This window comes from Anolis carolinensis, unplaced genomic scaffold, assembly GCF_035594765.1.
Source record: "Anolis carolinensis isolate JA03-04 unplaced genomic scaffold, rAnoCar3.1.pri scaffold_14, whole genome shotgun sequence".
Classification (NCBI taxonomy): Eukaryota; Metazoa; Chordata; class Lepidosauria; order Squamata; family Dactyloidae; genus Anolis; species Anolis carolinensis.
In genome coordinates this window covers 1,679,469-1,751,308 of record NW_026943825.1, presented here as the reverse complement: position 1 = coordinate 1,751,308, position 71,840 = coordinate 1,679,469, and the positions used below count along the sequence as shown (strand labels likewise).

At 44.2% G+C, this 71,840-nt stretch overlaps 3 protein-coding genes across 3 annotated transcripts in view; all 3 read left to right on the top strand.

The window, feature by feature from the left end:
- The window catches only part of hdgf (heparin binding growth factor), a 26,286-nt gene extending 4,477 nt beyond the window's left edge, over window positions 1-21,809 (top strand). The window contains exons 2-6 of the mRNA XM_062964790.1: window positions 15,991-16,067; window positions 16,751-16,889; window positions 17,344-17,520; window positions 20,223-20,497; window positions 21,481-21,809. Of these exons, the coding sequence (XP_062820860.1) occupies window positions 15,991-16,067; window positions 16,751-16,889; window positions 17,344-17,520; window positions 20,223-20,497; window positions 21,481-21,487 (675 nt within the window). The 3' untranslated portion in view covers window positions 21,488-21,809. The remainder of the gene's footprint in view (window positions 1-15,990; window positions 16,068-16,750; window positions 16,890-17,343; window positions 17,521-20,222; window positions 20,498-21,480) is intronic.
- Window positions 21,810-26,546: 4,737 nt separating this feature from the next.
- Window positions 26,547-35,855, top strand: LOC134294356 (uncharacterized). Its single transcript, XM_062965172.1, has 6 exons — window positions 26,547-27,204; window positions 27,904-28,089; window positions 29,106-29,231; window positions 30,862-30,903; window positions 31,597-31,869; window positions 35,447-35,855. The coding sequence occupies exons 2-6, from the start codon at window positions 27,951-27,953 to the stop codon at window positions 35,662-35,664; spliced, it is 798 nt and encodes a 265-aa protein (XP_062821242.1). The 5' UTR covers window positions 26,547-27,204; window positions 27,904-27,950; the 3' UTR covers window positions 35,665-35,855.
- Window positions 35,856-39,052: 3,197 nt separating this feature from the next.
- nes (nestin) lies at window positions 39,053-57,060 on the top strand. The gene is made up of 4 exons (XM_062964941.1): window positions 39,053-39,990; window positions 41,812-41,936; window positions 45,924-46,000; window positions 49,902-57,060. The coding sequence occupies exons 1-4, from the start codon at window positions 39,175-39,177 to the stop codon at window positions 53,843-53,845; spliced, it is 4,962 nt and encodes a 1,653-aa protein (XP_062821011.1). The 5' UTR covers window positions 39,053-39,174; the 3' UTR covers window positions 53,846-57,060.
- Window positions 57,061-71,840: the final 14,780 nt, after the last annotated feature.

Here is a 71,840-nt window from a genome sequence, read left to right as displayed (position 1 = left end):
AAATTGGTCTGTGTGTCTCCTGATTGTGAACATTGTCAGGGGGCATAGAGGCAGGTGCATTTTTCTTCTTCTTCATATGCCAGGTGCTTTCTCTGAATGGAGAACCTGCAGATTTTGTCTGCAGGGAGCAAGGGGGCTTATAGAGACGGGTTTGTGGTAGCCTCATGAAAGCGGCCGCCAAGGTTTTGTGTTTCAGGTCTTGAGAGCATTGAGCATTCAAATCTTAGAAGCAGCTGCTGAGCCTAAAGAGTTGAGTGAGGTTGTTGTTGTTGTTGTTGTTGTTGTTATTGTTATTATTATTATGTGTACCTTGCTTTTATCTCTGTGATTGAGATACAGAGTTGCTTGTAACCTTACCTTCTGGTTCGGTAGACCATCCATTGTCATTCTCCCTTCCAAGTGACCAAGTAACCCAATGCTTGTGAGAATGTGGGTCTTGTTCTATTGACATGTGCAAATCCCCCTCATTACTAGGAAAGAAATGCAGTCAAGGAAAGCAGAAAGGTGTGTGTGTGTGTGTGGCGGGGGGGGGGGGGGCACAGCTTTGTGATGCACAACCAAATGTGATTCTGGATCTCCAGAGGGTTGTTACGTTGCAGAAATTCCCAACACTCCACATGGCGAAGGAGTGCTGGGAATTGCAATCCCAATGCCACCTGGCGGGTGTGTAGTAAATAAATAAAATAAAAATAGATACAAATAAAAACAAAAACTTAAAAAATAAAAATAAAAACTGGGTGCCACTCTTGCCATAAAAGCACAATGGCAAAGATGTCTCCTGGTTAGAAGCCTTTTTCTTCAGCCCTGCTGTTTTGGACGTTCTCTGGGATGCCTTTCTCGTCTTCTTTTTGCTCCCACAGTCGTTGAAGGCGGCCAATATAGGGCTAGCGTCCTCATCGATTGGTTCTGAATGTACATGGAAACTAGCTGGTTGCCACAAAGAACATATTTGTTTCCCAATAGAAATGAACAGAACAGGGATGGGGAAGATGTGGCGATCCAGCAACACCTGGAGAACTTTATGGCTTCTGAGATAGAATCCCTTTAGTAACATAGCCCATATATGAGGCGGTAGGAAGAGGTTTTTTTTTTTTACATCCATGTAAGGATACTAAGGAAGGTCACTTCCTTGAGATGTCCAAAGCTCTCTGGAAAGGAGCTTCAGTATATATTGGGCAGGAAAATGTTCATCAAAAAACGGAAAACAATTCTCTGTTAGTCCTTTGGAAAAATTATAAATGCACCTGAACAGAATAGCGGCTGGAGTGTTGGACTATAGACTTTGGGAGAGCAGGGCTTGAATCCTCTCTACACATCCATGGAATCTCCCTTGGACAAATCACACATTCTCAGCCTCAGAGAAAAGCAATGGCAAAGCTCCTGGGCATAAATCCTGCTAAGAAAACTGAGAGGGTATTGCCAAAAGGTTGTTGTCAACTTGAAGGCTCACTTTCTGAGCCTAAGACAAAACAATGGCAGACCTGTGTTTCTGATGACTTTCATGGCCGGAATCACTGGTTTGCTGTGAGTTTTCCCGGCTGTATGGTCATGTTCCAGAAACATTATCTCTTGATGTTTCACTCACATCTATGGCAGGCATCCTCAGAGGTTGTGAGGTCTGGAAACGAGATCTATAAACCCCACTTGCCTAGTTTCCAACAGACCTCACAACCTCTGAGAATGCCTGCCATAGATGTGGGTGAAATGTCAGGAGAGAATGCTTCTGGAACTTGGCCATACAGTCCGGAAAACTCACAGCAATCCAGTGGCAGACCTCCTTGAATAAATCTTCTAACTCTAGAATTGGGTTGCCACAAAGTTGGAGACAGCTTGGAACAGACACAACAAATTTTCTAACTCTTGTTTCATATTGGCAGTTGTATGTTGACCACCGATGTATTCCTTTGCATTAAAAATAGTTAGAAAACAATTTCTTATTTCTATAGATCTTTTTTAGTTTTATTGATACTAAATACATGAAGATAAATGAGCAGCAGAAGAAGTTATGTCTTCCTTTCTGTCTTATCTTTCTGGATCTCTCCTTTGGTTTGGATGTTTCCCCCATCTTTTCTATTGTTAGTAAATATGAAGCAGGAGGCTATATTGCTTGTTGTGACTGAACACTGTCAAGTGTTTCATATTTCAAGAATGGGAAAAATCTTTCTAAACAAATATGTAGCTAGACAAGTCCTTAAGACTGGACTTGCTGCAGTGTTTCCTTTTTTCTGCTTTGTTTTTGTGACAAGGGTTACTTTTGAGTGGCAAAAAGCGAGATACATGTTGGGCTCGTTCTCTGTTATGCTCACAATTCTGTTTGTAGAATACAATATTCAAAATTAAGTAAGTGGTATGCCAACAAATTCACATGTAAGGCATTTGGATTAAAATAAATTTAGGGTCCATTAGGGAAGAAAATAAGTACAGTAGAGTCTCGCTTATCCAACGTAAACGGGCCAGCAGAACGTTGGATAAGCGAATATGTTGGATAATGAGAGATTAAGGAAAAGCCTATTAAACATTAAATTAGGTTATGATTTTACAAATTAAGCACCAAAACATCATGTTATACAACAAATTTGACAGAAAAAGTAGTTCAATACACAGTAATGCTATGTAGTAATTAATAATAATAATAATAATAATAATAATAAAATTTATTCTTATATCCCGCCCCATCTCCCCGAAGGGACTCGGGACGGCTCACAACAATAATAAAAACAGTGACAAATTACACATTGTAAAACAAACAAGAAAAGCAGTCATACAATCAATACATACATCACATGTTAAAAACAAGGAGCTAAACAATTCTAGGCCGAAATAGAGGGCTACATGGCGAAGATAGCTTCGTGGCAGAATTACTGTATTTACGAATTTAGCACCAAAATATCATGATGAATTGAAAACATTGACTACAAAAATGCGTTGGATAATCCAGAACGTTGGATAAGCGAGTGTTGGATAAGTGAGACTCTACTGTATTGCACATCATCCCAAGTTGCCCCCAATTTTCCATGTGCTTCCTAGCACTCCCTGGATAAAACTTAGCCATAGCAACCCTCTAGTATAGCTTCAAAATTTCTGGAAATCTTATATCTCTGCCCATTGCCCAGATCTCCCACATAGAACCAGAACTTTGTGGCCCAGCCATTGCAAACCATTCATATTTCTCGGCCATATCTTATTTCAGGGTCTAGGAAATGTTTTGATCCACCTTGATAAAAGTACTTACAAAGACAGTTGCTGGCTGCCTGAGTCCCCAAACCCTATCTTAGGGGTTTGTCCCCACTTATTGTTCTGCATGGCTTTAGGATTTCCATGCAGCATTCAGATGTGACAGGTATCCCACCATTGGGCCCCAGAGCATAGGAATTGTGTGTACCCTGCCTTAAACATTGTGTGCGCACAGATGAAGGAGCAGTGAGGTGCCCCCATGATGTGGCGGCTCCATCCGGCCCGTTAATGCACCAATAATGCCCTCACGGCTGCCCTGCTTGATTTACTCTGACAGAGGTCATGCTGAGCGCAAAGCGGTGGATAGAAAAATGGAGTTATAGTCGGCACGTCCCTCTTTCATAAGCAGCCGAAATTCATATCTCTGTTTTTGCATGCGAGACAAAGATAGTGAGTTTATTTGGGAGAGGAAGAAGAAAAGGAAGCCTATTCCAAAAGGCCTGGACTTATCTGTCCTACCACACAGAGCTGGTTGCTTGTTGTTGAAGGCAACTCCCTGCCCTCTTTGCATGTGTCTCCAAGGGCAGGAAGGAGCCGTGGATGGAACGAAAGCCCCTCTGAGAGTTTGAGGGACCCATAAACAGAAATGGCGAGATGCCAGGGCTTGTTGTTGTTGGGCTGCTGTGACTTTTCAGGGCTGTATCACCATGTTCCAGAAGCATTCTCTCTTGATATTTCGCCCACATCTATGGCAGGCATCCTCAGAGGTTGTGAGGTCTCTTGGAAACTAGGCAAGTGGGGTTTATGTATCTGTAGTATAATGTCCAGGGTGGGAGAAAGAACTCTTGTCTGTTGGAGGCAAGTGTGAATTGTTTCGATTAATCACCTTGATTAGCATTAAATAGCCTTGCAGCTTCAAAGCCAGGCTGCTTCCTGCCTGAGGGAATCCTTTGTTGGGAGGTGTTAGCTGGCCCTGATTGTTTCCTGTCTTGGATTCCCCTGTTTTCTGAGTATTATTCTTTATTTACTGTCCTGATTTTATTTATTTATTTATTTATTTGAGACATTTATATCCCACTCTTCTCACTGCAAAGGGGACTCAGGGCGGTTTACAAGTATATATAAATACAATATATTATATTATATGGCTATATTGCAATATTATTAGTAATATTGCATGTAGTATAAATTTACAATTATAATAATTACATTGTATTACATCATAATATTATTAATATTATATGTATATACAATATAGTAGAGTCTCACTTATCCAAGCTAAACGGGCCGGCAGAAGCTTGGATAAGCGAATATCTTTGATAATAAGGAGGGATTAAGTAAAAGCCTATTAAACATCAAATTAGATTATGATTTTACAAATTAAGCACTAAAACATCATGTTTTACAACAAATTTGACAGAAAAAGCAGTAATGTTGTAAGTACTGTATTTATGAATTTAACACCAAAATATCACGATATATTGAAAACATTGACTACAAAAATGCATTGGATAAGTGAGACTCTACTGTATATATAAATACTATATATTCTATTATACGACTACAGTAGAGTCTCACTTATCCAACACTTGCTTATCCAACGTTCTGGATTATCCAACGCATTTTTGTAGTCAATGTTTTCAATAAATCGTGATATTTTGGTGCTAAATTCGTAAATACAGTAATTACTACATAGCATGACTGCGTATTGAACTACTTTTCTGTCAAATTTGTTGTATAACATGATGTTTTGGTGCTTAATTTGCAAAATCATAACCTAATTTGATGTTTAATAGGCTTTTCCTTAATGCCTCCTTATTATCCAACATATTCGCTTATCCAATATTCTGCCGGCCCGTTTATGTTGGATAAGTGAGACTCTACTGTATATTGCAATATTATTAGTAATAATGCATGTAGTATAAATATATAATTATAATAGTGAATTATAATAATTATGACATTGTATTGCATCATAATATTATTAATATTGTATGTATATACAATATATTATAATATTAGTATAGTATAATATTATTATATATTACTATATCATTAAATTGATACAGGAGACATGGTGGAAAGATGATTTTAAGAGTTTTTTAAAAATTCTGGTAGTTAGATTTTGTTCATTTTCCTGGTTTTCTCCTTTCTGTTGAAATTGTCCACATGCTTGTGGATTTCAGTGGGTTCTCCGTGTAGTCTGACATGGTAGTTCTGTTGTTGTTCTCTCCTGTTGTTGTTGTTCTTCCCACCACAGTTTCAGCATTTCCCGAGGCTTGCTTGGCCTTCTTATTTTCAAGGCAAGGAGGCTTTTCGGTCTGGCGTTGCCTTGAAAAACAAGAACCCTGCGCTGCCCAGGAGGGCAAATGTGATGCCGCCGCAGCGCTGCCATTTTAGTGTTTATTTGTCTTCACAAACAATGACGAGAGAGACAGTCTCTGCCTGGCTTAATGGCAGCCTTCTCTCGTCTGTCATTCCTGGAAGGCTGGGCTTTCTCCTGCGGGTTATGACCATTGGGGAGGAGAAGAAGAAAGGATTAAGAAGCAGAAGCAGGGAAAGAAAAGGGGAGAGAGGCAAGCCGTGTGGCGGATTATGGTGCCAATCCCTCACCCAGGAAGAAGACCAGATGGCCCCTTTCTTTCTTCCTGAGCAGGGCTCCTGTTTCAGAGGCTTCCTTCCCATTGACAACATGCAGGACAACATGGCTGCCTCCCCGCCTCCCTCCTTCCTTGCCAAAGCGGCTGCTTGCCGCCGGGGCCCCTGCCTTTCTCCATGCCTGGGCCTGCTTCGGCAGTGCGCATGCCCGACTCATTGTTTGAGAAATGTGGCAAACAGTCGCAGGCGGTTTGCAGAGCGTCCCCCGCTCTCGTGTTTTGTTTCGGGTTTTTTTTGTTTGTGATTTTTCAAATGCCTTGCCAACATCCATCGCCAACATTCTCTGGGCACGGCACGATTTGTTAAAAATGTATGATCTTTTAGTAATGCAACAAAACAAAGACCGGTGGGGGGACCTAGTTAGCACAGAACAGAATTTTTTAACGTCTCAAACCAGAACTAGGATAATGATAGCAAAGCTTTATCCTAGTTCTGGTTTGAGACGTTAAAGATAATGATAGCAAAGGTTTCTCCTGCCAACCTAGCAGTTCGAAAACATGCAAATGTGAGTAGATCAATAGGTACCACTCCGGCGGGAAGGTAACGGTGCTCCATGCAGTCATGCCTATGGCCACATGATCTTGGAGGTGTCTACGGACAATGCCGGCTCTTTGGCTTAGAAATGGAGATGAGCACCAACCCCCAGAGTGTGAGTAGATCAATAGGTACCGCTCCGGCGGGAAGGTAACGGTGCTCCATGCAGTCATGCCTATGGCCACATGATCTTGGAGGTGTCTATGGACAATGCCGGCTCTTTGGCTTAGAAATGGAGATGAGCACCAACCCCCAGAGTGTGAGTAGATCAATAGGTACCGCTCCGGCGGGAAGGTAACGGTGCTCCATGCAGTCATGCCTATGGCCACATGATCTTGGAGGTGTCTACGGACAATGCCGGCTCTTTGGCTTAGAAATGGAGATGAGCACCAACCCCCAGAGTGTGAGTAGATCAATAGGTACTGCTCCGGCGGGAAGGTAACGGTGCTCCATGCAGTCATGCCTATGGCCACATGATCTTGGAGGTGTCTACGGACAATGCCGGCTCTTTGGCTTAGAAATGGAGATGAGCACCAACCCCCAGAGTGTGAGTAGATCAATAGGTACCGCTCCGGCGGGAAGGTAACGGTGCTCCATGCAGTCATGCCTATGGCCACATGATCTTGGAGGTGTCTATGGACAATGCCGGCTCTTTGGCTTAGAAATGGAGATGAGCACCAACCCTCAGAGTGTGAGTAGATCAATAGGTACCGCTCCGGCGGGAAGGTAACGGTGCTCCATGCAGTCATGCCTATGGCCACATGATCTTGGAGGTGTCTACGGACAATGCCGGCTCTTTGGCTTAGAAATGGAGATGAGCACCAACCCCCAGAGTGTGAGTAGAGCAATAGGTACCACTCTGGCGGGAAGGTAACGGTGCTCCATGCAGTCATGCCTATGGCCACATGATCTTGGAGGTGTCTACGGACAATACCGGCTCTTGGGCTTAGAAATGGAGATGAGCACCAACCCCCAGAGTCAGACATGACTGGACTTAACGTCAGGGGAAACCTTTACCTTTAGCAAAGCTTTAAGACAAGTCTTCGCGTCTCTACCATTTCAGTTGCTATTGTTGTTGTCTCCATAAAAGCCACCATGGCAAACCCATTGGGGGTTTCCTTGGCTAGTTTTACCCACAGGGGTTTTTTCTCTAGCCATTTTCTAAGGCTGAGAGAGTGCAAATTGTCCAAGGCCACTGAATAGGTTTACGTGCATCAGTGTGGATTTGAATCCCAGTTATCCCTGTCCGGAGCCCCCAATGGCGCAGCATGTTAAAGTGCTGAGCTGCTGAACTTGCAGACCGAAAGGTTGCAGGTTCAAATCTGGGGAGTGGAGTGAGCGCCCACTGTTAGCTCCAGCTTCTGCAAACCTAGCAGTTTGAAAACATGCAAAAATGAGTAGATCAATAGGTACCGCTTCGGTGGGAAGGTAACAGCACTCCATGCAGTCATGCCGGCCACATGACCTGGAGACATCTATGGACAACGCCGGATCTTCAACTTAGACATGGAGATGAGCACTAATCCCCAGAGTCGGACACGGCGGGACTTAATGTCAGGGGAAACCTTTACCTTTTATCTATCCCTATTCAAATTGTGTTGTTGAAAGCTTTCATGACTGGAATCACTGGGTTGGTGTGATTTGATTCTATGATTTTTCCAGGCTGGATGGCCATGTTCCAGAGGCATTCTCTCCTGGCATTTCGCCCACATCTATGGCAGGAATCCTCAGAGATTGTGAGGCCTGCTGGAAACTAGGCAAGTGGGGTTAATATAGCTGTGAGATCTCCAGGTTGGAAGGAAGAACTCTTATCTGTTTGGGGCAAGTGTGAATGTTGCAACTGATCATCTTGATTAGCATTGAAAAGCCTGGCTGCTTTGTGCCTGGGGAAATCCTTTGTTAAGAGGTGCCAATGGGCCCTGATTGTTTCATGCCTAGAATTCCCCTGATGTTGTTCTTTATTTACTGTCCTGATTTTAGAGTTTTTTAAATGCTGAGCTAGATTTTGTTCACTTTCATGGTTTCCTCCTTTCTGTTGAAATTGTCCACATGCTTGTGGATTTCAATGGCTTCTGTGTAATCCGACATAGTAGTTGTTAGAGGACTTTAGCTTTCCAGTGTTCTCAATCACCTCCCAGCAAAGAATTCCCCCAGCTGGGCTCCGGGAACGTGAATTGCGTTTTTGGGAAAATGGCGTTAATAACTGAGTTGCTGTGAGTTCTCCAGGCTGTATGGCCATGTTCCAGAAGCACTCTCTCCTGACGTTTCTCCCACATCTATGGCAGGCATCCTCAGGGGTTGTGAGGTCTGTTGGAAACTAGGCAAGTGGGGTTTATATATCTGTGGAATAATGTCTAGGGTGGGAGAAAGAACTCTTGTCTGTTTGGGGCAAGTGTGAATGTTGCAATTGGCCAGCTTGATTAGCATTTAATGGCCATGCAACATTCACACTTGCCTCAAACAAAGAGTTCTTTCTCCCACCCTGGACATTATTCCACAGATATATAAACCCCACTTGCCTAGTTTCAAACAGTCCTCACAACCTCTGAGGATGCCGGCCATAGATGTGGACGAAACGTCAGGAGAGAATACTTCTGAAACATGGTAAAAAAAAAAAAAAACGGAAAACTCGCAGCAACCCAATACATATGCTGTCTTCTCTGTGTGTTTGCAATCTTTAACATAGATTATACCTATAGATCACCTTTTTGTTTTAACCTACGGATTCAAGATAATGTTTAGATAATACTTGTTGTTATTTAGATGTTGTGAAGTCTGCAATCCCAGCCACAATTTTACTCTTTTGCTTCTTATAAGAACTCCTTTCAAGGTAGACTGAAGGCAAAGCCACTTTATATCAACATAGTATTATTCATAATGTAATATGGAAATTTTACAAGGGGAAGGCCCATGTCTTGAAGCTGGTGTGGATGCTATATTGAGTCTGGGGGTTCCAGATGAGGAGAAATACCAAACAAAATGATTAATAAAAATGAGAGTGAACCCCCCACCTGCAAATTCTTGTTTGAAAAGCATTTAAGTGATCTTTGAGAAATCCTAGTGGCTAACGGTGATCCCTTCCTTCCAGCTGAAGGCCCCTCCTACCAGTAACACGCTTTGTGTGTGTGTATGTGTGTGTGTGTGTTTGTGTGTGTGTATGTATATATATGTGTGTGTGTGTGTGTATGCACATGCACACACACACACGCACACACATGAATATATATAATATTAATATTAATAATAATATGTTGTAATACAATGTAATAATAATTATAATTCACTATTATAATTGTATATTTATATTACATGCAATATTACTAATAATATTGCAATATAGTTGTATAATATAATATATTGTATGTATATATACTTGTAAACCGCCCTGAGTCCCCTTCGGGGTGAGAAGGGCGGTATATAAATGTCGCAAATAAATAAATAAATACAGTAGAGTCTCACTAATCCAAGCCTCGCTTATCCAAGCCTCTGGATAATCCAAGCCATTTTTGTAGTCAATGTTTCCAATATATCGTGATACTTTGGTGCTAAATTCATAAATACAGTAATTACAACATGACATTACTGCGTATTGAACTACTTTTTCTGTCAAATTTGTTGTATAACATGATGTTTTGGTGCTTAATTTGTAAAATCATAACCTAATTTGATGTTTAATAGGCTTTTCCTTAATCCCTCCTTATTATCCAAGATATTCGCTTATCCAAGCTTCTGCCGGCCCGTTTAGCTTGGATTAGTGAGACTCTACTGTAAATAGTTTGGCTACCATTAGTGATCAGCTTTCTGCTTGGCCATTTTGATTCCCATCACTTTCATAGCACAGCCCTCCTTTTCCAAACAGCCCCATTTCTTCTGGTTTACTCTGTGTGTACAGATAACATGTGTACACACGCCTATTGAGGTGCTATATGTGGTCACTGCAAGAGGTGTGTTTTCTAGCGACCATGTGTCTAGAAACCCTTTGTTTGACCACTTTGGTCATGGACCTGTCCCACTTGGAGCCTCCACAAAGAGAGATGGGAATGTGGTGCATGCGCGGGAAACCTTCTCCCTCCCTTTTGTGTAAACCTTCCTGGCCGCTCTCCAGCCAGAGGCCTGACTATGGGCTTCCTGGCCCCACCTGTTCAAAGTCTACTGTCTCCTCTCTCGGGCTCTGATTAGCCAGGTGGGGAGGAGGGGAGGGAACGGAAGGGAATAATGGGGTCCTTTGTGTGCTCCAAGGCAGCCTTCTTATCCCCAGGATCGAAGTGGCATGCCCCATGGGTAGCAGATTTGTGGGTGGCTGGGGATGCTGGGAGTTGCCGTGATGTTGAGGTCCTTCCGAAGCTGGTAGCAGGGAGGCAGACCCTAAAATATTTCAATTCATATTTTAGTATTATTATATTACATTATTATTATTATTATTATATTACATTACAATATTATTTTTAATATATGTATATACCAGTGACGGCCAACCTATGACACACGTGTCAGCACTGACATGCCTAGCCATTTTTGCTGCCGCATGCAGATTGATTGCATGACTACAGTCTTTTGTGGCCAAATTTGGTGTGATTTGGTCCAGTGGTTTTGTTGTTTACTCCATGGGAATTATGCACATTACATTAATATATATACTAGTTGTGCCCGGCTACGCGTTGCTGTGGCGAAGTCTGGTGGTATGGGAAATAAAGTATTGAGGAATTGGTAGTAGTTAAGGTAAAGAGTAAAGGTTTCCTCCTGACATTAAGTCCAGTGGTGTTCGACTGCACACTGAAGTGGATTATATGGCAGTGTGGAGTTAAGATAATCCAGTTCAAAGCAGATAATATAAGATTCTAAATGGGTTATATAGCTGTGTGGAAGGGCCTTGAGTTTACCCTGCCATATAATCAGTTCAAATCTGATAATCTGTATTTTATAGGCAGTGAGGAATAGGCCTAAGTGAGGCCTAACTCTGCCTGTCCCCTGGGCTGAGTGGGTTGCTAGGAGACCAAGTGGGTGGAGCTTAGCCTTTTAACTGGCAGCAATTGGATGAAAACAATTATTCATCTCCCTCTAATTAGGACTTTATTTTTCTTTTCTTTTTGTTGTATGAACGTAGAGGCATGGATGAGGGGTTGTGCTGCCAAGTTTAGTGTTTCTGGGATGTGTAGTTTTGTTGTTTTGTCCTAGGCTGAAATTTCATTACCCTTTTATATATATAGATATATATATATATATCTCATTCTATTATTATTCTATTATTATTGTAGTATATTGTTATATTATTAATGTTATATTACTTATATGCTTTCTTCTTTAAAAATGTCTTCATTTACAGTAGAGTCTCACTTATCCAACATAGACAGGCCGGCAGAATGTTGGATAAGCGAATATGTTGGATAATAAGGAGGGATTAAGGAAAAGCCTATTAAATGTCAAATTAGGTTATGATTTTACAAATGAAGCACCAAGACATCATGTTGACAGAAAAAGTACCGTAGTTCAATACTCAGTAATGCTATGTAGTAATTACTGTATTTACGAATTTAGCACCAAAATATCACGATGTATTGAAAACATTGACTACAAAAATGCGTTGGATAATCCAGAACGTTGGATAAGCGAATGTTGGATAAGTGAGATTCTACGATACTTCTTCTCTGCTTCCAGTCAGGTTGCTTCCTCTCGATGTATTAACTGAATTAATGTCTAATTTACATAATTTTCTTTAAATTTAAGATTCTCTCTACTTTATTCCAATCTGTTTCCTTTCTCGGTCTACCTTGTTGCTTGGCCATCAAATAAGTCAGTCCATGTTTTTCATCTCCACTACCTTTATTAACCACTCCTCTGTCGAAGGACATTTATTCTGTTTCCAGTACTTTGCATATACTATTCTGGCTGCTGTTGATAAATACATTATTCTCTTTTCGTTGTTAGATCCTGGTTGTAATTTAGATATATTCAGTAAAAACATTTCCGGTAATTTGGGGAGATTGTTACCTAATATTTTTTGAGTACCGTATATACTCGAGTATAAGCCAACCCGAATATAAGCCGAGGCACCTAATTTTTACCACAAAAACTGGGAAAGCTTATTGACTCGAGTATAAGACGAGAGTGGGAAATGCAGCAGCTATTAGTAAATTTCAAAAATAAAAATTAATAATAAATTAATAAAATTACATTATTTGAGGCATCGGTAGGTTAAATGTTTTTGAATATTTATATAAACCTGTAATTTAAGATAATAAGACTTTAATAAGATGAGACTGTCCAACTCTGATTATCTATCTACCCGAGTATAAGCTGACCCGAATATAAGCCAGCCAGGGCCCTCACTCAAATATAAGCCGAGGGGAGCTTTTTCAGCCCTGAAAAAGGGCTGAAAAACTAGGCTTATACTCGAGTATATACAGTATATTCATGGACCATGTTCCAAAATTTCTTCGCAATTTTACATGTCCACCACATGTGGTAGAAAGTTCCTTCTGCCTCTCCACATTTCCAGCATTTTGTGCAATTAGTTTTGTTTATTGATCCTAATTTTTTAGGGGTAAAATGTCTTTCTATTTATTTTTTATTACATTTTTATTCACATTTTCTTAAGTGTACATACATTAAAAGTGAAAATAAGACAGTGAGAGTAGGTTAGGGTAGGTTAGACGATGAGGTAAGGTCAGGGGAGGAAAAGAAGAAGAAGAAGAAAAGGAACGAAAGTCCTTTCGCTTTCTATTCTTTGTGGCATGAGTTTTATTCCATCTTCTTCCCTTTTTCATACACTGGACTAGATTTCTTTGTTATAAATGTCCTCGGATTCTCCTTTTGCTTATTTTTCCTTTGACTTTTTCTTATATTCTTCATATTTTTCCCAATTAGTTAGTTTTATTATGTTACCTCTGTTAGTTTTCATTAAATATGTTAGTTTATCCATATCATATATATCGTTCAATTTCTCCAACCAATGTTGTTTTGTTGGAATGTCTCTTTGTTTCCAGTATTTAGCAAAGGTTAATTTTAATGGTTTGAAACAGTTAGTGGGGTTTAGAGGCATCCATACGTAGAGCTGTAATGGGGTCATCACTCGCTCGCCCAGGCAAGACCTTTGGGAGCCAAGCTTCTTTCAGATCCCGGAGGAAGCTATGAGCAATCTGTAGCCAGCTGCCCCTTTGTCTGCCCCAGTCGAGACCTTTTCTGGTTCATGAGTGCTTCCATTCTGTCCTATACTTAACTGCCACAACCTCCAGTTAAAAGTGACTCTTCTCCTTTTGAACCCTTTCTCCCACTGCCAGTAGGAAACCATTTCCCCCTTTAGAGAGGAGCAAAACTGGCAGGCATTTAGGGTGTGGGGTGTGTGTGTTTAATGCTAGAGTTGCTGCTAGTCCAGATATAAGGGGTGGGGGGAGACCTCTATTGTATGTCCCCCCCTCTCCGGCTGCAGAATGTGCTGAGCTCAGCCTGCCCTCTCAGTCTAGACAGGAATTGGCTAAGCGAACGAACCCAAAGGGTGATTCTCACCAATGCGTCGTCTTCATCATGGAAAGAAGTGACGAGTGGAGTGCCACAAGCAGGGTTCCGTCCTGGGCCCGGTTCTGTTCAACATCTTTATTAACGACTTAGACGAAGGGTCAGAAGGCACGATCATCAAGTTTGCAGACGACACCAAACTGGGAGGGATAGCTAACACTCCAGAAGACAGGAGCAGAATCCAAAACGATCTTGACAGACTAGAGAGATGGGCCAAAACTAACAAAATGAAGTTCAACAGGGACAAATGCAAGAGACTTCACTTCGGCAGAAAAAATGGAAATCAAAGATACAGAATGGGGGATGATGCCTGGCTTGACAGCAGTGTGTGCGAAAAAGACCTTGGAGTCCTTGTGGACAACAAGTTAAACATGAGCCAACAATGTGATGCGGCTGCTAAGAAAGCCAATGGGATTCTGTCCTGCATCAATAGGGGAATAGCGTCTAGATCCAGGGAAGTCCTGCTCCCCTCTATTCTGCCTTGGTCAGACCACACCTGGAATCACACTGGGTCCAATTTTGGGCACCACAGTTGAAGGGAGATGTTGACAAGCTGGAAAGCGTCCAGAGGAGGGCGAGTAAAATGATTAAGGGTCTGGAGAACAAGCCCTATGAGGAGCGGCTTAAAGAGCTGGGCATGTTTAGCCTGCAGAAGAGAAGGCTGAGAGGAGACATGATAGCCATGTACAAATACGTGAGGGGAAGTCATAGGGAGGAGGGAGCAAGCTTCCTTTCTGCTGCCCTGCAGACTAGGACACAAGGGAATAAGGGCTTCAAACGACAGGAAAGGAGATTCCACCTGAACCTCAGGAAGAACTTCCTCACTGTGAGGGCTGTTCGGCAGTGGAACTCTCTGCCGCGGAGTGTGGTGGAGGCTCCTTCTTTGGAGGCTTTTAAGCAGAGGCTGGATGGCCATCTGTCGGGGGTGCTTTGAATGCGATTTCCTGCTTCTTAGCGGGGGGTTGGACTAGATGGCCCATGAGGTCTCTTCCAACTCTACTATTCTATGATTCTAGGAGCTGATGGCCCTTCTCCATGGGTCCCCCATGCCTCCTGGGCAGGGATGGGGAAGGGATGGGGGAGCAAGGAGCAGCAGAGAGGGCCTTTTGCAATAAGTGAAAATCCACAAAGTAGTTACATTATTATTATTTTTAGTGTTGTTATTTTATTTTATGACACAGCAAACAAGATAGATATGCTGGATTTCATATCACAAAATCACAAGTCAAACACTTCCCAAGTGTCTAGGACTGTGTGATGTATTATTATTATTATTATTATTATTATTATTATTATTATTATTATTATTATTATTTTATTATGACACAGCAAACAAGATCAATATGTTGGATTTCGTATCACAAAATCACAAGTCAAACACTTCCCAAGTGTCTAGGACTGTGTGATGTATTATTATTATTATTATTTTATTATGACACAGCAAACAAGATAGACATGCTGGATTTCGTATCACAAGTCGAAGACTTCCCAAGTGTCTAGGACTGTGTGATGTATTTTCGGATGATGCGTGCAGATCCCAGTAGGGTGGCCTTTTGCAGTTGGCAGATCGCAATTTTGTCAATGTCTATGGTTTCCAAATGCCGGTTGAGATCATTATTATTATTATTATTATTATTATTTTAATTTGTGGCCAGAGAGCACCTGTATTGTCTCCCCAAACTACAAATCCCAGACTACCAAGGAGGGAAGTAATGTAGTTGAAGTGGAACAGTAGTGACATAATTGTGTAGTACGAACGGGCCCGTCATCATCATCATCATCATCATCATTATTATTATTATTATTATTTTAATTTCTGGCCAGAGAGCGCCTGTATTGTCTCCCCAAACTACAAATCCCAGACTACGAAGGAGGGAAGTAATGTAGTTGAAGTGGAACAGTAGTGACATAATTGTGTAGTACGAACGGGCCCAAGATTTCTGGAGCTTATGGGCTCCTGCAGGAAATGGGAATGGCCCCAAATCTGAAAACAGCACTACTTCTTTGGTTGCATCATTGGGGAAGTGTAATAAATCCATCAGCTAGGAGATCCTCCCCCAAAAAGCCATGGAACTCAGCCCAACATTGATCAACACTTCTTCTTCTCCCCAGATCGATGAGATGCCAGAGTCAGCCGTCAAATCGGCTTCCAACAAATACCAAGTCTTTTTCTTTGGGACTCATGAAACGTGAGTATGCTGGATGCTAAGGAGGGCCACAAGGACAGTTTGGTGTCCCCAGTCAGGGGGCCTTCGGGCCATAACAGAAGCAGCCCATAAATTTTGCTTCTCTCGAGGACCTGAGAGCCCTTCTTTGAAAAATAACATTTTGTTTACTCACAAACATCTTGTATTAATTCACCATACAGGCACATTTCTTATTTAAGTTCAGTTATAGATAAGATACTGTTCTCTGTGTGTTGAGTACATGTTATCTTTCTTAATCAATAGTCCGTAGTCTTTAGGTATAGAAGAAGTCCATGTCATACTGCTGTACTAAAGTCCTAACAGCAACATGCGTCCACTTCCACTAAGGTGTTAAGCAAACAGAATACAAAATGGAGTCCTGAGTCTGAACAGCTCAGTACAATCACATGTCTATAATCCCTCTCATACCAAAGAGGTACAGTAAACTGGCAAATCAACATACACACAGAATACAGGTTAGCAAATACATACATTAACAAATATATAGTGAAAGCTTGGGAGGTTGCTATTTCCAACAATTGTAACCAATCCTGAAGGACCACTTGCTTTGGGGTCCCTTTTATAGCTGTTCTGGGGGCCCCTCGTGTACCTTGAGGTGCTCCCGTTCTGCTTCTTGCTGGGAGGGTCAGTCCAGGCCATGACCCACTGCCTCTTCCTCCAAATAGGGCATTCCTGGGGCCCAAAGACCTCTTCCCGTACGAGGAGTGCAAGGCCAAGTTTGGCAAGGCCAATAAGCGGAAAGGCTTCAGCGAAGGCCTCTGGGAGATTGAAAACAACCCTACCGTCAAGGCCTCGGGATACCAGGTAAGTCTTGGCATCCAGAAGTAGGCCCCCAGCAAACCCTGCTTCTAGTCCTAATAGAGAGAGGTGTGAGGTGGAGGTCTCTTGATGACCACGGTCATGTTTTTCCACCTTTGTTGTGTTGAGAATACACTTCATTGCCTTTTAAACTTCATTGCCTTTTAAACGTGCACCCATCAATCATCCCTTTGGGACTCCATGGAGTCTGGGGCCCACACCAAAAAGGAGAGAGGAGGAAGGAAAGGGAAGTGGATTGGATACAGTTATGGAATCAAAGACATTTAAGGAACCTATCGATACGTGTTAAAGAAAATTATTATAAACTGGTTTGGAAATGGTACTTAACACCAGTAAAGATAGCAAACATTAATAAAAATGCTACAAAAATAATTGGAGAGGTTGCCAGGAGGTGGGTACATGCGTGCGTCTCCATCTCATGCTTTCCGTCCCTTTTCAGCCCACCCAGAAGAAGGCCTCTGCCACGGAAGATGCCAAGGGCGAGCGGGAGAGTGGCAAGAAAGGCAGCCCGGAGGGGAGCAGCGACGAAGAGGGCAACCTGGTGATCGACGAGCAGTCCAAGGAGAAGAACGAGAAGGCAGCCGGGAATAAAAGGAAAGCAGAGGGCACCCTGGAGGTACGTTGAGGTCCATCTATCAGAAATAGAAAGAAATCCGAAGTTGTGTAAGTCCGAAGTCTTTTCGAAGTGTTAGCGTGGCCCACTCCAAATCTTAGGAATTGAAGCTGACCCCTAAAAACTTTTCGTTAGTGTTTCATAAAGCTCGGAAGTCAGTTTCATTCAGTGCAAGGCAAGAAAGAAAGCTACTACTAGTGAAAGGAAGCACAAAAAGCTAAATACTGTATATATCTATCCAGACATCTCTCTTTATATAGGTAACTAGCTGTGCCCGGCCACGCGTTGCTGTGGTGAAGTCTGGTGGTATGGGAAATAAAGTATTGAGGAATTGGTGGTAGTTAAGGTCAAGGGTAAAGGTTTTACCTTACATTAAGTCCATTATAAATGGGTTATATAGCTGTGTGCAAGGGCCTTGAGTCTACACTGCCATATAATCCAGTTAAAATCAGATAATCTGTATTTTATAGGCAGTGTGGAAGAGGCCTAAGTGAATCCTAACTGTGCCTGTCCCCTGGGCTGAGTGGGTTGCTAGGAGACCAAGTGGGCAGAGCTTAGCCTTCTAACTGGCAGCAATTGGATAAAAACAATTATTCCTCTCCATCTAATTAGGACTTTATTTTTCTTTTCTTTTTGTTGTATGAACGTAGAGGCATGAATGAGGGGTTGTGCTGCCAAGTTTAGTGTTTCTGGGATGTGTAGTTTTGTTGTTTTGTCCTAGGCCGAAATTTCATTACCCTTTTATATATATAGATTATAGCTATATAGGATTTGCAGAGGCTTGCAAACATATGAGGGTAAATTCATATATAAAAATAATGTATATGTATGGCTACAGATATATAGGTACATGGATCTATATCAGTAATGGCCAACCTATGACGCGTGTCAGCACTGACACACCTGGCCATTTTTGCTGACATGCAGATTGCAGATTGATTGGATGACTATGTATTTTGTGGCCAAATTTGGTGTGATTTGGTCCAGTGGTTTTGTTGTTTACTCCATGGGAATTATGCACATTACATATATATATGTGTGTGTGTGTGTGTGTCATTCTGTTATTATTCTATTATTGTATATTATATTATTACTAGTATATTATTATTATATTATTTATTATTCATGACTACATTGAAACTAGAATAGAGAGAAATCAGCATGGAAAGTGCACGAGGTACCATGGAAATAAGGGTAGTAAATAGTTTTTGATTTATTAAATACAGTTATATATTACAATTATATATTTTTGTTATTTAAACTATACATATTGCGAAATTATGTTTTTTCCCCCCTCAAAGTGACACACCACCCAAATCATGCTAGGTTTTTTTGGTGAATTTTGACACACCAAGCGCAAAAGGTTGCCCATCATTGATCTATATGTATATGGAATTAGCAAAGACCTACAAACATATGAGGGGAAAATTCATATATAAAATTAATGTAAATAGATAGAGATATATAGATAAGGATCGCAAAAGCTTGCAAGGGGCTAATGCTTATATATCTGTAGGAGAGTTTAACAAATATTTCAGGGGGAAATGCTTTCATAAGATTAATGGATATATATTTTTCTTCTTCCCGACTTGCAAGGGCATCTTTCCCTTTGCAAAACATTCTCCGTTGCCAGCCTTGACCCCCTTATAAGCCGACGGAGGCTTTTTCAGCTTAAGGGCTAAAAAACTCGGCTTATCTTAACTATATCTTATCTTAACAACATAACTATTATGTTGTTTTTATCTTGTATTGCATTGTTTTTAAATCTCATTGTTTTACTAGATTGTATGCTATGCTGTCATATTCTTGTTGTAAGCCGCCCCGAGTCCCCGCGGGGAGATGGTGGCAGGGTATAAATAAAGTTGTTGTTGTTATTATTATTATTATTTATTTTATGACACAGCAAACAAGATAGACATGCTGGAGTAGGACACTTCCCAAGTGTCTAGGATTGTGTGATGTATTTTCGGATGATGCGTGCAGATCCCAGTCGGGTGGCCTTTTGTAGTTGGCAGATCGTGATTTTGTCAATATCTATTGCTTCCAAATGCTGGCTGAGATCTTTTGGAACGGCACCCAGTGTGCCGATCACCACCGGGACCACCTGTACTGGTTTCTGCCAGAGTCTTTGAAGTTCAATCTTGAGGTCTGAGTTTTTCCTGTTGTTTTTCGTCAATGCGACTGTCACCTGGGATGGCGACATCAATGATCCAAACCTTTTTCTTTTCCACAACTGTGATGTCTGGTGTGTTGTGTTCCAGAACTTTGTCAGTCTGGATTCGGAAGTCCCACAGTATTTTTGCGTGCTCATTTTCCAAGACTTTTGCAGGTTTGTGATCCCACCAGTTCTTTGCTGCTGGGAGGTGGTACTTGAGGCATAAGTTCCAATGAATCATTTGGGCCACATAGTTGTGCCTCTGTTTGTAGTCTGTCTGTGCAATTTTCTTACAGCAGCTGAGGATATTATTATTATTGTTGTTATTGTTGTTGTTGTTGTTGTTGTTGTTGTTGTCTGGAACTCCCCTGTTTTCTGAGTATTGTTCTTTATTTACTGTCCTGTTTCTAGAGTTTTTAAAATACTGGCAGCCTGATTTTGTTCATTTTCACGGTCGGAACGTTACCTTCCACATCATTGAGAGGGAGGTGTGTATGTATGCACAAGTGTCCTCACCTGGCTGTTTCTGTTCCCCACTCTGTTGCCCCAGGACTCCTCCCCCAAGCGCCTCAAGGAAGCCGAGGGTCAAGAGGATGCTGGCGAGGAGAAGCCCAGTGGCGAGGATGCCCCCAAGGAGCCGGCCGAGAAGCAAAAGCCCAGCCTCCCAGAAGGAGAGCCAGAGAAGAACAGCAGCGGGAGCGGGAACCCCTCCGAGAAGCCCAAAGCGGAGGACGAGGGGAAGGACAAGACCACCACCGAGGAAGAGGAGGAAGAGGACGAGGAGGATGAGGAGGAAGAGGAAGAAAGCAGAGATCACAAGGAGAGGTGGGTGCCAGAGAGGCAGTGGGCAAAGGAACTGCTCCGTTTTTAAAAAGCCAGCATAGGGGATGCGCTGGGGTTCTCATTTAAAGTGTGGTGAGTTATAATAATAATAATAATAATTTATTTGTTTGACCAGTCATATGACCATTTCAAAGTGCAACATAAATAAAAACAAGGCAAAAAGGATGGGAGGACAGGCAGCTGACCATCTGTTTGCCGACAAAATCTTATTTTCCTGATTCTTCTTTCAGGAAATGTGCTCTTTTCTTGATAGCTTTCAGGATAAAAAGGCTGATTCTAATTGTGGTGGATCTTTCTTGTCCTTGCAAGAGGGCTGTCAGAAGAGACCTAAAGCAAGAGGGCTGTTGGGAGACCTAAAATTAGATAGTAATGGATGTAAGTGTGTCTAAGATCGGCATATGCTGGGCAATCAATCAAAAAATGTTCAATATCTCCCCAGACACAAAATCTCTCATTTCTTGGGATGTTACAGTAGCGACCAGTTTGCATCATAATACAGTAGAGTCTCACTTATCCAAGCCTCGCTTATCCAAGCCTCTGGATAATCCAAGCCATTTTTGTAGTCAATGTTTTCAATACATCATGATATTTTGGTGCTAAATTCGTAAATACAGTATTTACAACATAACATTACTGCATATTGAACTACTTTTTCTGTCAAATTTGTTGTAAAACATTATGTTTTGGTGCTTAATTTGTAAAATTGTAACCTAATTGGATGTTTAATGGGCTTTTCCTTAACCCCTCCTTGTTATTCAAGATGTTCGCTTATCCAGGCTTCTGCCGGCCCGTTTAGCTTGGATAAGTGAGACTCTACTGTACCGAGTTTTTCAAACCTGGCCCTGGTGTATATTCTTCTTAAGGGCAACGGAACTGGAATAGTCAGATAGTGTTCTAAGTGTGGTGAGTTGAAGGGAGAGTGGGGTCCTCCGGTGACGGCTGTCTTTTCTCCTTCGCCCTCCCAGCCTGTAACTGGCCGTCCTGGCCTGTTTCGTTGGACCTGATCCGGACCTGCTGGTTTCCCTGGGTGCTAAGAGCCGGATTTTTGCCACCCTTGGCTTGCCGTCTCTGCCACTTCGGAGGGAAGGGGAAGACCCGCGGTCGAGGCACCAACATTTCTACAGAAGCGAACGGAAATTTCTCCCACCCGCCCAGCCAACTTGCGTCTCCCCCCGGCTGGCTGTTCGGCCGGTCCTGCGCTTTTGAGTTAGTTCCTTTCCAGGGTTGGGAGTGCTCAGCAGCCACTTTGAAATAAAAGCAGTTGAATGCCTTTTTCAAAAAAAAATTCCAAAAAGCATGCCTGTGAGTGTTTTTTTCCCCCAACAAGAGTATGGTGAGAGAGCCATAGCAAAGGCTATGGGCCAGCATAGGAATTCATAATTCCTTGAATTGCTCTGCAGGACAGTAAGGCACATTCTTTTCACAAATACCCCAATCCAAGTTCTCCTGTAGAGAATGAGGAGTTTCTTAATAATAATAATAATAATACCGGGAAGATATCTTTCCACCATGTCTCCTGTATCAATTTAATGATATAATGATATATAATAATATTATACTATACTAATATTATAATACATTGTATATACATGTAATATTAATAATAATATTATGATGTAATACAATGTAATAATAATTATAATTCACTATTATAATTGTATATTTATATTACATGCAATATTACTAAAAATATTGCGATATAGTTGTATAATATAATATATTGTATGTATATATACTTGTAAACCGCCCTGAGTCCCCTTCGTGGTGAGAAGGGCGGTATATAAATGTCGCAAATAAATAAATAAATAATAATTATGGACAATTTGGACAGAAAAACAAGAAAACTCATGACCATTCATCATTCACTGCGCCCTCGCAGTGATGTTGACCGGCTATATCTGCCTAGAAGAAGATCAGGGGGCAGAGGACTCTTGCAAGTCAAACAAGCAGTCAAAGAAGAAGAAGAACATGCCCTGGCAGAATATGGAAAGCAAAGTGAAGAACCTGCTTTGATTGAAGTCAAAAATCAGAAACTCCTCAAAGCACAGCAGACAAAAAACCAGTACAAGAAAACCGCACTACAAACTAAGCTGACAGCTGGCACAACAAAACATTGCATGGAAAGTTCCTTGACAAAATGGAAGGAAAAGCTGATAAGGAGAAGACCTGGCTCTGGCTCACGAATGGGACCCTGAAGAAGGAGACAGAAGGCCTGATCCTTGCAGCCCAGGAGCAAGACATCAGGACAAAGGCAATTCAGGCCAAGATCGAAAAATCAGCTGATGACCCAAAATGCAGACTGTGCAAGGAAACCGACGAAACCATGGATCATCTCCTCAGCTGCTGTAAGAAAATCACACAGACAGACTACAAACAGAGGCACAACTATGTGGCCCAAATGATTCATTGGAACTTATGCCTCAAGTCCCACCTCCCAGCAGCAAAGAACTGGTGGGATCACAAACCTGCAAAAGTCTTGGAAAATGAGCACGCAAAGATACTGTGGGACTTCCGAATCCAGACTGACAAAGTTCTGGAACACAACACACCAGACATCACAGTTGTGGAAAAGAAAAAGGTTTGGATCATTGATGTTGCCATCCCAGGTGACAGTCGCATTGACGAAAAACAACGGTAGAGTCTCACTTATCCAACATAAACTTATCCAACCTGCAGAAACCAGTGCAGGTGGTCCCGGTGGTGATGGGCACACTGGGTGCCGTGCCAAAAGATCTCAGCCGGCATTTGGAAACAATAGACATTGACAATATCACAATCTGCCAACTGCAAAAGGCCACCCTGCTGGGATCTGCGCGCATCATCCAAAAATACATCACACAATCCTAGACACTTGGGAAGTGTTCGACTTGTGATTTTGTGATACGAAATCCAGCATGTCTATCTTGTTTGCTGTGTCATAATAAAATAATAAAGCTGATGACAAGCCACTACTCATTACACCCGCGTGGTGATGTCGACAGACTTTACCTGCCCAGAAAATCAGGAGGCAGAAAGAGGGCTTCTGCATGTGAAACAAACAGTAGAGGAAGAGAAAGATGCCCTGGCAGATTATGTGAAAGGCACTCAAGGAGTGAATACCATAAAAACACAATCCAGAGCAGAAGAGAAAATTGGCAAAAGAAGGCTCTCCATGGACAGTTCCTAGGAAAAATTGAGAGTCAAATTGACAAAGAAAAAACATGGCTGTGGCTCACAAATGGAACTTTGAAAAAGGAGACGGAGGGCCTGATTTGAGAAAATCAGTGCCAGGGTCAGGGTGCGTGTTGGGTGGGTTTCTTCAAACACCATCGATCAATCATGCTCCGGACCAGCACCCTGATGAATTGGTGAATTTCTGCCCTTACCAATTCCTCCAAAGTCAGACTCAAAGAGATCTGCAGTCTGAAGTTCAAACATCTATTTAATATTTATAGAGATATTTACAATTGCAACAAAGTCCATGGCTCGAAGCTGGCATTCTTCGGCTCGGCTCTTCTCTCACACAGTTCAACAAGAGATAAGAAGGCACATTCCTTAGTCCGAAGGGAGTTCCGATGGCCTCCAAGGCCGGAAATCATGTCTCATAGGTCACAGCAGGCTGTCAAAGGTCACAGTCAAACTGGCCTGCTGTTAACTGTTTCATTGCTGAAACACACACTTGCAAAAAGGCAGAAACACTTGAGTTACATTTCATATACACACAACCAAACTTCCAACAATTCTCTGAAATGTTAATGTTTTATATTTAACATTTTAAACATATGATAACAAAATATCATAACTTTATTTTAAAGGTTTGGGATGTGTCTCTCATCAGCCTCTTGGGTCAGCACAACCAAGGACAATAATAGTAGGTGGGGGGATCCTTGCAGTGTGCCAAGGATGCCACTTCTGGAGGATCATTCCTGGCAGACAGGGCCTTTGTGGTCCGTGCTCAGCCCAGCTCTGACCTCACAACTGGCCGCGGAATCTTGCCGGCCTCTGTTTTCCCCAGAGCGCTGGGACGATTGTGGCCCCAGAATTGGCTCAGTCGGTGGCCGTTTTCTCAGTGGGATGATGGGCGGAGAGGTCTCCTGTTTTCCCAGAAGGTAAATTGGGCAGGGAGAGGCAAGACTTCCTTCCTCCAAGCACCCAGAGCCCGGAGGAGCCATGGGAGTGTCTGGTAAAGATACTCAGTTGTTATTGGGTCCTTCCTCTGCTGGCATGACCCCACCTGCCTTGAAGGACCTCTTCTTTGGGGCCTGGGAGCCTACCTTTCTGGTCCAGAAGCCCCCACAGGGCGGAGCTAAAGAAGGGGGTGAGGCCTCCTTCCAAGAGCCCAAGACAGGGCTGAGCCTCTATACCTCTCCTGAGAGGCCTTGTAGGACTAAAGGGTGGGGCTAGGGAAGGGGGCGGGGCCTCCTTCCCAGAGCCCGAGACAGGGCTGAGCCTCTATACCTCTCCTGAGAGGCCTTTTAGGATTTAGGGGTGGGGCCTCTTCCCAAAAGCGCGAGACAGCGCTGAGCTTCTATATACCTCCCCTGAGGCGTTTGTTAGAACACGGGGGCGGGTTATAGAGGTTCAGCCCCATCAGGCACTTGGGAAGAGGCCCCGCCCCCTCCTCTAGCCCCGCCTCCTATGTCCTGGCAGGCGCTGCAGGACAGGGATAGAAGCTCAGCCCTGCCTCAGAGCTCGTAACTCCGCCCATCCCAGTCCTGGCCGCCCATTTCTGGCCCTGCCCACCTCCCCCTCCCAGCGCAGCTCCGCCCTCTTGAGCGGAGCCACGCCCACCCCTCTAAGTCACGCCTCCCTTTCCAGGGGGCACTTAGTAATATTTTTTTCTGGAAAGGGGGCGGTAGGCCAAATAACTTTGAGAACCACTGGTTTAAATAAACATCATAACAAACATAAATAAACATAACAAACATGTCGAATGCCATGAAAGCCTTCAACAACAGATTCAACACACACATCAAATATAATAATAATAATAATAGGCTTTTCTCCTGCGGTATGGAAGTGTTCTTGCATGGGTCTGGGTTTGTCCTTCTCACTCCAAGGACCTGCAAGCAATGTTGCCCAGCTTCCTGGCCTTAGGCTCAAGTCTGGTTCCCCCCAATGCTGCTCTTCCTGTCTGGCCCTGTCCTGCTGAAGGCTTGGAAATAATAATAATAACCATATAAGTAAGGGACCTTTAATGCCTGCATATACATACACACACACACACACACACACACACACACACACATATATAAATATATATATATATATATATATATATATATATATATATATATATATATATGTTATATACAGCTTAGAATCATAGAATAGTAGAGTCGGAAGAGACCTCATGGGCCATCCAGTCCAACCCCCTGCCAAGAAGCAGGAAATCGCATTCAAAGCTTAATTTATAATAATATAATATATTGTATATACATATAATATTGATAATATTATAATGTATTACGATATAATACGGATAATAAGACAATTTAATAATATTAATTATATACTATATATTAAATGTAATATTACTAATAATATGACAATGTAATGATATAGTACAATCAGGCCTGTAGCGAGGGGTTTTTTTTTTAGGGGTTCAACCCCCCCCCCCAAATTTTTTTCAGGAAAAAAAAAAAAACCTGGTTTACTCATGAATTTTAACTGATTAACCAAATCCCCATGCTAAGTCTATGAGACACAAAACATTAAGAGTCCCTCCAGGCACTATCTCAAGCAGATATTGACAGGTTTGTAGCGGGGAGGGGTGTGTGCTAGGGGTTAAACACCCCCCGAAATTTTCAAAACCCCTCCCGAAATTTTTTTCTGGCTACGGCCCTGAGTACAATATAGTAATTTAATGCTAGTATTGTACTATGCCAATAATACAATGTATTGTATGTGAATGTAATTTGTAAGCCGCTCTGAGTCCCCTTTGGGGTGAGAAGGGTGGCATATAAATGTAGTAAATAAATAAATTAATTAATGAATAATAATAATATTTTATTTTTATATCCCGGCCCATCTCCCCAAGAGGACTCGGGGCAGCTTACAGCCTGTTCAGTGGGTCCAGGCAACTGAGGAACTCCAGAACTCAGGCCGTTCCTTTCCTGCCCAACTGCAGTCCTTTCATCCCACACCTGAACATTTCTGATCCATCTGCATGGTCCCACATCTCTCCTTTCTTGGCTTTCTTTCCCTTTTCCCCCGCAGGAGATCCATTCAACAAACCAAGGATGACAAGGCAAAGTAAGTTTCTCCCAAGACACCTCCGGCTGCTCCTAAAGCACTGGTTCTCAACCTATAGGTCCCCAGGTGCTTTGGCTGACAACTCTCAGAAATCCCAGCCCGTTATCCAACTGTTACGATTTCCGGGCTGCATCCTTTGGAAATGGCCATCATGCTGCAGCCCTAGGGAATGGGGAGGAGGTTGACAGACTAGATCTTCCTCTGAGAAGATGTGCTGCCTGTTCCTCCTTTATCAGACCTACTTTATACCTATCTTATAAAGTGCAGAGGGAGGGGCTTGGTTGCCAAGGTAGGGCACTGGGAAGGTGGCGGGCGGGGCTTCTGGTAAAATTATGCAGCTGCTCTCATCCAGGGTACCCTGCTAGCCCCATCATTTTCCAGCCATTTTCTGCTTCCAAAAAGAATTCCATCCTCCTGTTTCAGGGCACCGGAAGAGAAAGAGGGCCAGGAAGACGGTAAGCTGAATCCATAGAGCATGGTGTGTGTACGCGTGTGCTGTGGCGCAGCTGGCTAGTAACTAGCTGCTATAAATCACTACTGACCGAGAGGTCATGAGTTCGAAGCCCGGGTCGGGTTAAGCCTCCGACCATAAAAATAAAAAATAAAAAATAGCCCCGGCTTGCTGTTGACCCAGCAGCCCCGAAAGACAGTTGCATCTGTCAAGTAGGGAAAATTTAGGTACGCTTTATGCGGGAGGCTAATTTAACTAATCTACAACACCATAAATCTGCTCATGAGGAAAAGAAGAGGAAGAACAGCCACCAATGGACGGTGAAGCAACAGCTCCCCCTGTGGCCAGAATCCTGAAGCTGGAAAAGTTGTTAAAAATGCCTCTGTGTCTGTCTAAAACTGAATGTTGTTTGTCTGTTGGCATTGAATGTTTGCCATATATGTGTTCATTGTAATCCGCCCTGAGTTCCCTTTGGGGTGAGAAAGAAGGGCGGAATATAAATACTGTAAATAAATAAATAATACAATGCACAGGCACTGCTAGGGCTGCACCAGGGAGCAGCAGCATCATATGATGAGATCCGGAGGGCTCCATGCTGGCTGTGTGAGCAGTGTGTGCTACGGCGGGGAATTTTCCCCATGTGATGAGGTCCTTAGTCTCACACACAGCCCAAGTTGACTCACGCGGTCCTCACCTCTTGCAGGATGCCTTGCAGCTGCGGTCACGAAGCCCCTTCCAGCCGGCCAACCCATGTCCCTGGGGCCCGTCTCCCTGGAGTCCCTGCAGTCAATCTCTTGGGCCCCTTGGCCAGAAGCCCCCCTCACGCTGGAGGCCCTGCAGGGGCAACTGGAGGCCTTGAAGGGGCTGCAGGTCCAGTACCTCCAGGGACGTAAGTATCCCCCAAACCCCTTTGCTGGTGCTACTGAAATGGCAGACAAAGGTTTGTGGTAATGAGACAAAGGGAGTTCCGGTGGCTGTAGAAAAAAAAGACGTTTATTCTCAGTGGCCAGAGAGAATATAGACCCTCCTCTCTCCAGGAAAAAAGGGTACAGAACAAAGAAACACAGGTTCTTATATACTATTTTTGACTTCATCTATTTACGTCCTATAGGCATTATCCATCACCAATTAGTGTCAAAAAAGTCTTACTTTGCACTTTACTAAAAGCTACTTTTGCATTTTCCTAAAAATTTATGTATGCATGTATTTCTTTATTTATTTATTTACAGCATTTATATTCCGCCCTTCTCACCCCGAATGGGACTCAGGGCGGATCACATTACACATATAGGCAAACATTCAATGCCTTTTAACATAGAACAAACAAACATAGGCTCCGAGCGGGCCTCGAACTCATGACCTCCTGGTCAGAGTGATTCATTGCAGTGATTCATTGCAGCTGCTCTCCAGCCTGCGCCACAGCCCGAGCCCAAGATATAGACTATTTTCAAGACCTCTGACCCTCCATTAGGCCTTATCTAAGGAATTCCCATCTAGGCTCTCAGGATCCATTAATTAAGGAATTCCCCCCTACATTAGCTTGTCAGAGAGAGTCATTAGTACTCCTACATGGCGCCAGGTCTTATCTTGACATCCCAAAAAGCCTTAATTTGTCTTTTGTCCATTAGCTTATCTATTCTTGTTGACACTTAACATATGTCTCTGGCAATTAGGGTGAACTTTGGTCTCTGCTTATGGGGAGACAGTTATTTGCTGAGCAGAGTATGTATTTTGGGGCTATATGCACACATTCTGCTTGTGATTACATTTTTCCTATTCCTATTTCTAATATTACATTCAATATATAGTTTCCAATACAAGTATTATATTTCCCCAATACGCCTTCATCACTATCTCACGGCAGACAGCAATGCCTGCCCCACCATCACCCTCCTCTCCTTTCAGAGCTGAAGATCCGCCGTGGCTGCTGGTACTTCCCACGCTCCTTGCGGACCCTCAGCCTCCAGCTCTCCCGCGCTCGCAGGAGGCTCATCCGCATCGAAGTCCGGATCCAGCGACGAGAGCCAGAAGGTGACTGAGCTCTGCACAGTTCTTCTCTTACGCTACTGGCGACATCCAGCACTGAATCGAACTTCTGTCAGTTCTGGCTTTAACAACTGGCTAATCACCAGCAGCAATAGATCTTTACCAACAAAAAGGTTGGCAGTTTGAGCCCAGATCGGAGTGAGCACCCGACCTTTGGCCCAGCTCACTGTTCAACTAAGCAGTTCGAAAACAGCTGTGAGCTGTGAGTTGAGAAATTAGGCACCGCTTAAGCGGGGAGGTATTTTACGGCACAATAGTAGGGAAATACCAGAAAAGGCCAGCAATCAAAGAATAGGAGAAAAAGTCTGTGATCAAGGGCTTGTCGTCATAGAGGATGAAGCGATAGCACCTTGTTGTGGCTGGAATCGAGCACAATCTCCAGGATGGAAAAAATGCCATATTGGAAATATGCCAGTTGGAAAAATGCCATATACAGTAGACTCTCACTTATCCAACATTCGCTTATCCAACGTTCTGGATTATCCAATGCAGTCTGCCTTTTAGTAGTCAATGTTTTTGTAGTCAATGTTTTCAATATATTGTGATATTTTGGTGCTAAATTTGTAAATTATTGTATTTTATTGTATTTTGGAACTGGGCTTGTCCCCATGTGAGCTGCCCTGAGTCCCCTTTGGGGAGATGGGAGCGGGATATAAAAATAAAGTTATTATTATTATTATTATTATTATTATTATTATTATTATTATTATTATTATGATTAAATACAGTTAGTACGTAGCATTACTGCGCATTGAACTACTTTTTCTGTCAAATTTGCTGAGCCTGAATATATTGCACAAGATTTCCCTAGCCTAAAATGATACATTTTAATATATTGGGTTTATGGTTCCCGTCCCCTTGATCTGGTCATGTAAGTGTGATTTATTGTTATAATTGTATTATTTTACTTTGTTTAGTAATGTGTATTATGTTGTTATGTAATGTTTGTGTTGCTTTTATGACTGTAAACCGCCCTGAGTCCCATCCGGGAGATAGGGCGGTATATAAATAAAGTTTTATTATTATATATTATGACACAGCAAACAAGATAGATATGCTGGATTTCGTAGGCTGGATTTCATAGGCTGAAGCATGAGGTTTTTAGACAAATGGATCTAATTTACATGTTTTAATTGTTATAATGTATTTTAATGATGTATTTTTATAGTTTTAATTGATTATATATATATGTAATTGATTATATATATATATCCAGCATATCTAAGTTTTATTATTATTATTATTATTATTATTATTATTATTATTATTATTATTATTATTATTATTATTACATGATGTTTTGGTGCTTAATTTGTAAAATCATAACCTAATTTGATGTTTAATAGGCTTTTACTTAATCCCTTCTTATTATCCAACATATTCGCTTATCCAACGTTCTGCCAGCCCGTTTAGCTTGGATAAGTGAGACTCTACTGTACCTCTATTTGTTGTCTGTCCTGTATGTCTAACGGCACTGAATGATTGCCGTGTATGTGTTCTGTGATTGGCTCGGAGTCCTCTTTGGAGTGAGGAGGGCGGAATAGAAATGCTGTGAATAAATAAATGAATAAAGTGTGAAGGGATTGTCACCCATCATCTCGGTTCTCTCTTTCAGGCCTCCGGTCAGCTTCTCCGCTACTGAAGACCACGCGCAGCAGTAAGGATCCTGGAAGTAGGAGACGCTTGTGGCCCCGGCCAGTTTTGTTGGTCACCTAGAATCATAGAATAGTATGTTGTGGAATTTCGTTTGGACGCGGGTGAAGAAAGCAGACTGAAAGCAGAAGTTGTCTTCAAGATAGTTTACTTTTGGCCAAGAGCAGGTGACAATGTTAGCTAATGCCCAAGAAACGCAATGCCACCCCTTGCCTGTAGTGGCTTTCCAATTTATACAATTTTACAGAGCATGCGCAGAAAGCTAACTGACAATGGAATTTGCTGACTATTACAATCCTTTTGGACATGCGTAGTTGCCTTGTGACTTATATAACTCATTACTCATCACATCAGGTGAAGTGTCCATAGTTTGCTCCACGTATGCACTATCCTCAGGTGACATGTTCATAATTCATCCCACGTATACATCCGGGCAGCCAAATCATTACTGCAGTTTGCATGACCTTATATTGTGAGCAAAGAGCAAATGTCAGGCAGAACATGTCCTGTCAACACTTTCATGGAAAAACAAGATTTTTGAGTAAGGGTCATCTAGGTAAGGGATTTTTAGGGTCTTTCAATAAAATATTCAAGAGCTGCTACATTAGTAGAGTTGGAAGAGACCTCATGGGCCATCCAGTCCAACCCCATTCTGCCAAGAAGCAGGAAATCGCATTAATCTCTTCTCTGCTTGCAGGTCTTTCTCGAGGAGACCCCCTGGCCGTGGCGGCTGCCTCCTCCAGGCCCTTCCTCGCCCTCTCTGCCGCATCCCTCTCTTCCATCTCCTGCCAGGAAGGGGCCGCTCCCCTCTCCCTCTCCCCCTCCCCAGCCATCTCCAGCTTCTCCCTCTTCCCACTCTACCCCTTCCCCCCTCCGCCACCCTCCCCACCTCCACTGCGGCCTGAGCTCAAGGACCTGAGAGAAGCCCTGGAGACCTTCCTGGCTCTGCAGGCTCACCATCTCCAAGAGCGTAAGTCTTCCTTGACATGGAGAGGTGGGCACCGAGGACACCTCCAACCCGCCTCTCTCCGTCGCCTCCCATCTCATCCACCTTTCCAGAAAAAATATGACTCAGCACCCCCTGGAAAGGGGGCGTGGCTTAGAAGGGTGGGCGTGGCTCCTGCTCAAGAGGGTGGGGCTGAGCCTCTCCCTCTCCAAGATGCAGGGCTGCGAGGGAAGGTGGGCGGACCCACAAATGGGCAACTAGGACTGGGATGGGCGGAGTTACGAGCTCTGAGGCAGGGCTGAGCTTCTATCCCTGTCGTGCAGTGCCTGCCAGGAGGCGGGGCTAGAGAAGAGGGCGGGGCCTCTTCCCAAGTGCCCGACGGGACTGAACCTCTATACCAGGGATCCTCAAACCTTTTAAGCAGAGGGCCAGTCCACAATCCTTCAGACTGGTGAGGGGCCAAATTATCATTTGAAAAAAAAAATGAACAAATGCCTATGCACGCTGCACATGCCTTATTTGTAGTGCAGAAAAGACAACAACAACGAAAGCACAATACAATATTTTAAAATAAAAACAATTTGAACTAATATAAACCTATCAGGATTTCAATGGGAAGTGTGGCCAATGAGATAGTCAAGTTAATTAGGATTGTTGTTGCGCAGTGTGTTAAAGAGCTTAAGATGTTGAACTTGCGGCCTGAAAGGTCGCAGGTTCGAATCTGGAGAGCGGAGTGAGCACCTGCTGTTAGCCCCAGCTTCTGTCAACCTAGCAGTTTGAAAACATGCAAATGTGAGTAGATCAATAGGTACTGCTCCGACGCTCTATGCAGTCATGCCAGTGGCCACATGACCTTGGAGACATCTATGAACAACACTGGCTCATTAATTTAGAAATGTAGATGAGCACCAACCCCCAGAGTGGGACACAACTGGACTTCATGTCAGGGGAAAACTTTTACCTTTACCCTAAGTCTAAAACTGAGGGCGAGGGCCAGGTAAATGACCCTGGAGGGCCGCATCCGGCCCCCGGGCCTTAGTTTGGGGACCCCTGCTCTATACCCTGGCTATGTGTTCTAACAAGCACCTCAGGGGAGGTATACAGAGGCTCTTGGGAAGAGGCCCCGCCCCTGCCCCTAGCCCTGCTCTTTAGTCCTAAAAGGCCTCTCAGGAGAGATATAGAGGCTCAGCCCTGTCTCGCGCTCTTGGGAAGAGGCCCCGCCCCCACCCCTAGCCCCGCCCTTTAGTCCTAAAAGGCCTCTCAGGAGAGATATAGAGGCTCAGCCCTGTCTCAGGCTCTTGGAAGGAGGCCCCGCCCCCACCCCTAGCCCCGCCCTTTAGTCCTAAAAGGCCTCTCAGGAGAGATATAGAGGCTCAGCCCTGTCTCGCGCTCTTGGGAAGAGGCCCCGCCCCCACCCCTAGCCCCGCCCTTTAGTCCTAAAAGGCCTCTCAGGAGAGGTATAGAGGCTCAGCCCTGTCTCAGGCTCTTGGAAGGAGGCCCCGCCCCCACCCCTAGCCCCGCCCTTTAGTCCTAAAAGGCCTCTCAGGAGAGATATAGAGGCTCAGCCCTGTCTCAGGCTCTTGGAAGGAGGCCCCGCCCCCACCCCTAGCCCCGCCCTTTAGTCCTAAAAGGCCTCTCAGGAGAGATATAGAGGCTCAGCCCTGTCTCAGGCTCTTGGAAGGAGGCCCCGCCCCCACCCCTAGCCCCGCCCTTTAGTCCTAAAAGGCCTCTCAGGAGAGATATAGAGGCTCAGCCCTGTCTCGCGCTCTTGGGAAGAGGCCCCGCCCCCACCCCTAGCCCCGCCCTTTAGTCCTAAAAGGCCTCTCAGGAGAGATATAGAGGCTCAGCCCTGTCTCAGGCTCTTGGAAGGAGGCCCCGCCCCCACCCCTAGCCCCGCCCTTTAGTCCTAAAAGGCCTCTCAGGAGAGATATAGAGGCTCAGCCCTGTCTCGCGCTCTTGGGAAGAGGCCCCGCCCCCACCCCTAGCCCCGCCCTTTAGTCCTAAAAGGCCTCTCAGGAGAGGTATAGAGGCTCAGCCCTGTCTCAGGCTCTTGGAAGGAGGCCCCGCCCCCACCCCTAGCCCCGCCCTTTAGTCCTAAAAGGCCTCTCAGGAGAGGTATAGAGGCTCAGCCCTGTCTCAGGCTCTTGGAAGGAGGCCCCGCCCCCACCCCTAGCCCCGCCCTTTAGTCCTAAAAGGCCTCTCAGGAGAGGTATAGATGCTCAGCCCTGTCTCGGGCTCTTGAAACGAGGCCCCGCCTCATTCCCTAGCTCCGCCCTCTGTGTCCCAACAATAGCCTCTCAGGAGAGGTATAGAGGCTCAGCCCTGTCTCAGGCTCTTGGGAAGAAGCCCCGCCCACTCCTCTAGCTCCGCCCCCTGTGTCCTAACAGGTGCCTCAGGGGCTCAGCCCTGTCTCTGGCACTCGGGAAGAGGCCCCGCCCCTTCTCTGGCCCCGCCCCATGTCCTAATAGGTGCCATCACCGCCCCCCTGGATCGCTCCAGCGCCCAATGCTGGGAATCACTGGGTTAGAAGTAATATGGCTATTGGGACCTCATTTGATGTGGAACAGGAAAGAATAGAAGCCTTAATGGAAGTCTTTACAGGGGAAAGGTCACCTCCACACTGGTGTAAGGTGCAGGGGAACTTTGATGGGCCAAACTGGGTGAGCCTGGTAAGGAGACTGGAGGAACAGGATGCGAGGCAAGACATGGGAAGGAATCATAGAATAGTAGAGTTGGAAGAGACCTCATGGGCCATCTAGTCCAACCATCTAGTGCAGGGGTCCTCAAACTTTTAAAGCAGGGGGCCGGTCCACTATCCTTCAGACTGTGGAGGGGCCGAATTATCATTTGAAAAAAAAAAACCCAAACAAATTCCTGTACACACTGCACATGTCTTATTTGTAGTGCAAAACAACAACAACAAAAGAACAATACAATATTTAAAAATGAAAACAATTTTAACCAACATAAACCTATCAGGATTTCAATGGGAAGTGTGGGCCTGCTTCTGGCCAATGAGATAGTCAAGTTAATTAGGATTGTTGTTGTTGTGTGACTTCAAGTCATTTCAGACTTCGGGCGAGACTAAGTCTAAAATTATTTATTTATTCATTTACTACATTATTTATTACATTTATATCCTGCCCTTCTCACCTTCTCACTCCAGAGCAACTGTATGTACATACAATATATTATATTATTAGCATATCACAATATTAGCATTATATATTACTATATTGAACTATACCACTATACTGTAATATTATATGTAATATATAACATATAATTAATATTATTATATGGTATTATTATTAGTATTATATTGTATAACATTATAATATTATTATCAATATTATATATATATATACAATATATTATATTATTTAAAATGATATAACATATTATATTATAAATGAGGGCAGGGGCCAGGTAAATGACCTTGGAGGGCCGCATCCGGCCCCCGGGCCTTAGTTTGGGGACCCCTGATCTAGTGGGCCATCTAGTCCTTCCAAGGAGACTTGGAAGGTGCAACTGAAGTTGGCACGAAAGGGTGGCATGTCCCCTGTGCCTCCTCTTGACCTGCTTCTGCTTATACTTCCAGGCCAGAGGGACCTCCGTCGCTGCCAGGTGTGCCTGAAAGCCATCAAGGCCCTGCGGGTGCAGCTGCAGAGGGTGCGGTCCCAGCTCTGGAGGGTGGAGGCTGAGCTGGGCATCCAGGTGCCTCCCCGAGAGCTGGACGGGGACCAGACAGAGGATGAAGAGGAAGAGGAAGAAGAGGAGGAGGAGAAGGGAGCAAAGCGAGAGGGGGCATGCCTCTGAATGCCCAGCCTTCATCTCTGCAGGAGAATTGGGAGAAAGAAGAGTCCAACTGTCTGGCTGCTGCAGAAAAGAGGGTCTATTGCGTATGAAAATGGCAGCCGGGGCAGCGGGGGGAGCTTAACTGTATGGTGCTCAAGTGCTTGTAACCTGTGTCTGCCTACTCTTTACAATAAAAAATAGTTGATTTTTGCTTTCCTGGTTGGGTTCACAGTGCTCTCTGGATGTAGGTGAACTACAACTCCCCCGAATCAAGGTGAATTTCCTTGATTTGTTGGTCATGGAGGCTCTGTGTGCCAAGTTTGGCCCAATTTCATCTTTGGTGGAGTACAGAGTGCTCATTGATTGCATGTGAACTATACATCCCGGTACCTACAACTCCAAAATTTCCTGGCCAATTCCCCCCAAAACCCACCGATATTCAAATTTGGGCATATCGTGTATGCCTGGCAACTCCTTCCCCACCAAACTCTGCCGCTTGCATCCTCAACCAGCCGGTCACTCCTTTCCGCAGCTGCGCATCGTCGCCAAAACGCTGCGTTGAGGATGCAAGCGGCAGAGTTTTGTGGGGAAGGAGTTGCCAAGCTCATTCCTCGCTATGATAAGTGCCTAGATTTGAATGGCAACTATGCTGAGAAGTGGTATTTGGGTGTGGCTTTCACCTGCATATGGTAAATGTTTTCTCCTATACTTTTTGAGGGTGCAAGCGGCAGAGTTTTGTGGGGAAGGAGTTGCCAAGCTCATTCCTCGCTATGATAAGTGCCTAGATTTGAATGGTGACTGTATTGAGAAGTGGTATTTGGGTGTGGCTTTCAACTGCATATGGTAAATGTTTTTTCCTATACTTTTTGAGGACGCAAGCGGCAGAGTTTTGTGGGGAAGGAGTTGGAAAGCTCCTTCATCACTATGATAAGTGCCTAGATTTGAATGGCAACTGTATTGAGAAGTGGTATTTGAGTGTGGCTTTCAACTGCATATGGTGAATGTTTTCTCCTAAACTTGTTCATTTTTAATTCCAAAACGTAATCTACTTTCTGGATAACCCTCGTAATACAACATATAGAAAAACCAAACATAAAACACAAATAAAAGGCGGGTATCCAAATCAAATTAAAATAATTAAAACGATGTGACGATTACAAAGGGGAAGTTTCAAGCCAAAGTCAGAGCCAGTCCGCGTTCGAATTAATATTAATCCATCAGGTCCTATCAGCTCGTATCTTAGAATGGGCCAAATGCTTGATCCCACAGCCAGGTCTTCAGCAGCTTCCTGAAGACATGAGTGAGAGGGCTTTCTTGGCAAGGAGTTCCACAATAGGGTTGTTGTGTGTCTTTCGGGCTGTGTGGCCATGTTCCACAATATATTTTGAATACATTTTTCCTAAAATGTGGAGGACAATTTTACTTGTGCTGAGGAATGCGGGACTCTGTCCACGAGGGGGCATCGTTGCCTCTCTTTTGGAGCGATGGAAATGCCAGGCATCTCCCACAAACCACCTGTTTTGTCCCAGAAATTCTGCCATTCCCTTTCTTTTCTTTAGCCTGCCCCAAGTACTGTTGGACTGCACGTCTCATTATCCCCAGTCTGCATGATGGATCACCAAGAGTTATAGGAGCTGTTATTCAGGAACATCAGAGAACTCAAACTGGGTAAAAATGAAAGACTCCTATGTAAAAAAAAAAAAGTTGGTTCTCTGTCTCCATGGAAGTTTTGTCCGTGGATGCAACAGCTCTTTGAAGGCAACCATAAGGCTGACGTGGCCCTCAATGCGAATGACACTGCTGAGATAAAGCATTCCTACCAGGGAGCTGTCCAGCCTCCCTTTGATGGCATTTTTTTTTCGTGTCAGGAGCAACCGGAGTTGCTTCTGGAGTGAGAGAATTGGCAGTCTGCAAGGACGTTGCCCAGGGGACATTGCCCGGATGTTTTGATGTTTTACCATCCTTGTGGGAGGCTTCCCTCATGTCCCCGCATGGAGCTGGAGCTGAGAGAGGGAGCTCATCCGCGCTCTCCCTGGGTGGGATTCGAACCTGGCAGCTTTCAGGTCAGCAACCCAACCTTCAGGTCACAAGGCTTTTATCCCCTAGGCTACTGGAGGCTCCTCCAATGCTAATTAAGGTGATTAACTGCAACATTCACACTGGCTTCCAACTGACAAAGAGTTCTTCTCTCACCCTGGACTTTCTACAGATATATATTAACATTCCTTGCTTAGTTTCTCCATACCTCACAACCTCTGAGGATGCCTGCCATAGATGTGGGCGAAACGCCAGGAGAGAATACATCTGGAACATGGCCATACAGCCCGGAAAACATACAACAACCCTGTACCCTGATACGATAAATAACCCGGCGGAATATGTTTGGTTGGGAAGTGCAATCTCCATGCCACCCATCATTCCCATTGCCAGGTTGTTGTATGTCTTTCGGGCTGTGTGGCCATGTTCCAGAAGCATTCTCTCCTGACGTTTCGCCCACATCTATGGCAGGCATCCTCAGAGGCTGTGAGGCATGGAGAGACTAAGCAAGGAAGGTTAATATATATCTGTGGAAAGTCCAGGGTGAGAGAAGAACTGGGTTGTTGTATGTCTTTCGGGCTGTGTGGCCATGTTCCAGAAGCATTCTCTCCTGATGTTTCGCCCACATCTATGGCAGGCATCCTCAGAGGCTGTGAGGCATGGATAAACTGGACAAGGAAGGAAAAAATATATATCTGTGAAGAGTCCAGGGTGTGAGAAGAGTCCTTTGTCAGTTGGAAGCCAGTGTGAATGTTTCAGTTAATCACCCTAATTAGCATTGGAAAGGTTTGTCTCTTGCCTGGGGGGCATCCTTTGTTCAGAGTCATTAGCTGTCCTTGGGGCTCCTCTGTCCTCAGAGTGTTGCTTCCCATCTACTGTTTTGATTTTTGAGTTTTGTAATACCGGTAGCCAGATTGTGTTCATTTTCATGATTTCCTCCTTTCTGTTGAAGTTGTCCACATACTTGTAGATTTCAATGGCTTCTCTGTGTCATCTGACATGATAGTTGTTGGAGTGGTCCAGCATTTCTGTGTCAGGAGAGAATACTTCTGGAACATGGCCACACAGCCCGAAAGACATACAACAAGCCTTTGATCCTGGCCATGAAAGCCTTTGACAACACATTCCCATTGCCCTTTTGTGAAGCCACTCAAAACTTTTCTCTATCCTTGTTAAACCAAGGCACAAGAGCGCACTGAAGGCAGGACTCCAGACACATTCCGGTTGGTGCAGGGTCACTCCAAGCTTCCCTGGGAATGCTGCTGGAAGGAGGAGGAGACGGGTGAGTAGGGAGGGCTGGGGAGAGCCCACCCCGGCCCAACCTCCTCCCATTGGAGCCTCCCTCTCTGTATGAATAGCCGGCGGCCAGCCGAGGAGGAGAAGGCGGTGGCTCGAGTCTTCTCCATTCACTTGCTGGCTGGATAGCTGCTCCTCTGCTCTCGTCCTCCAAGCAGACCCAAGAGACAGCTTCTGCCCTTACTTCTGCTGGAGGTCATGGAGAGCATCCTGGGGTCTAGGTCCTTGGGCGAGGAGTCTGTCCAGATGTGGGAGCTCAACAAGCGCCTGGAGGCCTACTTGTCCCGGGTGAAGTCCCTGGAGGAGGAGAATGGCCTCCTGAAGTCGGAGATCCAGAACCTGAGGTCCAGTCCCTTGGAGGTCTCCTGCTGGAGGGGCCACTACGAGGAAGAGGTGGCCTCCATGAGGGCAGCCCTGGACCAAGCTTTCCGAGAGAAGCACGCGGCCGAACTGGCCCGCGAAGCCCTCCACGACCAGGTCCGGCAGGTGAAGGGCCAGTGCCAGAAAGAGCGAGCGGCCCGGGAAGAGGCCAAGAGGCTCTTGGTGGCCGGCAAGAAGCAGCTGGAGGAAGAGCGGAGGGCCGTGCTGTGGTTGCAGAAGAAGGCAACCCAGCTGGAGAAGGAGGCCCAAGGGCTCGTGGAAGTCCACCGCGAGGAGCTCGCCGGGCTGGAGCGGGAGGCAGGTGGCTTCTGCCGCAGCATGGAGGAGGGCTTCCGCGTGGTGGCCCCACCGGGATGCTTCCAGCCCCGGGAGGTGGAGGACTATGCCCAGCAGCTCTCCGCTATCTGGCAAGGAGCCGTGGAGACCTACAAGCGTGGTGTCTCCCAGGCGGAAGCTTCTCTTGTTCAGGCCAAGGAGGAGTTCCGGAGGGCCTCCCAGGGCAACCGAGAGAGCCAACTCCAGCTCCAGCAGCTGGAGGCCGAACTGACCGACTTGACCGGACGCAAAGAGGCCTTGGAGGAGAGCCTCTCCCACCAAGGGCAGCTTCTGCAAGGAGAGGCCGAGAAGCTCCAGGTGGGTGGACGCCAGGCATGCACTTGGGACAGGGAGGCTGGTATTAAAAGAAGGTTAAATTACCTCTGTGTCTGTCTCTGTCTCGGTTCTATGTGTATATGGTCATTGAATGTTTGCCCTATATGTATATAATGTGATCCGCCCTGAGTCCCCTTCAGGGTGAGAAAGACGGGCAGAATATAAATACAATAGAGTCTCACTTATCCAACACTCACTTATCCAATGTTCTGGTTTATCCAACGCATTTTTATAGTCAATGTTTTCAATAAAGGTAAAGGTTTCCTCTGACGTTAAGTCCAGTCATGTCTGACTCTGGGGGTTGGTGCTCATCTCCATTTCTAAGCCGAAGAGCCGGCGTTGTCCGTAGACTCCTCCAAGGTCATGTGGCCACTGGCATGACTGCATGGAGCACCATTTTCAATACATGTTTTCAATACATCGTGATATTTTGGTGCTAAATTCGTAAATACAGTAATTACTATGTAGCATAACTGCGTATTGAACTACTTTTTCTGTCCAATTTGTTGTATCACATGTTTTGGTGCTTAATTTGTAAAATCATAACATAATTTGATGTTTAATGAGGCTTTTCCTTAATCTCTCCTTATTATCCAACATATTCGCTTATTCAATGTTCTGCCGGCCTGTTTACGTTGGATAAGTGAGACTCTACTGTACTGTAAATAAATAAATAAACAAACAAATAAATAAATATCAGGACTCTTCTCAACAGGATGAATGTAGCCCAGGCATGGGCAAGCTTCGGCCCTCCAGGTGTTTGGACTTCCCAGGAATTGTGGAAGTTGAAGTCCAAAACACCCGGAGGGCCCAAGTTTGCTCATGCCTGGTGTTGTCCTTATCCATAATTTCTGGTAAACTTTTTTTAGGGTTGTTGTATGTTTTCCGGGCTGTCTGGCCATGTTCCAGAAGCTGGTTGAGGACACAAGCGGCAGAGTTTTGTGGGGATGGAGTTGCCAAGCTCATTCATAGCGATGATGTGCAGCTGCGGAAAGGGATGACTGGCTGGTTGAGGACGCAAGTGGCAGAGTTTTGTGGGGATGGAGTTGCCAAGGTCATTCATAGCGATGATGTGCAGTTGCGGAAAGGGATGACTGGCTGGTTGAGGATGCAAGTGGCAGAATTTTGTGGGGATGGAGTTGCCAAGCTCATTCATAGCGATAATGTGCAGCTGCGGGCAGGGGTGACCGGCTGGTTGAGGACGCAAGAGGCAGAGTTTTGTGGGGAAGGAGTTTCCAAGCTCATTCATCGCTATGAGAAGTGCCTAGATTTGAATGGCGACTATGTTGAGAAGTGGTATTTGGGTCTGGCTTTCAACCGCATATGGTAAATGTTTTCTCCTATACTTTTTGAGGACGCAAGCAGCAGAGTTTTGTGGGGAAGGAGTTTCCAAGCTAATTCATCGCTATGAGAAGTGCCTAGATTTGAATGGCGACTATGTTGAGAAGTGGTATTTGGGTCTGGCTTTCAACCGCATATGGTAAATGTTTTCTCCTATACTTTTTGAGGACGCAAGTGGCAGAGTTTTGTGGGGAAGGAGTTGCTAAGCTCATTCATCGCTATGGTAAGTGCCTAGGTTTGAATGGTGACTATGTTGAGAAGTGGTATTTGGGTGTGGCTTTCAACTGCATATGGTCAATGTTTTCTCCTATACTTAGTTCATTTTTAATTCCAAAACGTAATCTACTTTCTGGATAACCCTCATATATAAAAACTCACTTGCCTAGTTTCCAACCAGCTGCAAGTAAGCCGGTGAGTTGGGTCAAATGATGACTTTTGTGTTGTGTCTTTTTCGGTGCCCAGCTGGCCGTGGAGTCTCTGGAGGAGGAGAAGCACTCACTGCAGGCTCAGATCGCCCAAGTCCTGGAGGAGCGGCAACAGTTGATGCACCTGAAGATGTCCCTCAGCCTGGAAGTGGCGACCTACAGGTGGGGAGAATCACCCTTTGAGCAGACAAGCATGGAAGGCATGCCCCCCAGTCCTCACACACACAGCACCCCCTGCGCTTTCCTCCTTCTTGACTTCACAAGTTAGGTGTCTTTCCTACAACCCTCACACAGGCACGCACACATATTGACTGCATCTTGAACAGAGTCTAGACCAGTGATTCCCAAAGTGGGCACTACCGCCCCCTGCTGGGGACTGCAGCGATCCAAGGGGGCGGTGATGGCACCTATTAGGACATGGGGGCGGGGCCAGGGGAGGGGCGGGGCCTCTTCCCAAGTGCTGGAGACAGGGCTGAGCACCTGATGCGCCTCTTAGGACTCAGGGGGCGGAGCTAGAGGAGTGGGAGTGGCTTCTTCCCAAGAGCCTGAGACAGGGCTGAGCATCTATACCTCTCCTGATAAGCCTTTTAGGACTAATGGGCGGGGCTAGGGGTGGGGCGGGGCCTCCTTCCAAGAGCCCAAGACAGGGCTGAGCCTCTATACCTCTCCTGAGAGGCCTTTTGGGACTAAAGGGCGGAACTAGGGGCTCTCCCAAGAGTGTGAGACAGGGCTGAGCCTCTATATACCTCCCCTGAGGCGCTTGTTAGAACATGGGGGCGGGGTATAGAGGTTCAGCCCTGTCAGGCACTTGGGAAGAGGCCCCGCCCCCTCCTCTAGCCCCGCCCCCTGTGTCCTGGCAGTTCCGCAGGACAGGGATAGAAGCTCAGCCCTGACTCAGAGCTCATAACTCCACCCATCCCAGTCCTGGGAAGAGGCCCCGCCCCCTCCTCTAGCCCCGCCCCCTGTGTCCTGGCAGTGCCGCAGGACAGGGATAGAAGCTCAGCCCTGACTCAGAGCTCATAACTCCACCCATCCCAGTCCTGGGAAGAGGCCCCGCCCCCTCCTCTAGCCCCGCCCCCTGTGTCCTGGCAGTGCCGCAGGACAGGGATAGAAGCTCAGCCCTGACTCAGAGCTCGTAACCCTGCCCATCCCAGTCCTGGCTCCGCCCACCTCCCCTCCCAGCCCTGCATCTTGGACTAGGGGAGAGGCTCAGCCCCACCCCCTTGAGAAGGAGCCACGCCCACCCCTCTAAGCCACACCCCTTTTTTCTGGAAAGGGGGTGGCAGGACAAATAAGTTTGGGAACCATTGCTGTATATATTTGTTAACCTGTATTCTATGTGTATGTTGATTTGCCCTCCGTGAAAGAAGCCACTGCTTCATCTTCCAAGGTGGCCCTCTTTTCCTCTTCTTCTCTTCCGATGTTTTTCTTTCCCACCCCCTCAAAGGCCTCCTTCCATGGGAACAGGGGGCTCTCGAGGCCTCCGTCCCCATCCCAGTCTCCTCCCTCCAGATGGACAAAAGTGGGGCTGGAGAAAAAGGAGGAGGAAGAGGGGCCCCGTCCTATTAGCATGATAATAAGAGCCCTTCTGTCTGGGAGAGGTGGAGGCTTGCAAGCATAGGATTGCAAGGAATGCAGTCTATATTTCTGGATTGTAAACTGTATTGAAATGCTTTTAATATAAGACCCCTTTGAGTCTCCTTTGTGGGAAGAAAAATAAACGTAAACATAAACGATAATGTCTTGTTGAAGGCTTTCACGGCCGGAATCACTGGGGTGTTGTGTGGTTTCTGGGCTGCATGGCCGTGTTCTGGCAGCATTTTCCCCTGACGTTTCTCCTATACAGTACAGTCTCACTTATCCAACATAAACGGGCCGACAGAATGTTGGATAAGCGAATATGTTGGATAATAAGGAGGCATTAAGGAAAAGCCTATTAAACATCAAATTAGGTTATGATTTTCCAAATTAAGCACCCAAACATCATGTTAGACAACAAATTTGGCAGAAAAAGTAGTTCAATGCGCAGTAATGCTATGTAGTAATTACTGTATTTACGAATTTAGCACCAAAATATCACGATGTATTGAAAACATTGACTACAAAAATGTGTTGGACAATCCAGAATGTTGGATAAGCAAGTGTTGGATAAGTGAGACTCTACTGTATTTGTGGCTGGCACCTCCAGAGGAGGAGCCCCGGTGGCTCAGTGTGTTAAAGTACTGAGCTGCTGAACTTGCAGACTAAAAGATCCCAGGTTCAAATCCGGGGAGCAGAGTGAGTGCCCGCTGTTAGCTCCAGCTCCTGCCAACCTAGTTTGAAAACATGCAAATGTGAGTAGATCAATAGGTACCACTTCGGCGGGAAGGTAATGGCACTCCATGCAGTCATGCCAGTGGCCACATGACCTTGGAGGTGTCTACGGACAACGCCGGCTCTTGGGCTTAGAAATGGAGATGAGCACCAACCCCCAGAGTGTGAGTAGATCAATAGGTACGGCTCTGGCGGGAAGGTAACGGCGCTCCATGCAGTCATGCCAGTGGCCACATGACCTTGGAGGTGTCTATGGACAACGCCGGCTCTTGGGCTTAGAAATGGAGATGAGCACCAACCCCCAGAGTGTGAGTAGATCAATAGGTATCACTCCGGAGGGAAGGTAATGGCACTCCATGCAGTCATGCCTCTGGCCACATGACCTTGGAGGTGTCTACGGACAACGCCGGCTCTTGGGCTTAGAAATGGAGATGAGCACCAACCCCCAGAGTGTGAGTAGATCAATAGGTACGGCTCTGGCGGGAAGGTAACGGCGCTCCATGCAGTCATGCCAGTGGCCACATGACCTTGGAGGTGTCTATGGACAACGCCGGCTCTTGGGCTTAGAAATGGAGATGAGCACCAACCCCCAGAGTGTGAGTAGATCAATAGGTATCACTCCGGAGGGAAGGTAACGGTGCTCCATGCAGTCATGCCTCTGGCCACATGACCTTGGAGGTGTCTACGGACAACGCCAGCTCTTGGGCTTAGAAATGGAGATGAGCACCAACCCCCAGAGTGTGAGTAGATCAATAGGTACCACTCTGGCGGGAAGGTAATGGCACTCCATGCAGTCATGCTGGCCACATGACTTTGGAGGTGTCTACGGACAACGCCGGCTCTTGGGCTTAGAAATGGACATGAGCCCCAACCCCCAGAGTGTGAGTAGATCAATAGGTACCACTCTGGCGGGAAGGTAAGGGCGCTCCATGCAGTCATGCCACTGGCCACATGACCTTGGAGGTGTCTATGGACAACGCCGGCTCTTGGGCTTAGAAATGGAGATGAGCCCCAACCCCCAGAGTGTGAGTAGATCAATAGGTACCACTCTGGCGGGAAGGTAAGGGCGCTCCATGCAGTCATGCCAGTGGCCACATGACCTTGGAGGTGTCTATGGACAACGCCGGCTCTTGGGCTTAGAAATGGACATGAGCCCTAACCCCCAGAGTGTGAGTAGATCAATAGGTACCACTCTGGCGGGAAGGTAATGGCACTCCATGCAGTCATGCCAGTGGCCACATGACCTTGGAGGTGTCTACGGACAACGCCGGCTCTTGGGCTTAGAAATGGAGATGAGCACCAACCCCCAGAGTGTGAGTAGATCAATAGGTACCACTCTGGCGGGAAGGTAAGGGCGCTCCATGCAGTCATGCCAGTGGCCACATGACCTTGGAGGTGTCTACGGACAACGCCGGCTCTTGGGCTTAGAAATGGAGATGAGCACCAACCCCCAGAGTGTGAGTAGATCAATAGGTACCACTCTGGCGGGAAGGTAAGGGCGCTCCATGCAGTCATGCCAGTGGCCACATGACCTTGGAGGTGTCTACGGACAACGCCGGCTCTTGGGCTTAGAAATGGAGATGAGCACCAACCCCCAGAGTCGGACACAACTGGACTTAACGTCAGGGGAAAACCTTTACTTTTACCCTACCTGTGTGGTTTCTGGGCTGCATGGCCGTGTTCTGGCAGCATGGTGGCAGGGTAGAAAAATAAAGTATTATTATTAATATTATTATTATTGATGGAATGGATCTGCTCTAACCAGGACTGAGGAACAGGATATAGATCACCACGGTCACATAATGTAAAGGCTCTCACTCTCCTTTTGCCTTTTAGGACTCTTCTGGAGGCAGAGAGCACCAGGCTGCAGATGCCAATGACAATGGATTTCAAGTTGCCTGCTGGACTCAAAGGTAGGAAGAAGGGTGTGAGAAAGAGTCAGGCTGGGAGTTAGTGAACCACTATGGAATCCGAGAGTTTGAAGAGACCTCGTGGGCCATGCAGTCCAACCCCATTCTGCCAAGAAGCAGGAAAGTCACATTCAAAGCCCCCCCCCCCCAACAGATGGCCATCCATCCTCTGTTTCAAAGCCTCCAAAGAATGGGCCTTCATCACACTCTGCGGCAGAGAGTTCCACTGCTGAACAGCTCTCACAGCAGTGAAGTTCTTCCTCATGTTCAGGTGGAATCTCCCTTCCTGAAGTTTGAAGCCATTGTTCCGCGTTCTAGTCTCCAAGGCAGCAGAAAACAAGCTAATAATAATAATACTAATAATAATAATAATAATAATAATAATAATAATAATAATAATAATAATAATTTTATACCCCGCCCCATCTTCCTTACATGGGGCCAGGCTGAGGCAACAAACAATATAAAACTCAATGGTAGAAAACAAATCAAAAATAGATAAAATCACATTTACCAATAAACAATAAACATACTGTATATACTCGAGTATAAGCCTAGTTTTTCAGCCCTTTTTTAAAGACTAAAACAGCCCCCCTCAGCTTATACTCAGGTGAGGGTCCTGGTTGGCTTATATTTGGGTCAGCTTATACTCGAGAATGTATGGTAAATTTATTATTTTTCTCTATTATTAGTGGTATTATTACATTTATTATTTTTCTCTATTATTGTTGCTACTATTACATTGATTTTACTGTATTTTTATTATTGCTGATACATTTATTATTTCACTCTGATCTTATTATTATTACATATATTACTAGCTGTTCCCAGCCACGCGTTGCTGTGGCTAGGACTTAATTTTTCTTTTCTTTTTGTTGTATGAACGTAGAGGCGTGGATGAGAGGTTGTGCTGTCAATTTTCGAGGTTGTGGGGCATTTAGTTTAGTTGTTTTGTCCGGTGCCATGATTCCATTACCCTTTTATATATATAGATTTTACTCTATTTATTATTACATGTATTATTTTCCTGTATTATTATTATTATTATTATTTATTATTATTATTATTATTATTATTACATGTATTATTTTACTCTATTTATTATTACATGTATTATTTTCCTGTATTTATTATTATTATTATTACATGTATTATTTTACTCTATTATTATTAAAAGGATACATAAACACATTGACATTGAAGAAGATGAGAATTATTATATCAGAGTTGGGCAGTCATATCTTAAATTTGAGCTTAATGTAAAAATTCAAAAACATTTAACCTACCAATGCCTCAATTAATGTAATTTTATTGGTATCTATTTTTATTTCTGAAATTTACCACCCTTGGCTTATACCGGAGTCAATGTTCTCCCAGTTTTCTTTTGGTAAAATTGAGGTCCTGAGAGCGGCTGAGTTTTTCCTGTTGTTTTTCGTCAATGCGACTGTCACCTGGGATGGCGACATCAATGATCCAACCCTTTTTCTTTTCCACAACTGTGATGTCTGGTGTGTTGTGTTCCAGAACTTTGTCAGTCTGGATTCAGAAGTCGCACAGTATCATTGCGTGCTCTTTTTCCAAGACTTTGGAGGTTTGTGATCCCACCAGTTCTTTGCTGCTGGGAGGTGGTCCTTGAGGCATAAGTTCCAATGAATCATTTGGGCCACATAGTTGTGCCTCTGTTTGTAGTCTGTCTGTGCGATTTTCTTACAGCAGCTGAGGATATGATCCATGGTTTCGTCGGTTTCCTTGCACAGTCTGCGTTGTTATTATTATTATTATTATTATTATTATTATTATTATTATTATTATTTTATTGTATGACACAGCAAACAAGATATATATGCTAGATTTCGTATCACAAAATCACAAGTCGAACACTTCCCAAGTGTCTAGGACTGTGTGATGTATTTTCGGATGATGCGTGCAGATTCCAGTAGGATGGCCTTTATTATTATTATTATTATTATTATTATTATTATTATTATTATTATTATTATTTTATTGTATGACACAGCAAACGAGATAGATATGCTGGGTTTCGTATCACAAAATCACAAGTCGAACACTTCCCAAGTGTCTAGGACTGTGTGATGTATTTTCGGATGGTGCGCGCAGATCCCAGTTGGGTGGCCTTTATTATTATTATTATTATTATTATTATTATTATTATTATTATTATTATTATTATTATTTTATTGTATGGCACAGCAAACATGACAGATATGCTGGACTCCTTATCACAAAATCACAACTTGAGCATTTCCCAAGTGTCTAGGACTGTGTGATGTATTTTCGGATGATGCATGCAGATCCCAGTAGGATGGCCTTTATTATTATTATTATTATTATTATTATTATTATTATTATTATTATTATTATTTTATTGTATGGCACAGCAAACATGACAGATATGCTGGACTCCTTATCACAAAATCACAACTTGAGCATTTCCCAAGTGTCTAGGACTGTGTGATGTATTTTCGGATGATGCGTGCAGATTCCAGTAGGATGGCCTTTATTATTATTATTATTATTATTATTATTATTATTATTATTATTATTTTATTGTATGACACAGCAAACAAGATATATATGCTGGATTTCGTATCACAAAATCACAAGTCAAACACTTCCCAAGTGTCTAGGACTGTGTGATGTATTTTCGGATGATGCGTGCAGATTCCAGTAGGATGGCCTTTATTATTATTATTATTATTATTATTATTATTATTATTATTATTATTATTTTATTGTATGACACAGCAAACAAGATATATATGCTGGATTTCGTATCACAAAATCACAAGTCAAACACTTCCCAAGTGTCTAGGACTGTGTGATGTATTTTCGGATGATGCGTGCAGATTCCAGTAGGATGGCCTTTATTATTATTATTATTATTATTATTATTATTATTATTATTATTATTATTTTATTGTATGACACAGCAAACAAGATATATATGCTAGATTTCGTATCACAAAATCACAAGTCGAACACTTCCCAAGTGTCTAGGACTGTGTGATGTATTTTCGGATGGTGCGTGCAGATTCCAGTAGGATGGCCTTTATTATTATTATTATTATTATTATTATTATTATTATTATTATTATTATTTTATTGTATGGCACAGCAAACATGACAGATATGCTGGACTCCTTATCACAAAATCACAACTTGAGCATTTCCCAAGTGTCTAGGACTGTGTGATGTATTTTCGGATGATGCATGCAGATCCCAGTAGGATGGCCTTTATTATTATTATTATTATTATTATTATTATTATTATTATTATTATTATTATTTTATTGTATGACACAGCAAACAAGATATATATGCTGGATTTCGTATCACAAAATCACAAGTCAAACACTTCCCAAGTGTCTAGGACTGTGTGATGTATTTTCGGATGATGCGTGCAGATTCCAGTAGGATGGCCTTTATTATTATTATTATTATTATTATTATTATTATTATTATTATTATTATTATTATTTTATTGTATGACACAGCAAACAAGATATATATGCTGGATTTCGTATCACAAAATCACAAGTCAAACACTTCCCAAGTGTCTAGGACTGTGTGATGTATTTTCGGATGATGCGTGCAGATTCCAGTAGGATGGCCTTTATTATTATTATTATTATTATTATTATTATTATTATTATTATTATTATTATTTTATTGTATGACACAGCAAACAAGATATATATGCTGGATTTCGTATCACAAAATCACAAGTCAAACACTTCCCAAGTGTCTAGGACTGTGTGATGTATTTTCGGATGATGCATGCAGATCCCAGTAGGATGGCCTTTATTATTATTATTATTATTATTATTATTATTATTATTATTATTATTATTATTATTATTCTCCTTCTTTCTTCCCCTTGCAGATCTGAGAGCAGACGCCAATGGTGGCAAAGCCCAAGTGGGTCGCCTAGGTTCCCGAGACTCCCGCCCGAGCCCGGCTGCCTTTCCGAAGGCAAACACAAAGCCTTGGTCACCTCGGAACATGATGGAGACCTCCTTTGTAGCCAGCCCTGCCTCTCTGATATCCAAGAGCAGGAGCCCTGTCGCCAGGGAGTTCCAGAAAGCCAACACCGTCTTGCAGTCCCAATCTACCAAAGCTTTCAACGTGGCACTGACCACTCAGGAGGAGACCCCAACCTGTGTGGATTCACCTACTTTTAAGCTTGGTGCATCTCAACAAAGCCAGGTCGTAACGGCGACGCGGATCGAAAGTGTTTCTCAGTCCTTCTTCCATGAATCCTCTCCGGCCTTCGACTCCATCAGTCCCAACATTCCATACGTCTTGGAAGAGCCGGGCGCCAATGACAAAGAAGAAGGAAAAGGCAGAGAAGAAACTGCTTTCGATGTGGAGATGAAGGAGAAGGAAGGCATCGTTGAGGATGAGAAGCAGCCCAGTGATGAACCACCAGGAAAGGCCTTCAGCCAGAACGCGATGGTGACCGAAACATCAGAAATGGCAATCAAAGATGTGAACAGGGGAGAGCTTCTCCTTGAACCAAGCTTGCTCAGCACAACAGGGACACACAATGGCTTTCCATCCATTGACAAAGAAAACAATGCCGTTCTTGTTCCAGACAGGAAAGAAGTCGATGCCACGGACAAGCTGCACAAAGACTGGGCGGGAGATGGTCAACCGGCAGATTGGCAGGAGGACGTTGAAGACTTTGAAGCCACTATTGAGATGAATGGCAGTCAAGTGGTCCATGCGGAGCATCAGGAAGAGGAGAGGGAGATGTCCCAGAAGGCAGGACCACTGGAGACTGGATTGTTAGAGGAAGAAGGAATTGGGGAACAAAGTGTGTCTGGCACTCCCATTGCTGGAGAAATTGAGAAGAATGATGATGAGGAGCATCTTCCCACCTTCCAGGCAGATGAACCTGAAGAGGTTTCTGAATGCACAGCACCAGCAAATTTGGAGAAAGAGATGCCTGCTAAGGAGGACACTGAACCTTTTCCCAGCCACGGTGATGATCCTATAGGCGCAACTGGAGGGTCCTTAGAAGAGATGGAAGGTGGGACAGAAGACCTCGAGGTGGTAAGTACTGAAGCCCTTCATCTCTCGGAAGATGAGGAGAGGAGGGAACTCTGGAGCCCGTCTAGGGAGAACGAAGAGTACGACCAGCAAGGAGAGATGCTAGGAAATGAGTTTCGGGAGGCGGAAGTAGAAATTGCTGCTCGGAACTCTTCTCTCCTGAGTCGCATGACTTTGCCTCCAGAAGGACATCAAGAGGAGCAGGAAGCGCTTGAGGAACCTCTTTGCCAGACGGATTCTGCCATGCTGGAGGAAGGTACAATCCTGACTGCAGAAGACTTTGGTGCCGAAGAGGATGAGGATTCTCCAAGGAAAGATGGAAATGCCTTGCCGAAGGTGATGGACAGCAGGAAGGCTGAGGAAGAGGAGGTTGGTCAGGAAGGAGAGGACCTTTCCAGACACAGAGATCTCTGTGAAGAAGAGAATGACTTGGGAAACAAAGATAGCACCGGAAAGGAGGTTTTCTCAGACATGGGGGCCGTTGGCTTACAAGATGATGCCTTTGAGCCAGAGGTCACCTTGCAGCGTGAGGAGAACGTTTTGGAGCAAGAGATCTTCACAGGAGAGCAAACAGAAGGAGTCGAGGAGGGGAAGACAGAGGAAGAGGAGGCTTCTCTTGAGGCTGGTGGTTGTATCCTGGAAGGAGCTGAATTGCAAAGAGGTGCAGAAGTAACAGAGGCCGAGAGCGAGGAGGCTGCAGGCACTTTGGAGATGGAAGAAATAACAGGTCACATCAGTCCCCATAACCTGGAGGAATTGGGCAAAGACACAGAGGGCTCTGAAGCTGAGCAGGTGAAGTTTGAGGCACGAGGGGCTGAAGATGAGCAGCACATTGTCTTTGGGGAAGAAGAAGCCACCCAAGATCAGGAGGCAACCATTCTTGAGCCAAGTTCCATTCCTGATGCCACCTGGGAGGCAGAGGTTCCCTCAGAAGTACAGAATGACTCTCTCCATGGGTCCGAATCCACAAGCCACATGGACACAAGGGACTTTCAGCCACAGAGTGACTCTTTGGAGTCAGAGGAATCCCTGGAATCTTCTGATACCTCCCCAAATGCCACCCATGAAGGAGACGGGATCGATAAGGAGCTGGAAAATGGCCGGCAGATTATGCTGGAGGGAACGTTGCCCGACCATACCCCATTGCGTGCCTATGAGGAGGAGATGTTACCCATCACTGGGGAATCCCAGCCATTTTCAGAGGGTAGAGTGACCACCGAGCCATCCCCTGAGACCACAGATGGCTCTGGGTTCTTGAAAGAGGAGACCCAGCAAGTATTGGAGGAAGAGAGTCCAAGCAGCACCACGCCAGAAGGAAATGACAAAGGACAGGAAAGGATCAAGGACCAAGACAGCGGTGACATGGAGCCAGATGCTGATGAGTCAGCTGCCAAAGATTCAGAAGAAACCAAGGTGGAAACAGCAGAAGTTCTCCAACAGAACCAATCCCCATGTGCAACAACACTTGAGCTGTCTGGAACAGAAGAGGATTTTGTTCATGATCCTGAACACTTAGAGGTGGAATCTGAGAAACAGGCTGAGGAGAGAAGCCCCCAACAAGGAGGCAACGTGGAAAAAGAGCTCGTAGAGCAGACGCCAGAGGAAGACACCGGTGAAGATTTTGCTTGGGAGCCCAAGAAGGATAGTGTTTTCCAGGCAGATCCCTTTGATCCTGGTTGTTCTGAGGGAATCATCCCTGCGGAAGATGACAGTTCAATGGAAATGAGTGACCAAGAGAATACGGACACTCAAAGGCCCCATAAAGATTCTCCTCTGACCAGCGTGGCTGACTTGGGGGAGATTGTGCTGGAAGAAGAACGACCAGGTGGCCAGGACAAGGAAACCGGATCCAAAGATCTGGAGTGTGCTGAGATGGTGTCAAATGTCCATGAATCCCACCAGATCTTTGAGCGAGAGAGCTGTGGAATGGAAGACCATGCTCAAGAGGTCATTCCAACGGGCGAGGCGGCTGTGAGCATCTTGGCAGATGACATGAAAGACTCTGACATCATGGAGATTGTGGAGCAAGCCCACAATCTGAAAGACTTGGACATCCTGGAGATTGTGGAGCAAGCCCTGGAGTTCAACCAAGAGCGGATCAAAGCTGAGCAGAGGGCTGAGGCTGGGCCACCATTCACGGGAGGAGACACATACTCCTTCTCTGAGGAAAAGAGCTTCAGTGCTTCTGTCATGTCATCAGCCCAGATCGTGACAGAGCCAGAGAGCCCCTCCCTCAAAACCAAAAACCCAATAGAATCCACTCATTTGTGGCCTGAAAGCAACATAAATGGTCTACAGGAAGAGCCCAACGTTGTGAATTTCCCTGAGGAGACCCTCAATGGCCTTCCCAACAGCACGGAGGGCAATGTTAGCACTTCTGGAGAAGAACAGGGCAAGAAGGTCTCAATCCCTGAAGAATTCACTAGAGAGGATACAGAGGATGACCTTCTCAAGGTGGAGACAGTAAGCCACAAGCCACCATCCATTGAAGAGCTACAGAGAGCTGGAGATGTTGGCTCTGAGATCCACGAGAAAGCTTTTCTGGACCACCAAGGCCGGGAGGCCCTGGATGCCCCCCAGAGCATATTTGCAGAGATCCTACAGACTGCTCGAGGGAAGGAGCGGGAGCTGGAGGGGGAGAACCCCATTGGCCCAAGCTTTGGAGGTGACCTTCTCCACCTGCAGCCCAGCCAATGCCTGAAGTTCCGCCCAGAAGAAGAAGAAGAGCCCTGGTCTTCAGAAGGCAACGGAGATGACACCCGGTCCAACCATTAACTCTGGCTTGGGGCAAACAAAAATCACCGCTGGTCAACAGGGACATTTTTTTTCCATCCCAATTTCCTCCCAACTTTTTTTCCTAGCTTTCCTTCCATTTGGGAATTCAAAAGAGGCTATCCAAAAGACAATCAAAAGCTTTGATTACGTATGGAGTATTTACTAGACATGTCCAAAAAATCGTTTTGAATCGTATATCGGAATTATTTCGGATTGTTCTCGCTTTTTGATATGCATTCCGAGACATTGTCTCACAGCGCAACCAGCAATGTAATTCGAACCATTGTTGGCCCATTCTCTAATTGTCTCTTAATGTTTCATTAACCCCTCCCCCCCAATTTTTTAAAAATATATTTTAAAAAATATTTAAAAAAATTTTTTTTGTTTCTGCAACCTACCTAAAATGGGAGCTTAGCGCAGCCTAACATGGCTGCCACTCCCAGGCCAATCAGAAGCTTCCACAATGGACGCAAAGGTGGGGGCTAGGGTTGATGAGGATAGCTCAAGAAATGAGGGCGGGAGAGCCCTGTAAAAGTCCCCCACCCTGGTTCCTTATTTTTTTGGCGATTGCGCATGCACGTCCGCCATTTTAGAAACATTTAGAATCATTACGAATTTTTGGAAATATCTGAAATTTTTGGGTGAAAAAATCGGAAATACTTTCTATATCGAAGTGCCAGCGCCCCTTACTTTAGAAACGAGAATTGAAACATTTTTTTCATTGATCGGACATGCCTAGTATTTACCCCTATAACACTTTATATTCTATGTTAGCCTGTATGTTGAAAGGAACCTTGTAGGCTATAGCAGGGCTTCCTCTGTGGGCTCCTGTCTTCTCTCTACACCGAGATGCATTACCTCTTTTGCTGGCTGTGTCCGTGGAGAGATCTACAGGTTAGTGGCCTTCAGTTTGAACCCATCCAGTGACATTTTTACATAGATATGCCCTTACCACTTGGAACTGCCAGAAAGTACCATTAAAGTGTTCAGTTGAGGAGGGTTTATGTTCCAAAGTCCAAAAGTGAGGAGTTCCATGAAACCTATAACCCTTGGTGTTGATGCTGGGTTGCAAGAGAAGATTCACCTCCGTAGTCAAGGTGGATTGTTGTCTCTTCTCCGGGGCATCTTCCATTTCATTATGGGGTCTGAGTTGTGCACAGACAATTCCTTCTTTGTGCTACAAAGTATGGCACTGTTGGAGACTAATAACTAAACACAAACAATATCTGAAAAATATGCACCACGATAAAGGTTCAAAACATAGAACACAATATGTATATTAGAGCATCATATACATAATAATGTTAACAATAATACAAACAATAATACAAACAAATAACCAAATTCTGTCAGCTGTAGTGGCACAGAGTCGTAACTTACAAAGATTTATAGACTGCAATCATACAGATTTAAATGCTACACAGAGCAGTTTTCAGTATAAAACATATATCAAACATATCAACAAGACTGCAACCAAAGTTTGTTAGCGGCACAGTGTGTGTACATTCAGTCTCTCCAACTGCATGTAATATGCTGTAAAAATAAATATATCAGTGTACAAATCAATTGGCTCAAACCTGGTTTGGAGTCAAAACAAATCAAAGTCTCTGTAGTCTTGGAGCAGTTCTATAGGACTCCTCAGGATGTAAATGCAGTCAATTAGCCGTAGCTTCAGTTTGTTGACAATAAACAGCTTATGTAAACAGCTTACTTTGCTCACAGCCAGCTACTCTAAAATAACATCTAATATACATATACCCTAATATACATATTGTGTTCTATGTTTTGAACATTTATCGTGGTGTATATTTTTCAGATACTGTTGGAGACTAGCTCGGAGGGGAAGTAAATGAGAGAATTCCAGGAGAGCAATAAAACAAGCCTTTTATTGTTATCACAGCTGATGATAAGGCAAACATCCGTAGGCACCCACTTTAGTGGGTCCATACCATGCAAATGGCTGTCACAACATATGCATAGCAAACAAAGAATATATACCTTTGGCTTATCTAAAATTGACCAATAGCTGAGGGTCTTCCTCCCCTTCCACACCTACCTTTGGCTTATCTAAAATTAAACAGTGGCTGAGGGTCTTCCTCACCTTCCACACCTACCTTTGGTTTATCTAAAATTAACCAATGGCTGAGGGTCTTCCCCACCTTCCACACCTACCTTTGGCTTATCTAAAATTAACCAATGGCTGAGGGTCTTCCTCACCTTCCAAAACCTACCTTTGGCTTATCTAAAATTGACCAATGACTGAGGGTCTTCCTCACCTTCGACACCTACTTGGCGTAAATGATACCTGTGACCTCACTTGTTTACTCTGAGCTTTCTTCTCTCCTTGGAACTTCCTGGAGAAAGGCACCAGCTCACAGGAAGGGAGGGGCATATGCAGGGGCAAAGCTACATAGGCAAAAGTTTACTATTTTCTGGCTTAAGGTCCCTTCAGCACCAACTCACAAGTGGAACTTGCAGAAGTTATTCCACATCATTTGCCCTAGATTGAGTCTTAAAACTTGGTCTGACGTTGAGATTGAGTACCATGCTTCTGGAATGAGCAACCATTACAGGTTGATTGTTCCCCACACAACAGGAGAAGCCTAGAAATGAAGAGGGAGAGGAGTTCAAAACAGGCCCTGGAAAAAAAATCCCCAAATCCGCAGCATTAATGTGAATGAATAAAGTTCCCTCCCCTCTTTCGCCTTCCTAACACTGTTCTTCCTAAGAGAATAATTTCTAATCCATTACTTGCTTGTTTTTGGGTTGCTGATTGTCCGTCCGTTTGTGTGTTTGTGAGTGCATAATTGAAGAGCAGTGGCATTGCGTGACATTGTGTTGGCCGTGTTTAGAGCTCTGGGGATCCCACCGATTCTTGACAAAGAAGGATAAAGGATAATTTCGTCCTGCAATAAGAATTTGGTGCAGATTCTCCACCTCACCATTGTAGGCCATTGATTCCAACCACAGATGCCCATGGGCAGCTTTCGATGACAAAAGCAAAGGCAGCCGTGTGACGGTGGCAACGCTTGTGCGGAGAGGAGGGCTGCTGACCCTGATTCTTTGCAAAGCTAGCAAAAGGTTTCCTTGTTTGCCCCCGTGGGTCTTACATTCAGCGTTGTGCCACAGAGCCAGTGTGGCAAATTGTCCAAAGCCGATGCCTGTGCCTCCTTCGTAAGCTAATAAAGCAATGTGACTTCCCACTGTGCCCAAAACTCTCCTGTCTTTCTTTCAAAAGCAGACCTTTCAGGGCAAAATATTGCTTTCTAGTTGTCAACCTGGACAGGTGACATTCAGAAGATGAGGAGTGTGCATGCACAGTGCAGAAAGTGACAGACTGGTGACAGCAGTTTCCTGTTAAACATATTTCAACCCCTTTTAATGTCGTGTGACCCTGAACTCAAAAATACACAAGTCAGTTGAGTCTTTAATTAGAAAAGAAAATACCCTATATACTCAGAGATAAGCTGAGTTTTTCAGCCCTTTTGGCTTATAATGGGGTCAAGGCCAAGGCCGGGCAACAGAACCTGGAGGCCATGGCTTGCAATATATGAGATATTTCTCTCTTACCCTCCCTTATCAGTGTGTTTTCCAAAGCCTCCCTCGCTCTTAACCAAGGGAATGTTTTGAAAAGGGAAAGAGGCCCTTGCAAGTTAGGAAGAAGAAACATATATATCCATCAATCAATCTTATAAAAGCATTTTCCCCTGAAATATTTGTTAAACTTAAATATATATGATATACAGTAGAGTCTCACTTATCCAATACTCGCTTATCCAACGTTCTGGATTATCCAACGCATTTTTGTAGTCAATGTTTTCAAGACATCATGATATTTTGATGCTAAATTCGTAAATACAGTAATTACTGCATAGCATTACTGTGTATTGAACTACTTTTTCTATCAAATTTGTTGTATAACATGATGTTTGGGTGCTTAATTTGTAAAATCATAACCTAATTTGATGTTTAATAGGCTTTTCCTTAATCTCTCCTTATTATCCAACATATTCGCTTATCCAACGTTCTGCCGGCCCGTTTACGTTTGATAAGCGAGACTCTACTGTATTTCTCTCTTACCCTCCCTTATCAGTGTGTTTTCCAAAGCCTCCCTCGCTCTTAAGCATTTTCCCCTGAAATATTTCCCCTGAAAAGCATTTTCCCCTGAAATATTTGTTAAACTCTCCTACAGATATATAGCCATTAACCCCTATATCAATATACATTAATTTTATATATGAATTTTCCCCTCATATGTTTGAGCCCGAAAGACACACAACAACCCTGTTCCCCTCATATGTTTGCAGGTCTTTGCAAATCCTTTATACATATAGATCCATGTACCTGTATATCTATATCCATATTCAGTAGAGTCTCACTTATCCAACATAAAAGGGATAATACAATAATAATAATAATAATAATAATAATAATAATAATAATAATAATAAAATAATACATCACACAGTCCTAGACACTTGGGAAGTGTTCGACTTGTGATTTTGTGAAACGAAATCCAGTATATCTATCTTGTTTGCTGTGTCATAATAATAATAATAATAATAATAATAATAATTAATAATAATACATCACACAGTCCTAGACACTTGGGAAGTGTTCGACTTGTGGTTTTGTGAAACGAAATCCAGCATATCTATCTTGTTTGCTGTGTCATAATAATAATAATAATAATAATAATAATAATAATAATACATCACACAGTCCTAGACACTTGGGAAGTGTTCGACTTGTGATTTTGTGAAACGAAATCCAGCATGTCTATCTTGTTTGCTGTGTCATAATAAAATAATAGAGTAAAATAAATGTAATAGTAGCAACAATAATAGAGAAAAATAATAAAGGTAATAATACCAATAAGAATAGAGAAAAACAATAAATGTACCATATATTCTCGAGTATAAGCTGACCCAAATATAAGCCAACCAGGACCCTCACCCGAGTATAAGCTGAGGGGGGTTTTTCAGTCTTAAAAAAAGGGCTGAAAAACTAGGCTTATACTCGAGTATATACAGTACATTAATTTTATATACGAATTTTCCCCTCATATGGAATGGGGTTGGATTGAATGTCCCTTGGGGTCTCTTCCAACCTTATGATTCTATCACACACAGAGAGAGGCACTCAGAGGAGCAGAGACTGCAAAAAGGGGGTGTTTTCTTTGCAAAGCCCCCCCCCCCCCCCCCCCCCCCCCCGTCTATGATCCCCGAGGGAGCCTTTGTGGGAGGAAGAGAAGGCGGGAGGCTTTTTATAGTGCCCACCCGTCCAGAAACCCCTTCTGATGGAAGGCCTGAAGTATGCATCCCAGCTGATGTAACCCTAAGAGCATCACCATAATTTCCCAGGGGACGGGGATATTCTGAGAAGTGGGTTAAATGTGTCTGACAGCCCCCATCCTAGAAATAGAGGAAGCTGTGTCAGGGGGAGGAGGAGAGCCGAGCATCCCTCCCAGGTCGGTCAGAGCAGACATGTGTCGGGTTCTCTTCTCCCAGTTGTGCTGTGGGTCAGTCTTCCACCGGAAAAAGCACCAAGACACACGCTGGTAGATTCCAACATACTTTATTGTACCGAATACCAGAAACTTCTCTTTGGCCCACTTATATAGGGGCTCTCACATACCAGAGGAACATTGAGGTCTTATGGATTGTTAGGTTGTGCTGTGGGTCAGTCATAGAATCATAGAATCATAGAATAGTAGAGTTGGAAGAGACCACATGGGCCATCTAGTCCAACCCCCTGCTAAGAAGCAGGAAATCGCATTCAAAGCACCCCCGACAGATGGCCATCCAGCCTCTGCTTAAAAGCCTCCAAGGAAGGAGCCTCCACCACGGCCCCGGGGAGAGAGTTCCACTGTCGAACAGCCCTTCTCACAGTGAGGAAGTTCTTCCTGACGTTCAGGTGGAATCTCCTTTCCTGTAGTTTGAAGCCATTGTTCCATGTCCTAGTCTGCAGTCTTCCACCGGAAAAAGCACCAAGACATACACTGGTAGATTCCAACATATTTTATTGTACCGAATACCAGAACCTTCTCTTTGGCCCACTTATATAGGGGCTCTCACATACCAGAGGGTCATTGAGGTCTTATGGATTGTTAGGTTGTGCTGTGGGTCAGTCTTCCACCGGAAAAAGCACCAAGACATACACTGGTGGATTCCAACATATTTTATTGCACCGAATACCAGAACCTTCTCTTTGGCCCACTTATATAGGGGCTCTCACATACCAGAGGGTCACTGAGATCTTATGGATTGTTAGGTTGTGCTGTGGGTCAGTCTTCCATCAGAAAAAGCACCAAGACATACACTGGTAGGTTCCAACAGGTTTTATTGTACCGAATACCAGAACCTTCTCTTTGGCCCACTTATATAGGGGCTCTCACATACCAGAGGGTCATTGAGATCTTATGGATTGTTAGGTTGTGCTGTGGGTCAGTCTTCCACCGGAAAAAGCACCAAGACATACACTGGTAGATTCCAACAGATTTTATTGTACCGAATACCAGAACCTTCTCTTTGGCCCACTTATATAGGGGCTCTCACATACCAGAGGGTCATTGAGGTTTTATGGATTGTTAGGTTGTGCTGTGGGTCAGTCTTCCATCAGAAAAAGCACCAAGACATACACTGGTAGATTCCAACAGGTTTTATTGTACCGAATACCAGAACCTTCTCTTTGGCCCACTTACATAGGGGCTCTCACATACCAGAGGGTCATTGAGGTTTTATGGCTGGCCCGTTTTATGGCTGGCATCTGTTCTTTGTCAGCCGGCCAGAGATGTCAAAGATTGGAGATCATGACATCATGTCTTGGCAGCCACACCTCTAGCTGCTACTTTTGGGGTTCTTATCCTTCCAGAAGCCCATTGTGTTGTCACTTTGTCAACATCCATTTCTAAAAACGTGGGTTTGCTGCAAAGTGCTCTGAGGAAGCTGCAGACTAACGCAACCAGAGAAATCAGCCTTAGCAGAGCACCTGATGAACCAACCTGGACACAGTATATTATTTGAGAACACAGAAATGCTGGACCACTCCAACAACTATCATGTCAGACGACACAGAGAAGCCATTGAAATCCACAAGCATGTGGACAACTTCAACTGAAAGGAGGAAACCAGGAAAATGAACAAAATCTGGCTCCCAGTATTAAAAAAACTCAAAAATCAGAACATGTAGTTTGAAGTCATTGAGATTTGTCTAGTCATCCTGACTTCACAATTAATCACAAATATACTTAACTTATACAAAATCTGAATAAAGATGGCCTGAAGTTTGAATCTTGATGTGAGACAAGAGATGGGCTGCCTTTATGCCTAGCGAAGTCACTGGCTTAAGTCACGGCTCTTCATCTGTCATTAATGCTGGCTTCCCAGTGACACAGGACTCTTGCCACACCCTGGACTCTCCACAGATATATATTTTTTCCTTTCCTTGCCTCAGTTTCTCCATACCTCACAACCTCTGAGGACGCCTGCCATAGATGTGGGCGAAACGTCAGGAGAGAATGCTTCTGGAACATGGCCATATATACCTCACAACCTCTGAGGATGCCTGCCATAGATGTGGGCGAAACGTCAGGAGAGAATGCTTCTGGAACATGGCCATATATACCTCACAACCTCTGAGGATGCCTGCCATAGATGTGGGCAAAACGTCAGGAGAGAATGCTTCTGGAACATGGCCATATATACCTCACAACCTCTGAGGATGCCTGCCATAGATGTGGGCAAAACGTCAGGAGAGAATGCTTCTGGAACATGGCCATATATACCTCACAACCTCTGAGGATGCCTGCCATAGATGTGGGCGAAACGTCAGGAGAGAATGCTTCTGGAACATGGCCAGACAGCCCGAAAGACATACAACAACCCTGTGATCCCGGCCATGAAACCCTTCGACAACACATGTCTGTGTTTGGCTAGTTGGCAGCAGGGCAAGCAGTGTCCGTTCTGTGGGTGGCCCTGAACTCTCTCCTTCTAACTAGGACCTCTCTGTTTTTGGCCTTTGGGGTTAGATGACCAAAGAAGGAACATAACCATAATCAAAGGAGGGTGAGAGGCAGTTGTTTCCTTTTTGAGAAACCGGGCAGATAGAGAGATTTTTCTCCTCCATCGCTTGCTCTGACCCTCTCTTTGTGCCCAGCCGGAGGAGGAGGAGGAGTTGGAGGAAGAGGCCACACACAGAGATGCCCAATTTCTCCCCACTGACCGATGCCAGTTTCCTTCCCAAATCTTCCTTCCCAAATCTGGGTAACCAGAGGTTGCTCCACCTGGTTCACTATGAAGCCAAGCCAGAAAGGCCCCTGCCAGATGCTCTCCCCAGAGGAAAGAGTCGGAGCCAGAGTCTGATAAGCTGCTTCCAGCCGTCGGATGCACGGAGTCCTTTTAAGGGCAAGCGGCAGAGCTTTTAAGCACAAGCTTGATAGCAAAGGGCCTCTGGCTCTCGCTAGGAGCAAGCCCTGGCCCAAAGGTCTTGGCCTCCACCAGCCCAGGCAAGCATCATTCGCTCTCTCACAATTTGTGCATTCTTTCCAATTGGCTTTTCCTTTGGCTTGGAGTCACACGCAGGGCCCATCCACACAGTACTGTTGTCCCAGGAGCTCCCGGTTCAAAACAGAGGGTGGCCAAACGATGTCCCCTGAAAACACAAGGGAAATTGGGTTGTTGTATGTTTTCCGGGCTGTATGTGTTAATGTGGGTTTTGTGTATAGATAGTGTTTAAATGAAATTTGTGTCTAGCATGTATTGCATCATCCAGGAAATGCTATAGTGTGTAAAGAGTTAATTTGGTAAGGAGCTGTATTGACCTTGGATATGTGGCTGGAACACAGAGAGGAGTGTCCAGACTACAAGTGTGTTTGTATATAGCTGATTGCATGAGATGAGATCTGTTCTGCCTACTGAGAAGATCTGTGCTGTTTGACTAGAGTGGAAGTCCTATGTCTATTGTCTGCAAGTCTGTTTGTCTTGTTCAGTAAAACTTTGTACATACTTTTAACATCGTCTCTGACGTCCATTCGTTTTGCGCTTCACTGACGTCATACATCTGCTGCTACGCTGGGCGCATTACTCTGACAATTGGTTATGGGCCCAGCACGCTTCCGCTGCGCAACTCTGCTACTCCATGTTCCAGAAGTAGTAGTAGTAATAATAATTAATAATAATAATAATAATAATAATAATAATAAGTTTATTTATATGTGTTGTCGAAGGCTTTCATGGCCGGGATCACAGGGTTGTTGTATGTATTTCGGGCTGTGTGGCCATGTTCCAGAAGTCCCCTGACGTTTCGCCCACATCTATGGCAGGCATCCCCAGAGGTTGTGAGGGATGGAGAAACTAAGCAAGGAAGGTTTATATATATCTGTGGAAAGTCCAGGGTGAGAGAAGAACTCTTGTCGGTTGGAGGCCAGTGTGAATGTTGTAGTTAATCACCTTGATTAGCATTGAATAGCTTCGTCTCCTGGCTTCTTCCTGCCTGGGGGGAATCTTTTGTTCAGAGTCGTTAGCTGCCCCTGGTTGATTCATGTCTGGAACTCCTCTGTTTTCAGAGTGTTGCTTCTTAGTTACTGTTCTGATTTTTGAGTTTTTTTTAATACTGGTAGCCAGATTTTGTTCATTTTCATGGTTTCCTCCTTTCTGTTGAAATTGTCCACATGCTCGCGAATTTCAATGGCTTCTCTGTGTCGTCTGACATGATAGTTGTTGGAGTGGTCCAGCAACAAGAGATAATGCGTTGCCCACCCCACCGCCAGGTTTTCCCCCCCCCCCTCTGGGACAAGAAGTCACTGGACCAAACGTAAGTCCCTTTATTGTCTCCATAACATTTCTGTGTTGGAACAGACGGTTGGGGCTTGTTAAATGGGGTCACTGGAGCAAATGTAATCTAATTTGGGGGATGGAGGTGGTGCCGGGGAATGTCCCCGTGTCCCTGCGTGTCATGGGATTGTGAAGAGATGGGACTGGCCAGGAGAGCAGCAGGCAGCCGAGGCATGGTATAGTGGCTGCAAGGCACAACAACAACAACAACAACAACAACAACAGCATTGTGACTACATTGGGCTCGGGCTGTGGCGCAGGCTGGAGAGCAGCTGCAATGAATCACTCTGACCAGGAGGTCATGAGTTCGAGGCCCACTCGGAATCTATGTTTGTCTTGTCTTTGTTCTATGTTAAAAGGCATTGAATGTTTGCTTATATGTGTAATGTGAACCACTTCCTTATGACCCTATTTGCTGTGGTTTTTATTCTTATGTCTTTCTCACCCCGAGTTTTAACTTAATGTTCATGTGGTCCGCCCTTGTTTTCATTGTTTCCTTGATTTGTATTGTAATGGATATTATTATTTATTGTATTGTTCACTGTGTTGTGATGTGTTGTTCTTTTATATGCTGTTTATATTGTATTGTTCTGGGCATGGCCCCATGTAAGCCGCCCCGAGTCCCCGTTGGGGAGATGGTGGCGGGGTATAAATAAAGTTGTTATTATTATTATTATTATTATTATTATTATTATTATTATTATTATTATTATTATTATTTTATTATGACACGGCAAACAAGATAGATATGCTGGATTTCATATCACAAAATCACAAGTCGAACACTTCCCAAGTGTCTAGGACTGTGTGATGTATTTTCGGATGATGCGTGCAGATCCCAGTAGGGTGGCCTTTTGCAGATTATTATTATTATTATTATTATTATTATTATTATTATTATTATTATTATTAATTTATGGCACAGCAAACAAGATAGATATGCTGGATTTCATATCACAAAATCACAAGTCGAACACTTCCCAAGTGTCTAGGACTGTGTGATGTATTTTCGGATGATGCGTGCAGATCCCAGTCGGGTGGCCTTTTGCAGTTTATTATTATTATTATTATTATTATTATTATTATTATTATTATTATTATTAATTTATGGCACAGCAAACAAGATAGATATGCTGGATTTCATATCACAAAATCACAAGTCGAACACTTCCCAAGTGTCTAGGACTGTGTGATGTATTTTCGGATGATGTGTGCAGATCCCAGCAGGGTGGCCTTTTGCAGTTGGCAGATTGTGATTTTGTCAATGCCTATTGTTTCCAAATGCCGGCTGAGATCTTTTGGGACGGCATCCAGTGTGCCCATCACCACCGGGACCACCTGCACTGGTTTCTGCCAGAGTCTTTGCATTCAATCTTGAGGTTCTGAGAACGGCTGAGTTTTTCCTGTTGTTTTTCGTCAATGCGACTGTCACCTGGGATGGCAACATCAATGATCCAAACCTTTTTCTTTCCCACAACTGTGATGTCTGGTGTGTTGTGTTCCAGAACTTTGTCAGTCTGGATTCGGAAGTCCCACAGTACCTTTGTGTGCTCATTTTCCAATACTTTTGCTGGTTTGTGATCCCACCAGTTCTTTGCTGCTGGGAGGTGGGACTTGAGGCATAAGTTCCAATGAATCATTTGGGCCACATGGTTGTGCCTCTGTTTGTAGTCTGTCTGTGCAATTTTCTTACAGCAGCTGAGGATTATTATTATTATTATTATTATTATTATTATTATTATTATTATTATTATTAAACCTGACTCAGCACAAAGAAGATGGTTTTGAAAGACAGCAGATTACAAAGCTGTCTTCATAGACGTGTCAGCAGGTCTATGGTTGGGCTTGGGGCATGGATGGCGCCGAGGTCCCTTCTCCTTCTCTTCCCTGCTCTTTCTGCCCCGTCCATCCATTGGAGTAGGGGCCCCTCTTTTGCCCAGCCTCTTTGGGGTGGTGAATGGGGTGGAGGGTCTTTTCTGTCTCTGCCGCTCCTTGGCTCCCGCCCAGCGCATGGTCTTTGTTCCTTTCTGGGCTGCCCAGCCCTGGCAGACTCAATGGAGGAGGCCGCACAAAGCAGCAGCAGCGGGCAGAGGATGACCTCAGCAAGATGACCTCATCTTTTGCAACTTCCCAAGTCTGGAGGCTTTGTCCAGCACAGTGGGGACCGAGGGGGAGGAGGAGGAGGAGGAAAAGAGGACCCCACACTACCCCAAACCCCAAAGATTAAAAAAAGAAAACAAGTCTCTGTTCCTTCTTGCTCTTCTCTTTTCCAGCATGCCATTTTATGCATCGTCTGGGGGAGCAAAGACCCTCATTGCGTTCCCAAAGACCGAAAACAATGGACTGATGGAGGGAGGGAGGGAACGAATAAATGTGGCCAAGGGAGGAATGTGCCAGCCCTGGAGGAATGTCAATGAGGAGGAGGAGGAAGAGCAAAGTGGGGCAAAACATACAAAAAATGTAAAGGACAACATTGTTTGGCAGCTTTGTTTTCACTCCTTCCCTACCATGACCATTTCGGCAGCTACTCACTCTCTGGCTGGCCGTTTGGGTGAAAGCAGAGCTTGGGAATGCTATGAGGTTGAGCCCCCCTCCCCCCACCAAAGATAGGGGACTCCTTCCTAACTTGTGGAAGGATAACTTCTTCTTACCGTGTTTCCCCGAAAATAAGACAGTGTCTTATATTAATTTTTGCTCCCAAAGATGTGCTAGGTCTTATTTTCAGGGGATGTCTTATTTTTCCATGAAGAAGAATTCACATGTATTGTTGCACAAAAAAAAATATGAACATTTATTATATACTGTACAGCAGTTGTCATCACAAACCAGCATAACCAGACGAACTGAATCCTATCAAGAATTTCTTGCTACTACCAATATTTCCATGTACAACACTCTATGGTACGTATATTTACTGATCCTGCATGCTTTGGTGTTCTGTTCAGCGGGCATGCTTCCAAACAAAAACTTTGCTAGGTCTTACTTTCGGGGGAGGCCTTATATTTAGGAATTCAGCAAAACCTCTACTAGGTCTTATTTTCTGAGGATGTCTTATTTTAGGGGAAACAGGGTAGGGGATGATACAAACAAGGGCTTTATTTATTTATTTATTTATTTACAGTATTTATTTTCCGCCCTTCTTTCTCACCCTGAAGGGGACTCAGGACGGATCACATTATATACCTACTACCGTGTTTCCCCGAAAATAAGACAGTGTCTTATATTAATTTTTGCGCCCAAAGATGCGCTAGGTCTTATTTTCAGGGGATGTCTTATTTTTCCATGAAGAAGAATTCACATTTATTATTGAACAAAAAAATGAACATTTATTATATACTGTACAGTAGTTGTCATCACAAACCAGCATAACCAGACAAACTGTGAATCCTATCAAGAATTTCTTGTTACTACCATTATTTCCATGTACACCACTCTATGGTACATACATTTACCAATCCTGCAGGCTGTGGTGTTCTGTTCAGCAGGCATCTTTCCAAACCAAAACTTTGCTAGGTCTTACTTTCGGGGGAGGCCTTATATTTAGCAATTCAGCAAAACCTCTACTAGGTCTTATTTTCCGGGGATGTCTTATTTCCGGGGAAACAGGGTAGTTGTGCCCGGCCACGCGTTGCTGTGGCGAAGTATGGTAGTATATATTACAGTAGAATCTCACTTATCCAACATTCGCTTATCCAATGTTCTGGATTATCCAATGCAGTCTGCCTTTTAGTAGTCAATATTTTTGTAGTCAGTGTTTTAAATTCATCGTAATATTTTGGTGGTAAATTTGTAATACAGTAATTACTACATAGCATTACTGTACATGGAACTACTTTTTATGTCAAATTTGTTGTATAACATGATGTTTGGTGCTTAATTTGTATAACGATTACCTAACTTGATGTTTAATCGGCTTTTCCTGAATCCCTTCTTATTATCCAACATACTCACTTATCCAACGTTCTGCTGGCCTGTTTATGTTGGATAAGTGAGACTCTACTGTATATTTATAATCTTATATTATCTGCTTAGAACTGGATTATATGAGGCCCCTTCTACACAGTTGTATAAAATGCACACTGAAGTGGATTATATGGCAGTGTGGACTGAAGATAATCCAGTTCAAAGCAGATAATATAAGATTATAAATGGGTTATATAGCTGAGTGGAAGGGCCTTGAGTCTACACTGCCATATAATCCAGTTAAAATCAGATCATCTGTATTTTATAGGCAGTGTGGAAGAGGCCTGATTGAAGCCGCCCTGGGCACCATTAAATGGCTGAGTGGGTTGCTAGGAGACCAAGTGGGCGGAGCTTAGCCTTCTAACTGGCAGCAATTGGCTAAAAACAATTATTCCTCTCCCTCTAATTAGGACTTTATTTTTCTTTTCTTTTTGTTGTATGAACGTAGAGGCATGGATGAGGGGTTGTGCTGCCAAGTGTAGTGTTTCTGGGATGTGTAGTTTTGTTGTTTTGTCCTAGGCCGAAATTTCATTACCCTTTTATATATATAGACTAGCTGTGCCCAGCCACGCGTTGCTGTGGCTAGGACTTTATTTTTCTTTTCTTTTTGTTATATGAACGTAGAGGCATGGATGAGAGGTTGTGCTGTCAATTTTTGAGGTTGTGGGGGGTTTAGTTTAGTTGTTTTGTCCGGTGCCGTGATTCCATTACCCTTTTATATATATAGATAGATAGGGCAAACATTCAATGCCCATATACACATAGAACAGAGACAGACGCAGAGGCAATTTATGAAAAACGTATTGTGAACTTTGGAAAGCGATTAAGGTTTTGAAACACACTCATTTCTGCTTTCGAGCACAGCCGAAGTCCTCTCCTTGGTGCCCTGGTCCCGAGCAAGAGAAGGATATAAATCAAGGGGCTAAAAGATGCTGAGCTGAATGTGGCAGGGCCAGAAAAGGCAGGCGAGCGAGCGCAGCCTGGGATCTATAATAAGACTTTGCTCTGAGCTCAGGGATACCCCCACCCCCCTTCCTTGCATTGGGGCTGTCAAGCTCAAGGAGCCCCTTCCCCGCTTCCATCTGCAGCTGTTGCCAGCCCAGGGCCCCCAGGAAGAAAAAAAAAACCCACCAAGCAGGAGGGATTTTTCAAAGTTTCTAAAGCCCAGAAAGGGAAGATGACAAGAGGCCCCTCGCTCACCTCTGACCGGGTTCCATGGAGATGGATTAGAAGCCCATCAGTTGTAGGGAAGGGGGGGGGTCCAGGAATGTGCTTTGGGGGGGCCATGCCTCCCCATCACTGAAGGAAGGATGGGGTCGAGGAGAGGGGAGCAACCGATCTGGCTCAAAGGGCTCCGGTTTCATGGAAATTGGGAAGAGCAGCCGGCTGGCTGGCAACAGATGTTGCTATGGCTCTGTTTGAGACCCACACAGACCCCTCACCCTTCTCTAAGCTTCAAATCTTGAGATGCCAGATCGGAAAGTAGACAGGAGAGGCAACAGGGGTGACTTGTAACACAACAGGTAACAGGGAACTCTCACTCAAAGCGGGTCAGACTAGAATCATAGAATCATAGAATAGTAGAGTTGGAAGAGACCACATGGGCCATCCAGTCCAACCCCTTTCTGCCAAGAAGCAGGAAATCGCATTCAAAGCACCCCCGACAGATGGCCATCCAGCCTCTGCTTAAAAGCCTCCAAAGAAGGAGCCTCCACCACAGTCCGCGGCAGAGAGTTCCACTGCCGAACAGCCCTTCTCACAGTGAGGAAGTTCTTCCTGAGGTTCAGGTGGAATCTCCTTTCCTAGAATCATAGAATCATAGAATAGTAGAGTTGGAAGAGACCTCATGGGCCATCTAGTCCAACCACCCGCTAAGAAGCAGGAAATCGCATTCAAAGCACCCCCGACAGATGGCCATCCAGCCTCTGTTTAAAAGCCTCCAAAGAAGGAGCCTCCACCACGGCCCCGGGGAGAGAGTTCCACTTGTGAACAGCCCTTCTCACAGTGAGGAAGTTCTTCCTGATGTTCAGGTGGAATCTCCTTTCCTGTACTTTGAAGCCCTTGTTCCCTTGTGTCCTAGTCTGCAGGGCAGCAGAAAACAAGCTCCCTCCCTCCTCCCTAGGACTTCCCTTCACGTATTTGTACCTGGCTCTCATCATGTCTCCTCTCAGCCTTCTCTTCTGCAGGCTAAACATGCCCAGCTCTTTCAGCCGCTCCTCATAGGGCTTGTTCTCCAGACTCTTAATCATTTTAGTTGCCCTCCTCTGGACGCTTTCCAGCTTGTCAACATCTCCCTTCAACTGTGGTGCCCAGAATTGGACCCAGTGTGATTCCAGGTGTGGTCTGACCAAGGCAGAAGAGAATAAGGGGGAGCATAACTTCCCTGGATCTAGATGCTATTCCCCTATTGATGCAGGACAGAATCCCGTTGGCTTTTTTAGCTGCTGCATCACATTGTTGGCTCATGTTCCCCTTCCTCCCCACGAGGACTCCAAGGTCTTTTTCACACACACTGCTGTCAAGCCAGGCATCGTCCCCCATTCTGTATCTTTGATTTCCAGATCAGTGATGGGCAACCTTTTGCACTTGGTGTGTCGAAATTCACCAAAAAAAAAACCTAGTATGACTTGGGTGGTGTGTCACTTTGAGAAAAAAAAACACCATAATTTCGCAATATGTATAGTTTAAATAACAAAAATGTACAATTGTAATATATAACTGTATTTAATAAATTATTTACTACCATTATTTCCATGTACAACCATCTATGGTACTTCTTGCATTTTAAGCTTCACAAAGTTTCCACACTGATTTCTCGCTACTCTAGTTTCAGTATAGTCATGAATAATGAATATAATAATAATAATAATATACAGTAGATTCTCACTTATCCAACATTCTGGATTATCCAACGCATTTTTGAAGTCAATGTTTTCAATACATCATGATATTTTGGTGCTAAATTCGTAAATACAGTAATTACAACATAACATTACTGCGTATTGAACTACTTTTTCTGTCAAATTTGTTGTATAACATGAAGTTTTGGTGCTTAATTTGTAAAATCATAACCTAATTTGATGTTTAATAGGCTTTTCCTTAATCCCTCCTTATTATCCAAGTTATTCGCTTATCCAAGCTTCTGCCGGCCCATTTAGCTTGGATAAGTGAGACTCTACTGTAAATCAAAAACTATTTACTACCATTATTTCCATGTACAACCATCTATGGTACTTCTTGCATTTTAAGCTTCACAAAGTTTCCACACTGATTTCTCGCTACTCTAGTTTCAATATAGTCATGAATAATGAATATAATAATAATAATAATAATAATATACAGTAGATTCTCACTTATCCAACACTCGCTATTCAATTAATGATTTCATATTCAATTAATGATTTCATATTCAATTAATGATTTCATCCATGAAAAGAAAAATAAATATTTGAATACTCAGTCAAGACAAGATTGGCATGGGAAATGGTCTTGTTTAATCGACAAAACGGAAGGAAAAGATAGGTACAAAACTTTAAGTCAGGCCTTCCAGACAATTAAATCAATGTATTGATTCAAGTAACCCAGATGGGTGTGGGAGGGGGGGTTGGAAGAGGGTGGTAAGGGTGGGTGGGATGGAGGGTTTAAAGGGGCAATTAATTAAGATATATGGTAAAAGGAATCACAATTGGAACCTGCATCCCAGCCATAAAGTTTGTAATCAGTTTTTGTGTTATCATTTAGATGGCAAAGGTTTGCAGTGTATTGTTTTGTTATCTGTATGAAGAAATAATAATAATAAATTTAAAAAAAACAAAAAAAACTTATCCAACACTCGCTTATCCAACATTCTGGATTATCCAACGCATTTTTGTAGTCAATGTTTTCAATACATCGTGATATTTTGGTGCTAAATTCGTAAATACAGTACATACTACATAGCATTACTGTGTATTGAGCTACTTTTTCTGTCAAATTTGTTGTGTAACATGATGTTTTGGTGCTTAATTTGCAAAATCATAACCTAATTTAATGTTTAATAGGATTTTCCTTAATCTCTCCTTATTTTCCAACGACCAGCGACCACTCTCCAACATTACTACCAAAAGGGTTACAAATCGGGTTTTGGTCAACTTTAGATTTAGTTTGATTATATGGGGTGCTGATTCAGAAAACTGCATTGGATAGACCACATCAGCTCT

Coding starts and splice junctions, on each gene's coding strand:
- LOC134294356 (XM_062965172.1), top strand. CDS start 27,951: ATGTCCCTGGGGCCCGTCTCCCTGGAGTCCCTGCAGTCAATCTCTTGG. Junction 28,090..29,105: donor GGTCCAGTACCTCCAGGGAC/GTAAGTATCCCC, acceptor CTCTCCTTTCAG/AGCTGAAGATCCGCCGTGGC. Junction 30,904..31,596: donor ACTGAAGACCACGCGCAGCA/GTAAGGATCCTG, acceptor CTCTGCTTGCAG/GTCTTTCTCGAGGAGACCCC.
- nes (XM_062964941.1), top strand. CDS start 39,175: ATGGAGAGCATCCTGGGGTCTAGGTCCTTGGGCGAGGAGTCTGTCCAG. Junction 39,991..41,811: donor GAGAGGCCGAGAAGCTCCAG/GTGGGTGGACGC, acceptor TTCGGTGCCCAG/CTGGCCGTGGAGTCTCTGGA. Junction 46,001..49,901: donor GTTGCCTGCTGGACTCAAAG/GTAGGAAGAAGG, acceptor TTCCCCTTGCAG/ATCTGAGAGCAGACGCCAAT.